Genomic DNA, 72,089 nt, shown 5'->3' with positions numbered 1-72,089 from the left:
TGAGAAGGGTGTACTTTTGGGGCGTGACAAAGGACAAAACGAAGATAAATTGGTCGCATGGGAACAGGTAATGGCTCCAAAAGAATATCGCGGGTTAGGTTTCGGTTCACTTCGAGATATAAACTCAGCACTTCTTGCAAGGTGGTGGTGGTGGTTTAAGGGGGAACGTGAGGGGTTATGGAGAAGGGTAATTTGGTCAATCCATCACACGTCGAGGGCATGGAAGCCTATTCCTACTAAGTTATGTTTACCGGGCCCGTGGAAAATGATAAAAAAAACCGCGGATGAATTAAGCTTAATAGGAATTAAGATGGATTATATGATGAAAATGATGATTAAAGATGGGAAAAAGTCCCTAATTTGGTTTGATTTGAGGAATGGTAAGGAGATGTTATGCAACACATTTCCTTTACTGTTTAGGTTGGAACAATATAAGGAATGCTGTGTGGTAGAGAGACTTGTGACGGTGAATGGGGAGTTATGCGGTGTTTGGGATTGGAGGCGAAGACTGGGGTCTATACAAGAGATAAATGAATTTTTTTTGTTGCTCCAGGTTTGTCAAAATGTGCAGCTTAGGGATGGTATAGATAGGACCTGCTAGTCCATTAATGATTCAAGTGATTTCTCTGTGGCCGGGTTGAAACATAAGATCCAAGAGTTAATACATTCGACTCCAAACTACAGGTTCGTATGGAATAATTGGGTCCCGAGAAACGTAGAAATTTTGGCTTGGAGAATTGAGTTGGAGAGGATACCGGTAATGACATTGTTGGCCAAGAGAAACATTGATGTGGGTTAGGTTTGTTGTCCGATGTGTGGTGATATGGATGAGTCGGTCGAACACATTTTCGTGTCTTGCGGGGTGGCACGGCTGGTGTGGCAGGCGGTTTCGTCATGGTGTAAGATTCCAAGAATCTTTGCTCTCGACATTCATGATCTTTTGGATTTGTATATACTTACTAATTTTCCAAAGTGTAAAGCAAATATTTTTCATGCTATTTGTTTAGGGTCGATTTGGTGTCTTTGGAATGCAAGAAATGATTTGGTATTTAATGGAAAACCGATTATGGTGGAAAGCATAGTGGGTGAAATCAAGACGCTTCATTACCTTTGGATAAAACATAGATAGGGTGAAACTTCATTATTGTGGGAGGATTGGTGTATGTTCAAAGTGTAACCGGGTTGGGCGAGAATAATTGTAATTGGGTGTTAAGGTCTGTTTCGTAGGTGTTTGAGTCTAGTTTCTTGCTAGGCCAAGTGGTAGTTTATGTAATTGTTTTTTTATTAATGGATATCTTCGTTTGCCTTTTCAAAAAATAAATAAATATTAAGCCCAAGCTAGATAACCATAATCCTTTTAAATAGAATATTAATAATTATCTATGTTTAACAAGTACAACTCCACAATTAAACTGAAAGAAACTTTTATCTTTAACATCTTTATTTATCTCGAGCGCACTTCAAACCCGATTGGGATTGGACCCTTTATTTCCTTCAAAATATCTTTTATAAATCTGTCATCAACCGGTTAGATATTTGTCCCAAGTCGTTGTAGAATTAACGAAAAAAATACTGGCTGCCAATGTTCGCTAGAAAATTTACAAGTATTTCGGAAAGTCTGGATGGTGGTAGTCTAAAATCCTAACATCATATAAAATAGTGAATACTACAAGAATCATTTTCTTTCTCACTAGTTTTTTTTAATGTAAAACTACACTACTGAAGAAACAGGGATCCGATCCCCAATACGGGTCCTGGATCCAATGAGTCCACAGGGTAGGATACGATAATAACCAACACAATATGAGTATAATTTCCCAAAGTCCAGTGACCAGAACCTGCAAAAAAAAAACAGACATCGTGAGTCGCGTTACGGGAAGGACAATAGGGGGGGGGGGGGGTCTTCCCGTAACCACCCTCCGCGTGAGAATCAGTACAGTTCTTAAGGGAGAAAGTACTAAAGTAAACAGAGTAAGTACAATGGGAGTGAATGTGAATGAATACCTCATGCAGGTTGACAAGGTATTTATAGCCGAAGGATGTGGGAAGGTGATTGGGCCAGCTGTCCCTTTCTAGAAGATCTTACTAACCGTCTGGACGCGTGTCCCTTTGTGATAGGTTGAGCTATACGTCCCATGTGCATGAGTATAACAACCTGGACACGTGTCACCCTATGATAGGACGGATAAAACCCAGGCCATGTGCACGGTTACAACCTGGCCAGATGTCCTTCATTCATTGGCTGACGAGTCACGTTTTTCCCAAGAAAGCATCTTGGGAAACCTTCTGGAAAGTAATTAGTTATTTACAGCTGTCCTGTTGGCACTGCCTTCCGGTCATTTTGACGAACAAATGTCTTGTCCTGCGGATGACTTCTGAGGGTGCCTAGATGCTTCCGCGTATGGTGTAAGGATATTCTTCCTCTACCATGTTGTGCAGGTGATCCATATGTTCCGCAGGTGGTATATGAGGGATTCCTCTCCGACCCGCTGATGATACATAAGGGTGTTTGGGTCTTTTTGGTACCCTACCTCTATAAGTCCCACCAGTCCAGTGTTTCTTCCGCGTGAAGTACTTTATGTGGGTGGAATTTTGGACTTAATGCGTATTTGGGGATTTTTTATTCTGCAAGTTGATAAGAAATATCTTTTGTTGCTGTGGATAATCATGAAAAAGGGCAGGTTGGCCACTCGCAGGCGCGTGGGCAGGTGACAAGACGTATATGCCGGCTGTCACTGTACTCGACTGTACAAGTTTTTCCCTTTTTCGAATTCCCGCGTGACGTGGCGGCTGTCTATTAGGCGATTTTTTCTCTCTCCACTGTTCATATCCCATCGCATTAATTGCGATAAGTATAAATAGGGGAAGTTAACTTTCCTTCGAAGTTTTATCGCCTTTGATTTATGATTATCATCTTGCTTTCTCTTTTTGAACCTTTGACTTAACCACTCAATTTTTCATATAACCGCTTGCTACTTCACCAGATCTTATTGTAATGACGACTATTCAATCTGAGATTGACGAAGTGGAAGTTCAATGGGATCAGTCTAATTACCAGAAGTTGATTGATACTTACGGTATCCCACCGGAGTGGGAACCGGAATATCCCTCTCCTAGTTCTATAGCCAGCCTGCCACCGCCTGGCAAAATGGCTGTGTATTCTGATTTTTTTGTCTATGGGAATTTCCGTTTTCCCATGACAAAATTTTTCATGAAGGTATTAAGTGCATATAAGATCCATTTATCCCAGTTGCATCCCCGTGCCTTCATGCGAATTCGTCATTATGAATTCGTATGTACTGCTCATGGAATGTTACCCCGTGTTGATCGATTCCCTGTGTTCTATCGTCTTGCCAATCTTGATGGTTGGGTTACGTGTGGCTGATAGGAGTATCGGCTATGAGGTCGAGAAAGGCTCCAAGGACTGGCGAAGCAAATGTTTTTGGATATCTGAGGACGTAATGCCCAAAACTATGGTCCGACGCCCCGTCACAGAAGCACTTCCGGAGATCGTCACGGCTTCTCATGAGAATCAGGAATGGTTCCGCATCCTCGTGTCTGACCCGACACCAATGCGGGCATTACCTGAGGAAGCCCTTGTGTGGGCAGGCATGAGCCGTTTATGGCCATCTCCGTGTATGGAGCCTGTTTTTATTGGTTTGGATGATCGTAAGTTTTCTTTCTTTTTTTTTCTTTTTTCTTTTTTTTCTTTCATCCTTTGTTTGGAGCTTTATGATTGACTTTTATGTCTCCTCTACAGGTCTGGGAACCATGTTGAATGCTCTGTTTGACGACAGGGGTTGTAAGCGGAAGAGTATCCGCGATGCGGGTGACAAGCCCGTTCTTGAAAAGTCCAAGGGCAACTTCCTATTTCCAGTGAAGGTGCGTGCTGAACTGATAATTTCGAACGTGAACTTTTGAACAGGTGTGCATGTTCTAAATCCTCCTCCTCTTAATGTGCTTACTTCTGACGGGGTAATCGTCGTTCTATCGTCGAGTGACGATTCCTCGACCCAAGAGGAAGAAAGCTTTGATGATACTTCTGAAATTTCATCTGTCTCGTACCTGTTGGCAGAGTTGGCACAAAAAAGATCTTTTGGGTCTTCCCAGGCCAGTGATGTGGGCGCGAGTGCTGCGGGCACCAAGGATGAGCCAGCGACTAAGAAACAGCGGACTTGTCGTCTTAAGAAGCCGCAGTCTAGCCTTGCGGAACGCATGAAGACGGTAACTGGTACGTGTTTTTTTATTGTCGACCTTTCCACTGCTTTGATACGTGATTAAATGTGATTTTTGTTGTGCAGATCCGTCGATTGTTGGGGATGATACGTCGGAGAAATTACCATCGCCAACCTCGACGTTCGAGAAACAGCCATCTCCGTCTCAAGAGAAGGAGACTGAAGACAAGCCTTCTACCCCTCCCACTAATATGGAGGGGTCCAATCTTCAGTCTGGAGCTAACGACTCCTTAGACTATCTGTTCCAGCCTGGGAACGCCCTGAAGTCAACGAAGATGGTTTCGGGATTCATGAATCCCCATCTCGGTCTCTTCCTCAATTTTTTTCTGCTTCCTCACCTTTGACTACGGGTGCAAGGGGAAGTTACCACCAATTTGGACCATCTGTCCATGATGTTGGAGGAGGTTCGACGCACGGTGCTCCTCAACAGTCCTCCTCGATCCCTGTTTGCCTTGAATCTTCAAGTTCACGTTATTACGGGGAGGCGAATCTAGGGGATGACTTCGATTTGTTCGTCCCGCATTGGGACATTATCAATGGGTCTCGGTTTTCCGACCCCGGGACTTGTATGAGTTTGTCAAACACTGCGTGCCACCTGCAGAAATGGCGCACCAGCGTGAACGTTCCCGCCATGATCTTCACACCGACTTATCTTTTTCCTTGGCTAACACTTTGTCCTGTAGCCAGGAAATGTTACGCGAATGGCGTACAATGGGCGGGAAACTGCTGAAGCTTCTCGAGCTGTCAAGACTGCGAAAGAAAGAGGCTGAAGATCATCGCTTGGCAGCCGGTGCAGCCAAGTGGAAAGAGACGGACGCAGAGATCGCCCTTAGTGGTGAACAGGATCGAAATGCTACTACCGCCCGTCAATGGAAGGAAGCCTGTGAAAGGCAAAATGCCGTTCTTGAAGCTGCCCGGGCTGAAACTCAAAAGAAAAAGGATGACTTGGCGCGGGCCCTAGAAGCAAACTCGGCTCTGGAAAGCCAAGTGACCCTACAAGGCAACCGAATCCAAGAACTTGAAGCAGAGCTGAAGCTACAAAGGGAGTAGGTTGAGCTTAAAGACAAAGGTGCTGCTAATGTACAGGCTGCCTATGACTCCCTTTTTCAAGCTCGTGAAGAGGCGGAAGCCCGTGCTACTGCAGCTTTGAGCGAAAAACAACAAACGGCTGAGGAGTTCCAAGAACTCCGAGAGAGGGTTGAGCGTGCAGAGCAAGACCGTCAATGGTTCCTCAATCGAGGGCTTGATTCTGTGAGTTTTCCTCACTTGTTGTTCTCTACATACCTCATGCCCTGATGCTAAATAAATTATCTTTTTATTTTGTCAGGTCATCCGCCATATTAAGGGAAGTACCGAGCTTACTGACTGCTTTGCAAATTTGATGACTGCTTCCTCATAGGCCGGCCGCGTGAAAGGTTTTAATGAATGGATGGAGTATTCTCAATCCGGTCTTACCTTTCAGAATCATCCGCTTCATGGCCTCGATGTGAAACAAGAATACAATATGCGGATTACAGAGTATGACTGCCTTGTCTTTTCTCTTCAAAATATGCTTCGAGGGTTTGCCTCTGCCAATGATGGCGTGCAGCAATTGAGGAACTATTTGGATGATGAGTCTGAGGACGCCTCATCTGATGACACTTCACCGAAAGCTCCGGAGGATATACCAGCCTCTGACCCATAGAATAGGTATAGATTTTTAAGACTTTGTAATTGTTTCTCCATATTTTTGTAACCGTCTTTTAATTATTTAATGGAAAGAAACTTTTTGTCTTGTGAATATTACATTGTTTGTGCGATAATATCTTTGCAAGATATTTTTGAATTTTTGCAAGTTGGATGATTTTAATGACGTGGCGGAAAGAGGAACTTTAAGGAACAACTGACAAGACGTGTATGACGCCTTTTGAAAGCCTGTTCGCACTTTCTTGAATCTCCCGCCTGACGTGCCAATCATCTAACGACCGCTTTTTCTTTCTCTTCTGTCAGTCAGACGGTCGCATTTATTGAGATGAGTACAAATAAATCATTCGTGATTTCCAATTCATTCTTATCTCTTTCAAATTATTTTTCTCTCAAACACCCAGATCTTAAAGACTTCTCACATACATTCATTTCATGGCTGCTGAGAAGAAAAATACTCCGAAAATTCACGAAGTTGTCGTGAATTTTAAAGTAAAAGATTACAACGTCGTCAATTGCAACTGACCCTCCGGTGGGAAAAATGGCCGTTTATACTGACTTTTTCACGACAAGTAACTTCCGGCTACCCATCACGAAGTTTATGAAGGCCACACTGACGTCCTATGGTCTTCACCTGTCTCAAATCCATCCTCTTGGGATGCTACGTGTTCGACATTTTTAGTTCTGCTGTCAGGCCCATGTTATCGAACCTACCGTTGATCGGTTCGCCGTATTTTACAAATTAACGAACCGTGATTGGTGGTACGGTTGGCCTGCTACCAAGAAGGGTCCTATCGGTACTGCGTGGTACCGAAGTCTTTACGAATGGAAACCCAAGTTTTTCTGGGTTCGGGAAGATGCGATTCCGTTCACGATGGGTCGCCGCAAAGCCAATGATACCTCCCCAACCGTTACTGCTACCACCGAGATTGACCTTCCTTGGTATGCCACTTTGACTAAGACGCCCACGCCGCTGCGGGTGATTCACGAGGGGGCCTTGGTACACGCTAAGATAAGCCACTTATGGCCATTCCCTAACCTGGAGCCATACTTTGAAAATTCTGATAAGAGTAAGTTTTTATTTTATCATTCCGAAATTTTATCTCGTCCTCTTGACATTTTTCAATTATAGGTGAAGGCTCTATTCTTTCCACCCTCCTAGACAAGGTGGAGGGTCTGATGGTGCGCCTGCCCATTTGCCCGAACGAGTTACCTTTCCTTGAACGTACCCGGCACAACTTTTTGTTCTCCACTCGTCTCGTCGAGCCTGTGGTGTCTGAGGCTATGTTCGCGAAAGGCGAGGAGATCATCGCCGAAGGTGAAGGAATTCTAAAACCTCAACCTCTTACTGCTATGACTCCTAGCGGGGTGATAATACTTCCATCTTTTAGTGAAGAATCATCACCCCGTGGTGGAGCAGCACTTATTGATACTACTGACTCCCCAAACGTCCTGTCCTCGTCTATAGGTTTAACCCGCAAGTTGGGTTCAAAGGCAACCACAGATTCGACAACTGGTGATGAGGGTGATCACCAAACGGGTGAGGGTGAATCTCAGGCCGTTAGTGCAGGTGCTTCTAAGGCAGCCGTCAAACGGAAAGTTCAACTCACCAAGGCTACTCCATCCAAGAAGTCGAAGAAGGCAAAACTTGTCGATTTGGAATCACGCCTTCACCAACTTGATTCCGGAGATATTTCTTTAGGTGATTTAAATGTTCTTTAAATTTGTCAATAATTATAAATCAGACATATGTCTAATGTATGATAATCATTCTACAGTAGGCCTAAAAGACTTTTATGAAGATATTTCAGGTTTGAAGAGTTCGACAGCACCACCGCCTCCACCATCTTTGAAGAATAAGGAAGTTGGTGATACTGATTACTTTAATATGTCACCTTCCTTCAATGTTCATCGCTTCAGAGATCAAGGAGGTGTTAATCATTCGCCTATGGGCGTCAGACCTCTCCACCTCCTCATGAGGAAGATACTTCCCCACATCATCCGTGTTGGTCTTTATGTCGAAATTCTATGCTAAATGACGTGGATGTATGTTTCGAATATTTGCGGGAAAGCCTTCCTCCCGCGGAAAGGGAGCGACAGCGTCGCTGTATTCGCCAAGAGTTATTAAACTCAAACTCTTATCATTTGGCGAATACTATTTCCACCAACCAGGAAATATGCCGAGACTGGCTAGCAATGAATGAGGAGTGGGATGGCTTAGAGATTAATTTGGCTGAAGCCAAGAAAGAAGCCGTCGGGGCTATGGATGAGGCTAAAGAGAGCCGTTAAGCTTTAGATGCTGAGAGGGCCAACCGTCTCGCTGCTGAGGAAGCCAAGAACGTCCTCCAAAAGCAGTTGGACGAACATGCGGAGTTGATAAAAACTCTTCAAGCTGAATCAGCAGCGAAGGACAAGCGTTTGACTGACCTTGCCACCAAAAGCCGAGATCAGGCCTTGGAGTGTGCTGGTCATAAAATGGAACTTGTCCAAGCTAAGGCGGAAAAGAAGTGGTTGTTGGCGGAAGGATCCCCCAAGGTATGTGTCTTATGTTGTTGTGAATAACCAAATTGCTCATAACTAGTTATACTTAATTATTCCAACAGGTTAATGCCGATGTCCGGGATAGTGACTAGCTTGGGAACCGTGTCGCCATTCTTTTAAATGCGTCCAAACAAGCTAGCCGCCAAATATGCTTCCAGGAAGTCTACAACTTTGCTTCTGAAGGCAAGCTTCCGGAAGAATATATTTTGTATGGCCAGGATACTGCTTCCATACTTATCCAAAAGACAAAAACTTTTGATTCTTTGAAGTTTTCTCTTGCGGAGCAGATATCCGAGCTTGCGGACAGGGAGGACAGCATAGATCAGATGAAGGATCTCTTTGGTCTTGATGAAGAGGATGAAGAGAATCAAGATGGAGCAAATAATAATGCGGAAGGCGAAGGTGCCGCTCCATAGATGTAGACGTAAACTCTTTGTTTCCATCTGTCCTTTGTAATTTCTTTTGATCAATAATAAAAAGTTTGTTTTGTCTGGTACATTTTTCTTATTCTTCATAATATAAGTGTTTGTAGGATCTTCTTGTTTGTTAATAAAGGATTACATAGCAACACATATTTTTATGAGACTAAAGTAAAATTTCCATTGATCAGGCATAAGCCGAATTACAAAAGATGAAATTACATTTCTTCTGCTAATCTATTTAGGCGCGCAGGCCATAAAAGGAAAAACATACTATATGTAATATATCTTCAACTGGGCCCCGTTCCAAGTTCTAGGAATCTTAGTTCCATCCAACTTTTCTAACTTGTAGGCACCTTTAGATAACACTTTTTAACTCTATAAGGTCCTTCCCAAGTTGGGGCCAACTTTCCCGGAAGTCTCGTTGTTGCGGAAGACAGTCTCCCGCATCAAACTGGCATTTTTGACCCACGAGTTATAATATTTTTGCAATTGGCGTTTATAATTGTGCTCGCGGATTGATGCCAGTTCTCTCCTCTCCTCGAGGAGGTCAAGATTCATCCGGAGGTCGTGATCATTGCCATCGATCAATAAAACTCTTGCGGATGGAATCCCAATCTCGGCTGGAATCATGGCTTTTGTGCCATAGGTTAAACTAAAGTGGATCTCATAATTGCTAGAATTCTTTTGGGTTCGGAAGACCCAAAGTACATGGGGCAACTCGTTAACCCAACCCATCCGTTTAGTTCCTAACCTTTCTTTGATTCCTTCCTTGATTGTCCCGTTGGTTCTCTCAACCTGACCATTCGCTTGCGGATGGGCCACGGACGTGAAGATTTGAGAAATGTGTAATTCTTTCAACCATTCTTGTAGCCCATTGTCCGCGAACTGAGTACCATTATCACTAACTAGTTCCAGCGGAAGACCAAACCGGCATATTATCAATTCCCATAGGAATTTCTTAACTCTTGCCGCTGTTATGGGTGCAACTGGTTTGGCTTCCACCCACTTCGTGAAGTAGTCGATAGCTACTATTAAAAACTTGACTCGTCCCGGAGCTTCAGGGAAAGGTTCCATTATATCGATAGCCCATTTCTGGAACGGCCAAGCTGAAGTGACTGGAACGAGTTCATTCTTTGGTCGTAGCGTGTTGGGAGCATGAAGTTGGCATGAATCACACTTCCTGATATCATGCACAACGTCCAGAAGCATTCCCGGCCAGTAATATCTGGCATTCATCAGTTTCGCTACGACCATACGCGGGCCCGCGTGAAGACCAGAAATGCTTTCATGAACTTCTCTAATTAAATAGTTCGCGTCCTCGGCATCCACGCATCGAAGCAATGGACCGAGGAAGGAACGTCGGTATAAAACACCATCGTGCATCTGATAATTCAAGGCTTTATGCTTTATCTTCTGGGCTGCGACTTTTTCTTCCGGGAGAGCTCCTGATGACAGGTTTGCTATGATAGGTGTCATCCAAGATTCAACTCCCATTTGAATTACCAAGACTTGATGTTGCGGGACAGATGGGCGATCCAGTATTTCAATGCGGATGTCCTTAGCTAAGTGTTCGAATTTCGTTGAAGCCAGCTTACTAAGGGCATCTGCTGACTTGTTCTCGCTTCGTTTTATGTGAATTACTTTACATGAAGAAAACTGAAGCATCAAATCCTTCACATGTGACACGTATGTAGCCATTACGTCATTCTTTGCTTCGTACGCGCCATTGATCTGTCCCGCAATTAACATGGAATCCACGCGGGCTTCCAATGTTTCACCCCCAGCTTTTTGGCTATCTGCAGGCCCGCCAGGAAAGCTTCATACTCCGCCTTGTTGTTAGTACTCTTAAAGTCTAACTTTATGGCGTATGTAAATTCGTGGCCTTCGGGATTGACTTGCCTGAGGCCTGCGCCAGATCCCTCGTTGCTTGAAGCCCCATCCATGAATAGTGACCATATTTGTCCTGAACTGTTCAAGACTTCAGCCGAATTCGGAGGTATTAAAGCCATTCGATGCAAGATCTCTCATCGGCAATAAAAACAAAACGGGAACCTTGTTGGTGCATTTTGTGACCGTCGCTATGCAATTCAGACCAGCGGAACGCCACAGGCGAAGTTAGCACAACTTCGCCTTAGGCGAAGTTAGAACAACTTCGCCAACGGCGAAGTTGTAACAACTTCTGCCTTAGGCGAAGTTATCACAACTTCGCCATAGGCGAAGTTATGAACAACTTCGCCTACTGGCCCAAGCCCAAGCCCGAGAAGATGTTTTGTCTATATATATGTGTGTCTTGTTTAGGTTTTGTATCCAGAAATCAGTGTGTGTCTTGAGTAGTTTGTTTGTTTAGAGAGAGTAAGAGACTAGGAGAGTCGTGTGAGACGACCCGAGGTAGAGCTCACCTCGGGTCAGTCGTGTTTTCTGTTTGGTTACGGTATGTAACGTGTTTTGATTATATATAAGAATCTGCAGATTTGTTTATCCCGTTCTTGTATTTGTTCGTGTACGTGTTTGTGTTCTTCGTCTTGTACACCATTAACGAGTCTAGGAGGATTCCGCAATCCTAGACCTCGTGCGGATCTCGTATCGATCGGCGACGCCCCCGGGGTGACCTACAAGTGGTATCAGAGCCTTAGGCTCTTATGCTATGGTTCGAGATCTGCGTTTTGGTGTTTCTGGCACGTTTCTGTGCGTTTCTGGCCGAACAGCGCCGTAGGCGAAGTTATTGTTCATCAGGCGAAGTTGCTGTCACTGTTCGTAGGGTTTCAGCGAAGATATAAGGTCTGGCGAAGTTATGAACATGCGAAGTTGACTTTAGGCGAAGTTGACTTTTAGGCGAAGTTGACTTCTCGGCGAAGTTATAGCCAGGTGAAGTTATGAACAGGCGAAGTTATGAACAGGCGAAGTTATGGCCAGGCGAAGTTAGTAGCCAGGCGAAGTTAGCAGCCAGGCGAAGTTAGCAGCCAGGCGAAGTTAGCAGCCAGGCGAAGTTAGCAGCCAGGTGAAGTTAGCAGCCAGGTGAAGTTAAAAAAAAAAAAAAAAAAAAAAAAAAAAATTGTTTGGAGTTTTCGTCTGTATGGCCAGGTGTACACGATTATTGTGAGACCGAAGATGTTGTTCCGTCAACGAGTGAAACTTGTTATATCTTGGTCTTACGTGTGAACAAATACGTGTCAACTCTGGATTTGGAGTTGAGGTTGTGAATGGGATATTGATTGAAACTGGATATTGACACATATTTCGGTGTTTGTGGGCAATGAAATTGTTGTTGTTCGAGGTTGACCAACCGAAGAAAGTCAAATTGAACTGAAGGCTTTCGTCATTACTGGATTGCGGTCAGAGCATATTATTTATGTTATTTTCAAGGCGTTCGAGAATTGGATCCTGAAACGTGATGCTTATTTATTAGAGTGAAAATTCTGGAATAAGTTGGATTTAATCGGGAACTAAAGTGTTTATGTTTTTGATCGTTATCCCTGGTGATTGAAGATGCTTCGGATTAATTAATGGTCATGTGTTAGATTCTGTCAAGGTGGTTTTGTGATGAAATTGATCACTTGATGTTGAGTAGTTGAAGATTAAACCTTATTGTATGCCGACGAGTTGGTGAAGTTGTGGAGGAAGCCCAACTTCACGTGTTGGTGAAGTCAGATGGACTCACGTGATTGGTTGAGATGATCTATTGGCACGAGGATGCATGCATTTCAAAGACCTCAATCGTTATAGTCGGAGAAGCTTACACTGAAGGGGAGATCTGATATGGAAGACGCTGGGTGACTGGTAGATTTGTGAAGCTATAGGACAGTTTCAGACACGGCTGGTTGATGAGCAAACAGAAGATCATCAGTTAAGAGGGAGTCTGTTGGTGCATGTTTTGTAACAGATGATCTTTTGTGTTTGTTAGAATTGAGAGCAACGGTCAAAGGGGAGACTGTTGGTGCATTTTGTGACCGTCGCTATGCAATTCAGACCAGCGGAACGCCACAGGCGAAGTTAGCACAACTTCGCCAACGGCGAAGTTGTAACAACTTCTGCCTTAGGCGAAGTTATCACAACTTCTGCCTTAGGCGAAGTTATCACAACTTCGCCATAGGCGAAGTTATGAACAACTTCGCCTACTGGCCCAAGCCCAAGCCCGAGAAGATGTTTTGTCTATATATATGTGTGTCTTGTTTAGGTTTTGTATCCAGAAATCAGTGTGTGTCTTGAGTAGTTTGTTTGTTTAGAGAGAGTAAGAGACTAGGAGAGTCGTGTGAGACGACCCGAGGTAGAGCTCACCTCGGGTCAGTCGTGTTTTCTGTTTGGTTACGGTATGTAACTTGTTTTGATTATATATAAGAATCTGCAGATTTGTTTATCCCGTTCTTGTATTTGTTCGTGTATTTGTTCGTGTACGTGTTTGTGTTCTTCGTCTTGTACACCATTAACGAGTCTAGGAGGATTCCGCACTCCTAGACCTCGTGCGGATCTCGTATCGATCGGCGACGCCCCCGGGGAGGTTCCAACAACTGGACTCCGCTTTCAAAAACTCCTTCTGAAATCCTCACCACAGAAAATATGAATTTCAGGAAACCACAACCACTCACGAGGAGGTCGTTCCTCGATGCCAAGAAACATTGTTCGTTTCACGATGACATCGGTCATCACACGAACGAATGTAATGCTTTAAAAAGTGAGATTGAGGCGGATGTAAAATCCGGGAAACTTGGACATTTGGTGAAACGTGGAAAACCCGGGACTGGTAAGACTCCCGCGCGAGATAACCAGGGCCCGCCAAAAAAGCAAGTCAAGGACTTAAATGTTCATATGATCCAAGGCGGATATAAGGTTGGAGTAAAGAGACGAGAGTCCGATGTAGAAGAGTGGAAGAATGAGCCAGTAATTTTTCCACGAATTAAAGGAGGTCCTAATAACAAGAATCCTTTGATCATCATTGCCCTCTTCTGTCACTATCGTTCCCAATATTTTTTCTTTGACACTGGTAGTACATCTGACATCATGTACTAACAGTGCTTTGAGCAACTCGATGAGGAAGATAAAGAGAGGTTGAAGCCTATTCATTCTCCTGTATCTGGATTCAGAGGGGAGGTAATGCCCCCGCGAGGGTGATTTCTTTCCCAGTCACTCTAAGTGATTGAATTCATTCAAGAACCAAGGAAGTTTAGTTTTTGGTTCTTCCAGCAACTTCTAAACATGACACCATCTTAGGGAGAGAAGCAATCGATGACTTTAATGCTCACCCGTCCACGGCTCACGGTGCGGTAGGGGTTCCAACCCGCACCGGTGTAGCAATAATTCATGTTAATCGACATTGCTTAGCAGCAGAAAGCTCAAAGCCTAGCAAAATTCCAAAACAAACTCAAAAAGACTGAACCGGAAAAATGGGTTTTGAACAAAAAATTCCCCGATCAGACCGTCATAATCGAACCCGCTATTTCAGAAATAATGAGGACTTTCTTAAAACAATTGTTGACCAAAAACATGGACATTTTCGCTTGGCAACCCGCGGACATGACTGGTCATCCGCGGAACATTGCGGAACACAAGTTAAGGGTAAACCCGATGTTTACACCAATTGTCCAGAAAAAGCGAAAGATGGGCCCAGAACAGACAAAAGCTATGAATGATCAGGTGCAAGATTTGCTTCATGCCGGAATTATTCGCCCAATCCAATATCAGACCTGGGTCGCCAATCCGGTTATTGTCCCTAAGAGCAATGGGATGTGGCGGATGTGTATAGATTTCAAGGATCTAAAAAAGGCATGTCCCAAAGACTGTTATTCATTGCTGGAGATTGACCTGAAAGTTGACACAATGTCTCCATTTAAATTCAAAAGCTTTTTAGATGCTTACAAAGGTTATCATCAAATCCGCATGGCGGCGGCATATGAAGAAAAGACTGCATTCTGAACAGAACAATGCACATTTTGCTATAAGATGATGCCATTTGGTCTAAAAATTGTGGGGACCACGTATCAACGATCGATGGACATAGCTTTTAAGAATCAGATTGGTCGGAACTTGGAAGTCTATATGGACGACCTTGTAATAAAAAGCATTGAGGAAGATCAAATGTTGAGAGACATCGAAGAGACATTCGAAACTTTGAGGGGTATCAACATGAAGCTTAATCCAGCCAAATGTTTGTTCGGAATGGAAGAAGGGAAATTTCTTGGAGTAATTGTTACTAGTGCGGGCTTCAAAGCTAAACCGGATAAAGTCTAAGCTGTAGCCCGCATGCCTTCTCCTTCCTCCCTCAAAGAGGTTCAGACGCTTAATGGTCGATTGGTTGCCTTGAATCGCTTTTTGGCGAATCATGCAGCCAAATCTTATCCGTTTATCTCAACATTGAGAAACTACCTCAAGAAAGCACAATTTAAATGGACCGCAGAAGCGGAACAAGCTTTCTTGGAGGTTAAAAAGTGTTTGATGGAATTACCCACGTTGATAGCACCTTCCGCGGGGGAACCTTTGACGATATACTTGTCGGCACCAGACATTGCATACGGGGCTGTCCTCCTGACGAATAGAAAGAACGTTCAAACACCAATCTACTACGCCAACAGAACATTGTCAGACCCGAAGACCAGATATTTAATGCTGGAAAAACTCGTTTTAGCACTGGTCTACGCTGCCCGACGCCTCCGCAGGTACTTCCAAGGGAATCCTATTAACGTGTTAACTGGATACAAACTCAAGAACGTTCTGAGTAAGCCAGAATTGTCGAGACGATTGGCGAAGTGGGCCATCGAGATGGGTGAACATGCGATAGAATATAAACTCAGGCCAACAATTAAGGGGCAGGTGCTGGCAGACTTCATCACTGAAGTCCCGCGACATAAAGAGAAAGAATGTTTGATTGAGCAGCAACCCCAAGCACTTCCTGAACAGAGATTGGCCCCTTTGCCTGTTTATTGGGTCGTGGAGTTTGGAACTCTACTTTTAATTTCTGCTTTGAATTGTTGTACCCCAATGTTTTTTCAGTTCTGGCAAACAACTTTTCCGCGGTCATGATATCGTCCCATTCTTTTGGCATTCCATCCCTACCTGTTAATGTGCGGATCAATGCATCACATTTGGCATTCTTACGGAAGGCACCACGAGGCATATCTTTGCTTATTCCGCCGATGTTTAGACTCTCGACGTTGAATCTTGTAATAAAATCTTCCACGAATTCGTTATCTCGGCGGACAACGTCCAAAATTTTTGACTGGTCACGAGTATGTTTCTTTTGCTGGCTAAACTGTTGAGAAAATTTATTCACCAGGTCATCCTAGCTGGTAATTTGACCATCAAGTAACTTTTCAAACCATTCTCGCGCTGCCCCTATTAGTGTCAATGCGAACATGTGACACCAATAGGGGAGCGTCCATCCGCTAACACCACATACCGCCACAAAGTTTTGAAGATGAACACTCGGATCAGTCATTCCATTATATTTACCCACCGATGTAGGTATCTTAGCATTGATCGGAAAAGGTGTTGTAGCGATGCTTGTTATGAACTTTGATTTCTAAGCAAAAGCTGCTGGGCGATAAGGTTCAGTGAAATCTTCTTCCGCATCGCTGTGGTAAACAGTATGAAGGACTACATCCTGCGGGTGACTGCTTCTCTCCCGCGGACGCATCCTGCTGTCACCAGTGTAAAAACTGAAGTCTCCTGGGTGATAAGTCGAATCGTAGCTATCATACTCATATACATAAGATGGTATCCGCATGTCCATTCGAGGACGAGGGCGTAACCTCCGCACTTCACCGAACTCTTGCTCCGTTTGTTGACTATAACGGATTTGACTTCCTCTCACAGTCGGTGGAGGAGAAAGAGATCTCCGGGGAGATTCTTCATAAGTCAGAGTGTGGGCATGAAAACGTTCGTTTCGCACTCTACGCTCATATTCAGCTGCCAAACTCTCTTGCTGTATGCGGAGCCACTCTTCCGGAGATAATGGTCCCCTAGATCTGGAATTATGTCGACGAGTCCCCGCCAGATCAGAATCTTCTGAATCATCATCCAGATCCAATACTGATCGAGTTGGGTGGGTTTCTCTCATAATTCGTCCAAGGTCAACCAGATTGGAACCTTCCGGTGCTGTAACACGTCCCGTATCTATGGGAGTAAGACCGGCTGGTGCTGTAACATGCTCTAGGGTAAAACCTCTAGGAGTTATGTCAGCGGTTCGTGAACCAGGAGCCGTGATACGCTCAAAGGCACGACCACCCGGTGTTGTATCAGCAGTTCGTGAACCAGGAGCTGTGATACGTGCAAAGACACTTGAAGCAAAACCTTCAGGTACTTCTGTATTTGTAACACGCGAAGTATGTGCAGGAGTTCCCGTCGGCCCCTCAGGAAGTTTACTCATATTGAACGAACCAAAAAACCAACGAAAACTTTATGCAGTTCTAACACCAAAACAGATGGCGCCAATGAAGAAACAAGGATCCGATCCCCAATACGGGTCCTGGATCCAATGAGTACACATGGTAGGATATGATAACAACCAACACAATATGAGTATAACTTCCCAAAGTCTAGTGACCGGAACATGCAAAACAGACACCGTGAGTCTCGTTACGGGAAGGACAAGAGGGGGGGGGGGTCTTCCCGTGACCACCCTCCGGCGAGAGAATCAGTACAGTTCTTAAGGGAGAAAGTACTAAAGTAAACAGAGTAAGTACAGTGGGAGTGAATTTGAATGAATACCTCATGCAGGTTGACAAGGTATTTATAGACGAAGGATGTGGGAAGGTGATTGGGCCAGCTGTCCCTTTCTAAAAGATCTTACTAACCGTCTGGACGCGTGTCCATTTGTGATAGGTTGGGCTATACGTCCCATGTGCATGAGTATAACAACCTGGACACGTGTCACCCTATGAAAGAACGGATAAAACCCATGCCATGTGCACGATTATAACAACCTGGCCAGATGTCCTTCATTCATTGGCTGACGAGTCGCGTATTGCCCAAGAAAGCATCTTGGGAAACCTTCTGGAAAGTAATTAGTTATTTATAGCTGTCTTGTTGGCACTGCCTTCCGGTCATTTTGGCGGACAAATGTCTTGTCTTGCGGATGACTTCTGAGGGTGCCTAGATGTTTCCGCGTATGGTGTAAGGATATTCTTCATCTACCATGTTGTGCGGGTGATCCATATGTCCCACGGATGATACTTAAGGGTGTTTGGGTCTTTTTGGTACCCTACCTCTATAACTAATATGTTTTCTCTAAAAAAACTCTATGACCAAAGTTGCAGATCACGCATCTTCTTTTAAACTTGTACTTTGATCTTGATGCAGCCTTAGACTTTGAACCCCTCTGCTTTGGCCTCCCTTTAACATACAACCCATCACTAACATCTTCTTGAACAAATGATTTCTTGTTCAGTTACTTTGAATTCAAAGTTGCAAGAATATCCTCCGTACACTAAGAATACCTTCCATATATAAATAAAGGTGTCTACAAAATGTTCATATGGTGATGGCCATGAAGTTTGAAAGATGTTTGCCTCATCTTCGTCATCTAACTCCACCTCAAGATTCTCGAGATCAAGGATGAGTTTATTAAATTCATCCAAATGACTCTCTTATGACTTCCCATATATGTCATATAACATGTGTATAATGTTTTCGTCAAGTATAAACGATTAGTCAAAGATTTGATGATATACAAAGTCTCTAATTTTGACAAAACTCTGGCCGCTGTGAGTTCCTTTATCACATCACGAAGAACTTGATCACCAAGGTTTAAGATGATCTCGCTATTTTCCTTTTTCGAGTACATATTTCTCCTCTTTACCAGTAAATCCCACCGACATGTTCCACTCTCTCAACAAGGCATCAAAGATAACCTGATCAACCAATAGAGTCCTCATATTCACCCTCCAAAGACAGAAATATTCCTAAATCAAATTTCTCCAACTTGAAGTTAGTAGATAGCATCCTGATATTCAATTGCAGAATGAATAGTCAATTTCACTGAATTGAGCCAACATGGCTTTGATACCACTTGTTATATAATTGAATTTTGTTGACTCAAAATTAAGAACGAGAATCAAAGAATCTTTAGTGGTATTATTAACCAAAACGATTACAAGAAGGAACTCAAAGGAAATTGAATTGAATAGTGTAACCTAATATGTGTTCTTCACCAAACTTATATACTGCGGCTATTGTCAAGTCTGATAATAAACTAGTTTCCAGCTTGCTATCTTCAGCCCCTCGAGTTTATCCTTATTGTCCAAATAGTATCAAAATTCATTTGCTGGTTTTAATAACTTTGAAAAAGTTACAAAACCACATGTGAACTATCATTCAATTATATCATCTAATTCAAATACCTAAAATGATCTCTATCAGAGACTTAATAAGTTAAAATTAAAATCTTAGTCGCAAATGATTGGTGTTCAATTGGGCTTAATGATGGTGAAGTATGGCCTTTGATGCTCATTATTTTCATTGAAGGTTTCCTTGGGTGATTGATTGTCCATTAGGGTCATTGATACTTTAAGGTCAAATAGGAACAATGATACCAAAGACCTCTTAGCCTAGTGGTACCAAGGTGTTGATAAGGCTTGCCTCCCCAAGGTGTGAGGGTTTAAGTCTTGTGGTTGACATACACGTGTAATTTAAAAGTAGAATTAGAGAGTGAGTTATTGTTCTAAACACAAATTAGACCTACTGATAGTCTATTGGGGGCCAAGATGCGTAATTATTATCATTGAATGTTAATTAGGGTGATTGGTGGTTAACTACGATCAATAATGTTCATTTAGGTCCAATAAGTAGTTCATTTAATTAGGGCCAACAAGTACTAAAAACTCATATGGGTATTAGGGTAAGACTTTCTTTTGGTTGGATTCTTGTGCATGCACGCATCCTCTGAAGGGAATATTTCCTTCTTTATTTCTTAAATATATCAAGAACTTTTTGGTTAGTGAGACGTAGAAAGAAACTGATGACAAAGTCGTTTCGGAATGGTATTTGAAAAGAGGTCTAAGATCAGGGAAGGAAATGAAGAGTTGGTAAGATGCTTTGAATTTATAAACAATTGCACTTTCACAATAGCACCAACATAGTAGATATGGAAAAAGTAGATTTGTATGTAAGGCTTTTCACAATGAAAGAACTTAGGTGAGAAGTTGATAATGGCTCTATGTTGGAGGTGAGTTTTCGTTCTAGGCAAAAGTGGATTCCACAAGATTAACTGCTTCATTTGGAGATCAAGTTTGGACAATATACCATATAAAGTTGCACTTGTTATTAGAGAAATTAATGTGGTAAATATTAATTGTGTCGTTTGGGATGGTAGACCAGAAACAATTTAGCATCATGTTGTATTTTGTGTGTTATTAAATAAGGTGTGGTCATTGAATAATTCATGGGGCAGGATGCCACTTATAGGGAAGCTCAACTCATTAAAAAGATCTAATGGATTTTCCAACAAAAGAACAAATGACTAAAGAGAATGTGTAGAATAATGAATACCCCGTAAAATACAGATAAATATAAGGAGACATAATCTAATACTATCTTCTAAACATGGAAAAATTATAGTAATCAAATTCTAAAAACATATTTTATAATATTTTCTATTATTATCTTGCAATCAAAGTGGTAAGAAATCAGATACTTGATACTCGAGCGCAAAACTTGTGGATTGGTTGTAGGATCTTTGAAGATCAGTGGCGTCATACGACTATGGTATGGTGGATAGGCATTATGACAAGAGCTTCAGCTATGATTGTAGGAGCTATTGTTTTTTTCTTTCAAAGAATAAAGATAAATAAATAAAACAAAACAACAGATTATGTTATCAATTCGTTTCCTTTATTCTGAACCACCATAAGAGGTGCAACTGTCACACCCCAACCTAAGGTGGAAATTTCGTGGCGCGAAGTGATTGCTCACAGCTCACAAGGTACTATCATGCAAATTAATAAATGACCATATCTATTTGATTTATTTAAATAAAATAATTTACAGTTAAGTACATCAAGTTTAAAGAAATTACAACATGATCATTTGATTATTGAATAAATGTAACATCCTAACCTACGGAGGAAATGCCGGGGCGTGAACAGATTGTCCACAGCTCTTAAGGTACTATCCTGCAACTTTGGAAATTTCAATATCTATTTAATAAAATTTAATTAAAACAAATTATTCAAATACAATATATAAAAACAAATAATTCACCAAGAAAAGATGAATAATAAAACAAATGTCTTGTTTATTTCTATATCTTGATTCTTAAGTTTTCTTTCCAATCTAGAACTAACTTCACATCACACGATGACCTGTATTTGCAGTAAAAATAAAGTAGTTTTGTCAACACAAGGTTGAGTAAACAACACACCAATTTTAATGTAAATATGATATAAAAATAAATATTGCAACAAGTCAAATGAGATAAGCAATTTAACCAATGAGCAAAAATAAATGAGATGAAAAGCACGAAGCTATTACACTGTCGTATGATCATACTATTATGAGATTATCCTGGACCTCTCCGAATGAGATTCACATAAAGCATGTAAGCACGTAACAAGTACGGTACAAAATTGTTAACACAAATGACAATAGTTGCAGTTTTTATATATATCATAAAGAAATAATGTATCGACGCATATGTCCCCAAAACATTGAAAACAAGTAAAATAAGGGAATGTGGTACTCACCTCAATAGACGAGCAAATGTGAAAACATAATATTAATATTTATGATTGCGGATCACGCGTTTACGATAAAGCCTAATAAAAAGATGGAATGTGAAAAACAAATAAATATACAAAGTTGTCAGATAATAGGATTCGAGAGTTAGACGATAATTGTATTATTTAATCCCATTTATAGGTCTATTATTATATTTACTATTTTATATAACTTTACATCTATTTAACTAATATATAATATTATAACTAATATTATTAAAAATATATATTATGTATAAGTAACAAAGGTTAATTATTACTTATGGTATAAAAAAGTTAATTTAATCATATATAATCGGTTTTTATTTATATAAATCTTTAGTATTATATAGATATGTATGTATATGTGTATGTATATAAATACAAATAAGGTTTTTAACCGAGGGTCGAAACACGACTAGTATGTGAGTCGGTTTTATAAAAATATATTGATTTATTATGATTTTATAATAGTTAGAACATAAATTTATGATTTAATATGATAATTAACCATTTAATGAGAAGTTTCAAAAAAAAAAGTAGAGACGGGCTGGGGGTGGCTCAAACCGCGCCACCCAGCCTTAACGTGTTTATCCTAATTGCCCTAGCCATCTGGGCTAGAGTGTCAATCTCTTTAAACATGAAACGGGAAAAATAAATAAACCGAAACAAATACATGCCAAGAACTCAAAACCTAGACTTAACAATTGAATAAATCAGTTAATGTTAAACAAAATTATGTTAGGGTTTATGATTATATATCAGATACAAATTCAAAGCAATAATCAATTACCTATATTGATGTTTAAATGAGGGTTAACATCGAGCAATAACAGCCTGCCACAACGAACACAAGTACACGATCAATCAGAGAGTTATAACACAATTAAGCGTGGGGTTACGGTCGACAGGGGTTACAGCAAGGTTAAATGAGATATAACACAATAACAGCCTGCCACAATGAACACAGGTACACGATCAATCAAAGAGTTATAACACAATTAAGTGTGGGGTTAAGGACGATGAGGGTTTGATGATATTTACGGCAAGGTCAATTAAGTTTATACGATAGTTTAAATAGGAAATCTATTATAGGGCTTAGTTTGAACTTTAAATCGGATAATGTTAAACGATTTTGGCCGCAAATTCTTAACTGATAACGATAATGAGGTCACATATTACTCGAATCTTCCATTTACCAAATAAATTATGAACTAAATCCGGGTTTTGATCACCAAATTGGAACCGCGTTGCGAGATGGGTGAAACGAGTTGGATTCAAGGGCTGGTTGGGCCAAATCAGTTATAATATAATTAATAATAATATTATTTAATCTAAGTTTCTCTTTTAGCCCTTATAGTTTAAAGATAGATACATAATAAATAGACTCGATAAGTGTGGAATATTATTAATGAGAAAGCCCGGACCCGTAAATGGGTCGGGTAATGGTTACAAATGAAATACGGGGTAACCCGAATTGTTACAGTAAGTTTGTATGCTAAAAGGCATCTCTACGTGAGCTTCATGTTGCTAAAAAACCAACCTGATAACCTGTAAATGCGTACAAAATATATTTTTGTCAACAACACATGTTGAGTGAGTAGATCACCAGTTTGAGAATACAAAATAATGAGATAAAGTAATATATAAAAAAAATGAGCAATACTGTTATCTGTGAGTATAAACCATTGAACCAAAGCATATAATCATTTCAGACAAATAATAATGAATGGGCTAAACCGTTGCCATGCGAATCGGGCGCTGGTTACCATGATTGTGTTGTCGATGAAACCATTTTAATGCGATCGAACGTTGCCCACTACGACATGATGTGAATATAATGATAGACCTCTCCGAATGCGGTAAATAAACACATAAACAAATAACAAATAGCAAGTAGTCATTCAATTGTTATACAACACAAATATTAAAAGTTTTCATTTGGGAATATTATACAATGTGTAATTTGATAGTTGGTACGCATAAGTCCCCAAAAGTTTGAAGAGAAGTAAAATAGGAGAGTGATTACTCACCTTAATGGATGAACCAAGGATCAAGTGATGATGTGGAAAAGTAAACAGTAAACCCTTCAGGATGCACCGTAAAGGATTCCTAGTTAAAGATAGTATTATAGATTAATTATAAAAGATATAACATGAGTAGTGGATTTAAGATTTCAATGTGAATTGAATTATGTTTTATGATTAGAATGTTTATTGATTGATAGATTGATTTCTATAGCGATTATTATTGCAAAACTAATATTATTGTTTATCATTTATTTATAAGATAAATAATCATCTTTTACTATTTATAAAGTACCATTGCTTATACTTGATTTAATATGCAATCAGTTATATAGGTAAAATAATTTAAATAATTAAAATATGAGATATGAATACAATACAAATGTATAAATGTCCAAATAGATAAATATTTAAATAATTAATTATAATATGTAATAATGTTTAAATAAATATAATGCGAATGAATAAGTATATACAAATGTAGGGTCGAGATACTGTACAATAATGTCTTAACATACGATAGGTACACGGGACGCTCAAAGGCAAAAAAAAAAAACAAAGGCAAAACCTAAAAACGCTCAACCAAAACCTAAAACGCTCAGCCAAAATCTAAAACGCTCAAAAACGGTTTCCGTGAAAAAAAAGTAAAAAATTGGTCAATTAACGATCCAAAACTATTTTTTTCGGTGAACCAATGATTAATTGGATATGTATTGACGATTTCGAGATATTGGGATGTGATTTCTTGGATCGATTTCGTGCAAAAAGGGGATTCGCGTACCTATTGTACGATAAGCTATTATTGTATTGGACCTTTTCCTTATAAATGTAATATGTAATATTTTTAAATAAATATGTATTTCGAAAGTTTAACTAAACGATTTATTACAAATGGTAAATATATAATATGCTTATTAATATTATTTATTACACTTTTTATTTAATAACAAATACATAAATATATATATATATATATATATATATATATATATATATATAGGGGAGGGATATTTTAAGAACCTTGATAAGTTGTAAGAACTTTAAGAAATCAATATGGACCACAAATTTATTTAAATGAGTATGGTGTATGTTGTAACAACTCGGGTTTTTCAAACTTATAATTTATATTCGTTACCAGACTCGTTTTATATTCGGGAGTTTGTTTATAGATAATACTACCTCATTTACTGAGTAAAGTAACTATTAAAATATTATTTATTTATTTTTTTTACTATTTGATATATATATATATATATATATATATATATATATATTTATAACTATGAACTATGTACATATTTAGCCCTAAACAATACTTCGACCTACTCTTGATTTCATCCACAATCTTGAAGGACCATTTTGTAAAATAGTTTATATTTATATTGTTAACTCATAATATATACCCATTAACCCAATTGTCAAACCCGGAACCCGTTTAACAATCTTGAAGTACAATTTTCGTCATATAATTGGAAATCACAATCATGGACTTGTTAACCTTGCCTAAAGCGGCCTACCTATGTTATTAATTACGTTTAATCGATCACACATATTCGTATTTCCAATTTTACTTGGCCGCCTATACCCGTTTCTAATTATTCATTATACGTGCATTATATTTCAATTAAACGGGGCTGCATAATCACACCGTCATCGTTGTTCAAACCCCTATATTTAATTGTATAAAGATTTCTTCTGTATCGCCGTTCTGGATCTTGTTCATGCCGGTTATTTGAAGAATGATTTAACCATCGATTTACAACTGTATAAGGTAACCAGTTACATGTTTGCATTCGTTTTTGTTTCAGTAACAAAACCCCTAACGTTAATTGGACCATCTATAATGAATTGATCGATTTCTGGGTTTAGGGTTCCTAATCGTGTATGACACGATTTTGGTACCGAGTATAAGATTTATTTTTCATGTTTTATTCAATTGAACAATCAGAGCAGTTGGTATAGGGTTTGTGTTAGGACCTGGTGGTCGCGGGTTCAAATCCGGCCACCAGGGTTTTTGGTTTTATTTTTGAACAGTTTCATTAATAATTTTTAATAAATGGTAATTTAATTATTAGTTGTAAATAAATAATATCTTATGAAAACTAACCACATTAAGTTATGTCTTTTGTTAAAATTTTGTTAAAAGCTCTCGTTTGCATATATATACACACACACACACACATAAATATATTTTAATAATAATAATAAACCCTATTCTTTTTATTTGAAACTAAATACTTTGATTCACGTTTCGTCGTCATTGCACATCTTATAAACTCACTTACATTATTTTATATAAATATTATATATCTAGTAAACGTAATAAATAGATTATCCTTAAAAAATTTAAACAAAATATTTGTTTGCACCTTATCACGTATTGTATTTAAATAATTACACATTATTATTATGATTATCTATGTATTTATATATTAGTATCTTATTTATTCAAATAATTAAAAGTATATCTCATTTTATATTTAATTAAATTATTTTATTTAATTCAGATTTTATTATTTCAAGTATATCTTATAAGTATTTAATTATTTCAAGTATATCTTATAAGTATTTAATTAAGACTATTAAAAACAATGACCATAGAGATCAATCAATGAATATGTTAATCCGAAACATCATTTAACTCACATTGAAATCTTAATTCATTAAATCGTGTTTAACTTTATAACTAATTTATATTATTATATTTAACTAGGAATTCTTGACGGTTTATCCCGAAGGGTTTACTTTTCTCATCATTACTTATTTCGTTCATCCGATCAGGTGAGTAATCACTCCCCTTTTTACTTATTTTTAACCGTTTTGGGGACTTATGCGTATTTACAATATTTATCTATTATCTAGTATTCAAAACCGCAATTGTTTAATCCTTGTGTGTATATCAGTTTATGTCTAACTTGCTACTTGCTTACTTGCTTTACTTGAACCGCATTCAGAGAGGTCCAACATATTCTCAGTCAAGTATGATCATACGACCGTCGTAGTGGCCGGCGTCCGACGCATTGACAATGGTTTCTGTTAGTGCACGGTTTTGCGTCTAGAGTCTTTGTATTTATCGTTAATGTTTATTTGATGATTAATGTAATATTTAATGTTTATATTTAACTAGTTCGTTAAGGTTAAGTCTAGTTCGCTAGGAATGTTAGCGAACTAAGACTAGTTCGTTAAGTTAAGTCTAGTTCGCTAGGAATGTTAGCGAACTAAGACATTATTATGTATTCCCTCCTAATTCGTTAGGGGATGTTAACGAATCAGGGGGTGGTTCGTTAAGTTAAATTATGTAACGAAGGGGAAGCTGGTTCACTAGGGTATGTTAGCGAACCAGGTCGCCTTCTATATATAGTGAACAACTGTTCACTTGTAAAAGAGAGAGTTTTTGAGAGATATAACATTATTCAGAAAAGTTTTAAAGTATTTACTCTCTCTCTCAAGCTTCACATTAACGTTATTACACAAACATAACATTAAATCAAGGTTAATTATGAGCTAGATCTATAAACGTATTGATAGTATAGATTCGGATCTAAGATCTGTTGATTGTTATTGATACGGGTCTCAACAAGTGGTATCAGAGCTGTTGGTGCTCGTTTTACACTTGATTTGGTGTTCTATTTATTTCATTTTTGTTAGTTTTCGGTTTTATTTGATCTTGAATCAATTTGTGTTTATTTTGGTTGAAATATGGACGAATTGGATTGAATTCGTGTTGATTAAGGTATTGTAGAGATTTGGTTAAGAGGAATTGATGTTTGATTTGGATTTGTGTGGTTTAGTTTTGATTTCGGTTTAAGTCCGAAACAGGGGTGTGGTTTTTGGTTAATTTGGATTGGTTATCGAGGATAATTGATTACGAGGTTTTGTGTATTGGATTCGGAATTGGTTTACGAGAATTTTGATTGGTTATTTGTGAGATTTGGTTGAGTAACAAGGTTATATTACGAATTTGGTATTTCTGGGTTTCTGGGTTAATCTTCATAATTTCTGGAAATGAGTTTGAAGATTTGAAGATTTGAAGATGAATGTGATTCGTTATCTTCTTCATGGTGATTCGCTATATGTTTCACTGTGATTCATTATCAACAGTGCTAATTCGTTATCTTATTCGTTAGCCAATTCGTGTGAGTTATTGATTCGTGTTATCTAGTTCGTTAACTAGATTAACCGATTCGTATGACACGTGTTCTTCTGGGGATTTGTGTCATAACAACCTTTGCCACGTGGCATAAGGTGTCAGAGTTTGTTACAAACGATTGTAACAACCTGATTCGTTATAGTATAATTCGCTATAGTGTTGATTCCCTATCAACTGTAGCTGATTCGTTATCTTAATTCGCTAAGCACTTCTTAGTGATTCACTAAGTTTATTTTGGCGATTCGTTATTAATTACCATCTGATTCGCTAAACTAATCCTGTGCAATTCGTTTGATCAATTCGTTAAGATGACTTGGTCAATTCGTTTGGTCAATTCGTTAAGTTGACTTGGTCAATTCGTTAAGTTGACTTGATCAATTCGTGTCGTCAATTCGTTAAGTTGACTTGGTCAATTCGTTTGGTCAATTCGCTAAGTTGACTTGTGATTCGTTAAACCTTCATCTCATTCGTTATCTGTTTCGCCATTTGAGTGATTCGTTAACCTTATTTGTAATTCATTAAGTTGACTCGTTCAGTTGAATTTTGATTCGTTAAGATAATTTGTTACTGATTAGTTTTAACTTTGTTAAGACTTGATTCGCTACACTATTCACAGTTCGTTATATTTGTTTATTGATTCGCTACACTTGATTCGCTATAACTGTTCACATTCTTTAAATTTTTGAATCGTTTCAAAAAAAAAAAATGGCTGGTATGTATGCATTGGCGTCTCAAAACATGTTGATGCAACAAATGTTACAACTTGATACCGAGATAGGTTCACATTCCAAATGTCCGAGATTGATGAAGTTCAGTGACTTTGCCAAGTGGGAACCTCGGTTTCGTGCACATTTGGGATCTGTTCATCCTGACTGCTCGTATTGTCTTGATGAAGTTTATGTTGCACCAATGATTGGTGATGATACTATTGGGTATAATCCTAAAGCGTTTCTCAATACTCACAAGAAGAGAAGAAAGCTTTTGAAATCGAGATAAAAGCATATTCTACTTTGACTATGGCATTACCAGAAAATATCTTTCATCAAGTTGGTAGTATCAAGAGATGTGCATCTTTATTTCAACATCTTCGTATGAGAAGCATGGGAAACACAACGGAGAGTAAGAAAGTGATGCTCAAGTTTCAGTTTCGAAACTTTAATTTATTAAAAGGAGAAACAGTTGAAGAGATGACTACAAGATTTAGTCATTTAATTGCTGAAATGGACAAGATGAAAATGGAAATTTCCAAAAGAGATAAAATTGACACTATTAAAAGTGTGCTTCCAAGTTCCTACTCAACATTTCTAAAGGTTTTGAAAGAGAATGATTATTTTCTGAATGAAGACTTGACGGCACTTGAATTCCTACAAAAGATCGAAGCTAGAGAATATGATCTTAAGTGTCAAAAATCCTCCAAAGAAAATCAAGATCCTACTTTCTATGGTGGAAGTATGCATCGTAGTTCAACAACATCTCCAATCACTGCTTTTCTTACTCATGCGGCAAGTGAAAAAGAATCAACAGTGTTAAATTATCCAAAAGTTTGTTTCTACTCTGCTGGTAATTCGGGTGGTTCTGGAAGTTCGACAAGTACCAATCCATTTGCTACATCACCTAGTGTTAATATGAAGGAAGCTGAGCAAAACTTTGCTTTTCTGACGGCTTTTATATCTTCATATGAAAACTTAGTGAGTAGTAAAATTGCCACAAGTGATTTAACAGATGAGGACTATGATCAGATAGATCCAGATGATCTAGAAATCATGGATTTGAAATGGAACATGGCGATGATCGTTCGTAAAGTTAAAATATTCATGCAGAGAACTGGAAAAGATCTTCCAGCTTTAAACAAGAAGTTGGGTTTTGACAAATTAAAAATAAAGTGTTATAATTGTCAAGAATTTGGGCATTTCGCGAAGGAATGTGATAAACCTAAGAAAGAATATACTGGTTCTCGTGGTCAACATCAAAATTCTTCTACACCACGAGGAAGTGATGATGAAAAGAAACCATTTTCTTCTACAACACAAGCAATGTTAGCTGATGGTAATGATTGGTCACAACGGTTACTATGCAATGATGTTCAAGCAAATTTGGCTATGTTTGGGTTACATAAAGACTGTCTAGATGCTGCTGGTAGTGAGATGTCTTCCGATAATGATACTGGATCTAATTCTGACTACTCTTGCGACAAGCCTTCTGAATCAATGATTGCTTGCATGGCCCATATCAATGAGGTTAGTAATTCTATTTCTACTACTTCATGTATTAAAGTATCATGTGTTGACTGTGAATCTAACAAATCGAAGTTAGAAACATTGAAAAATCAAAATGATAATCTTATAAGAGAAATTGCTTCTCTTAAGGATACTTATCGACAATCTCTTGAATCTCAAAGGAGATCTCGAGAAAAGATTGAAGCATTGTCGACAAGTAATCACGATCTCAAAGCCGAGTTATCTGTGAAGATGACCATTAATGAACAAAAGTTTCAGGAAATTTTGAAACATCGTTCTAAGATAACTGAGCTTGAGAATGAGTTTCTTGAGTTGAAAAACAAATTTGGGAAATTTAAAAATTCATCGTTTCTGTTGAATGAAATTATTGAAGTATCTGGGAAACAAAAAGATTCCAAGAAAGGTATTGGTTTTGTTGAAATTCCACCACCTTTTCATAATGATTATAAAATTAATCCTTTTGCAAGAAAAGAAGAAGATTTGATTCAAAAGGAATCTGTGATTTCTGAAAAACCTAAAATGGTTAAACCTGAAATTGTCAAACCCCAAGTTGCTCCTCCGAAACCTCATGTGGAAAGTAAAAAGGTCTTTGTTGAAAACGTTGATAAAGTGATTATTGGAGATGTGTTTGAACCTGAGATAATACACAAGAATAAGAACATTCCTCGTTCTAATCATATTCTTTGCGAATCTCAAGAGTTTGAGGAAGCTGTGTATGGTTCATTCAAGTCTCAAATGAACAAGGAAGAAACTGTGAAAACTAAACCAGTGATGACAAAGAAGTTAGTTAAACCAAAGATCTCCGACGAGGACTTAATGCGTTTCATTAATCCTCCGAGTTTTTAGTCTTCTTCGGCTAGAGTTTTTAACTTAAAGGGAATGGATACGATGTTCACTGAAAATGATATTCCAATAAGTATTATCAAACCTGAACTTATTGAGAGTGTTTTTGTCAATGAAACTTCAAAAATTCAAGAACTTGAACGTGTGTATGCTCAAACAAAAACTTCAGTTCAATCTGATCCATTGACTAAGGCAAAACTTTAAAACATGCTAAGAAGATTAACTTTGTGAAGTCAACTGGAACAGATACACTAAAAAGCTTTTCGAACTATTCGAATTTAGATTTTTATTTAAAGAAGAAATGTGACTTATCTGATGAGTTTGCTAAGAGCATGACTAAAAATGTGAGTCATCATCAATCATCGGCATCATTTATTCCAATTACTTCTAAACATCATCGTGTAGACATGCGAACTTGTTTTTTATGCGGTCAACAAGGTCATGTTGTGAGGAATTCTAGTCAACAGAACTATCAGAATCTTCATCCTTTTATCAAGGACAAATCTAAGCCAATTCCATTGGTCAAGGAGATTCTGAAACGACCTGTGTCGTATGCTGATGATACTCATATTTTGTTCTCTGATGTGAATCCTCGGAAGGTTCTACATGTCAATGAGACACACGGTCAAGTGAAACCAAAATTCATTCCAACTGAACCTATATGTCAAAACAAGAATTCAAACATTTTTCAGGCAACTTACTTAAGACGAAAGTCTAGGAAGCCGGTAACTTATTCACAAGTGGCTGAACAACAATTGAAATCTGTTAAAGTTAATGATCAAAGAGAAACCCAAAAGGTGCCCAAGACTTAGGCCTGGGCTGCCTTTTTGAACTAATCACTTTTGTTTGTGTGTAGGGTTCATTCAAGACCATTTCTGGTGAAAACTGGATCATGGATAGCGGATGTTCTCGTCATATCACTGGAAATCTCAACCTATTAACCAACGTAAGAAATATTCAAGGAGGATATGTAGCGTTTGCTGGGAATTCTGGGGGCATGATCACACAAGAAGGTGAAGTTTCAAATGGTCACATTACGTTTGAGAAAGTGAATTATTGTGACAAGGTTGATCATAATTTATTGAGTGTATCGCAGATTTGTGATAAAAAATACACTACGATATTTACTGACAAAGAGTGTCTTATCTTGAAACCGGGTTATGTTATTCCCGAGGACATGGTTGTCATGCGATCACCACGATCAAATGATATTTATGTCTTAAATATGAATTATAAGATATCAACATCGATCGAAACATGTTTTGTCTCGAAAGCAACCGAGAAAGACTCGATTCTATGGCATCGTAGAATGGGTCACATACATGTCAGAAAGATGAATTATTTAATGGAAAATGACTTAGTTGAGGGTATCTCGTTAAAGAATTTTAAGTTATCTGATCACTGCGTTGCATGCAAAAAGTGCAAGCAGAAGAAGATGACACATCCCTCTAAGTTATTGAATTCCATTGATACTCCTCTTGAATGACTTCATATGGATTTGTTTGGTCCAGTGAATCGTGCGAGTATTTCTGGGGACTGGTATTGTCTTGTAGTGACAGATGATTATTCAAGATATTCATGGGTGTTATTTATGAGTTCAAAAGATCAAACACCGATTTTGGTACAAAACCTTATTACTAAGATTGAATCACTGTACAAACAAAAGGTGAGGAGAATCCGAAGTGATAATGGTACTGAATTCAAAAACACTATATTGGATTTCTTTTGTATTTAAAAGGGAATTCACCGGGAATATAGTGCACCTTATGCACCTCAACAAAATGGTGTTGCTGAAAGGAAAAATAGAACTCTGATTGAAGCTGCACGTACAATGCTAGCTGATTCAAAGCTTCCTATTCAATTTTGGAATGAGGCAGTGAATACAGCTTGTTATACGCTTAATCGAGTTCTAACAGTGAAACGACTCAAGAAGACAAGCTACGGGATCTTAAATAATAGAAAACCTAATTTAAAGTACCTGGAACCATTTGGGTGTCCGTGTACAATATTGAAGAAGGATTCGGGTAAATTTGAAGAAAAATCTATCGAAGGGTATTTCTTGGGATATGCATTTCCAAAGAAAAGGGTTTTTAACTTCACATCTGGCTGTGTTGAAGAATGGTACCATGTGGACTGTCAAAAGTACACAACTCCTCTTCAAGGGAAAGGTCCAGACTGGATGTTTGACTACGATAGTTTATTTAATTCTTTTACGCCTTCGACTGAACACATCGATGAAGATCTGGTTCGAGCATACTTTGAAGATCATTTGGCAATTCCAAGATTTTCAAGTTCTAATGAAGTTGAAGCTCAACCAGATGCTCCAACTGAAGAATCTCACGTTGTTTCTCCAGTTGCTATTGATACTGTTTCTACTTCTTCTGATGATGATCAAGCTGAAATTCAAGTTATTGATCTTGACAGTGATAATGTTTCATCTCCCGAGTTGGGTGAACATTACACTAACTTATTTGATAATGTTGTTGTTCCTGAAAATCCCACTCTTCGGATTCATGGATATCATCCACAGGAAAATATCATTGGAGAACTTGATGTGGGCGTTCGTACACGTCATCAAGTTGCTTCGTCAAATGACAATAACATATTATGGGCTTACACTAATTTACATTCTTCGGGAATCGTGAATGTTGCTAAATTCAATTGCTTTCTATCTCAAGTTGAGCCAACTACAGCTCGTAAGGCACTTGAAGATCCTTCTTGGGTAGAAGCTATGTAAGAGGAATTACAACAATTTGTACGTTTGGGTGTTTGGGATTTAATAGACAAACCTGCTAGAGTCAAGAAAGCTATTCCGACTAAGTGGGTATTTAAGTGTAAGAAGGATGATCGAGGGGTGATTGTCAGAAACAAAGCACGTCTAGTGGTGCAAGGTTTTCATCAGCAAGAGGGTATTGATTAAACAGAGGTATATGCTCCAGTTGCAAGATTAGAGTCGATTCGAATCTTCCTGGCTTATGCAGCTTATAAGAATATCAAGGTCTATCAAATGAATGTTAAAAGTGCTTTTCTCAATGGTGAATTAAACGAGGAAGTGTTTGTCCAACAACCACCTGGTTTTGAAGATCCTGATTATCCAGACCGTGTTTACCGATTAAACAAGGCCCTGTATGGTCTACATCAAGCCCCGAGAGCTTGGTATGGCACGCTCGCCGACCATCTGACTTATAAAGGCTTCAAACGAGGAACTGTTGACTGCACTTTATTTCATAAAACTATTGGTGATGATCTTCTTCTAGTCCAGATTTATGTTGACGATATTATTTTTGGGTCTACAAACGACACATTGTGTAAGGAGTTCGAGAAGTCCATGCAAACAAAGTTTGAGATGAGCTCGATGGGAGAGATGAATTTTTTTTAGGGTTGCAGGTTCACCAGTCTGCTCATGGAATTTTTATTCACCAGACCAAATATGTGAACGACGTCTTGAGCCGATTCAAGATTTCTGCCGGAAAAATCTCTTCAACTCCTCTTCCAGTGGGTCACAATTTATCACCGGATGAATTGGAGGATACCGTTGATCCGACCCTTTATCGTGCCATGATTGGTTCTTTAATGTACTTAACGGCTTCTCGCCCTGATATTATGTTTGCTGTTTGTCTTTGTGCTAGGTATCAAGCAAGTCCACGAGTGACTCACCTAGCTGCAGTCAAGAGAATTCTTCAGTATTTGAGGGGAAATCCAGACATCGGGTTGTGGTACCCCAAGGATGATACTTTCGTTCTTACTGCCTACTCAGACTCATACTATGGAGGATGCAAGATCAATTTCAAATCAACGACTGCAGGATGTTAATTTTTAGGAAACCGGCTTGCTTCCTGGCAGTGTAAGAAGCAGACAACGGTCTCCACTTCAACCGCCGAAGCTGAATATGTTGCAGCCTCGAGTTGCTGTTCCCAGGTTTTGTGGATACAACATCTTCGCGACTACGGTTTGAAGTTTCTTACTACTCCTATTTTGATTGATAATTCTGCTGCTATTAGTATCACCAAGAATCCCGTACAACATTCTAAAACGAAACATATCGAAATTCGATATCATTTTATACGGGATTGATATGAAAAGAAATTAATCGATCTTGAGAAAGTACATACTGATTTTCAGAAAGCCGATCTGTTTACTAAAGCTTTTGACAAAACGCGTTTTAATTTTTTGCTTGATTTAAACGGTTTGAAGACCCTTGCTGATATCCTTAAACAAGGATGACTATCTTTATTTTCTGTCATATCTTTCTTTTAAAACTTATTTTGGTTTTAGGGGGTGAAAATCTAGAAAATACAAAAAGAGTGTGTTTTCGTTTGTATAGATAAAATCCAAAAACATTAAAAATTTCAAAATTCAAAAATATTATGATTTCTGTTCTTTAATGTTTTTCCTTTAAATATTTAGAAAAACCAAAACATTTTAAAAATTTTGAAAAACCAAAAAGAATGTGATTTATGTTTTGTACAGAAAAATCCGAAAATCCAAAAAGATTGTGAAGTTTATTTTGTTTATAAGAAAATTGAAAAAGACAAAAATATTGTGTTTTTAAAGTTTGTAAAGAGAAAAACCAAAAAGATTTTTGCAGACGTTTTTAGATTATTTTCTCGCTGAAAATTTATGTCGGTTATTTAAGTTTGTGAAGCATGCTTGCATGTCTTGGTCCTATGATTCATTCGTGAATTGATGGTTAGCCATTCGTGAATTGATGGTTAGCCATTAAATTTATCTTTTCTTTATTTTATGCTCCTCAAAATTTTTGAGTTTTTGAAGCAAAAAGAGAACATGATAGTACATTGACTATCTTGACCCCAAATTCAGCAAAAAGTAAGCGTAAAAGACTGTGTGCTTAATTGCATTGGTGCATTGGTAGGTCTTAAAACAACCCAGTAGAGTAAAGTATGTGATATAAATATAAAGAAACGCCAAATTAAAAGGGGTGTTAGTCTCTAGCAAAAGTCTTGGTGAGGATGGCAGAAATGTAATAACCAGTCATACTCAAGCCTTATATTTGTTGATCACCAAAAAAAAAAAATCAAATAAAGCAAATAACAAGCGTTAAGATTCTGGACACTGTGAGTCTTTATGCGGCTTAACCATATGGGTATTCATAAGCATGAATATTTCACTCGCCTTCTAGAGCAAACCCAAAGTCATTAAACTTGATCACCGCTGTACTTCGTACAATTTAAATTACTGACTTGATCAAAATCCGCTGTTAGTCATACAATTGTTCCTCCCTTGCGTGCGTCTTAATACCATTAAGAAACGGACCCCAGGGGATACAATGTATGTAAGCCGACAGATGGACTCGTGCATACTCACTCACAGTAAAGGAAACTTGATGCATTGCTTAAAATTTCTACAATTGGTATCAAAATTTTGATCAACAATATAATGGTTTAAGTCAAGTTAGGGTGATTTGGCAAAAATCAAATTAAGCTTGAACCGTGATTAGAGGCTGATAGTTTCTGATATTTTGTGCTTTAATTGAACTATTTAATCATATCACAAAAATACTTGAATGTGTGTTATTAGATTTATGTGGACAACAATCCTAATGACCGACTTATCGCCAGTCATAATATCGCTGAAATATAAAACTGTGATGGAAGGGCAATTTGGTCAATATGATTTTCTGCTCAAACTTAACAAAAATACAAAAATATGTACTGCTTTTGATAAAATCATTGAAAAATACAAAAAGATGGTCTATTTTAAAGGATTGGATATTCTTCAGTAAATACATTCTTTAATTCTTTAAATTTTTACAAAATACCAAAAATATTTTCGTCTTCTTTATTCAAAATACTTAAATAAATTTTTAAGTTATGTTTCGGAAATCTGAAACATTTTTTTTATCGTATCTGGTTGTCGGGATAAAAGGATTTCTCGATAATTTAATTTATTTATTTATTTAATTCTTTAATTTATTCAATTTATTCAATTTATTATTTAATTTAAAATTAGATAAAAGAGTTTAATTCTCTAAAATACAATTCGTTATTTATGGATAACGAACTAGGTGATTCATAGCGAACTAGCTTCTGGTTCGCTAACCTAATTCGCTTCCGCACTCTGTAACGAATCATCCATTCGTTATGCATATTTAACGAATCATGACACGAATCATGTCTTGATTCGCTACCTTTAATTTAACGAATCAAGTGGCGATTCGCCTACATAAGGTAACGAATTGAGTTAGCGAATGGGCTAATTCGCTAACCTTAAGTTAAACGAATCGTCTGATTCATACGAGTTGTACCTAGGGTTACGTGCATTGATATATAAGACAAGAAAATGAATAGTATTCCACTGTTCGCCTTCTTTCTTCATCTTTAAGAAACCTATTCAAATTCTCTCTGAAATTTTGACCTTTTCGTTTGGATACTTCAAAGATCTATTTGAGTTTCTAAGGTATAACTGATCTTGGCGATATCATTTTCGTCAAAAATGGCCATGTGTTGACTGCTGAATTATGAAATTTTAGGGGTTTAAGGGTTTTGAACTTTTTAAACTCATTTGTGTATAATTTATGTTCATAATTGTATGATTTTGATGTCATTATGATCGGAATCACTTTCCGATACCCATGGTGGACTTAAATCTTAATTTGATTGTTGTTTGCCGTGTTAATTATTGTTTCGTGTTATTGGTGTTTACTGTTGGTTAGTTTAATCCTTAGTACATCTAGGTATTGAGTCTCAATCTCATCCACCTAAGCTTACTAGTGTGATTCCGAGCTCAACGAGCTGTTTATCCTGATGTTTCAACGATAGTTATGGTCCAGTTGTATCTGGGTTTACCATGTTGACTATTGTTGTTCATTCTAATTTTGACTTTGACTTTGTGAAGTCAAAGAATAAATCTTATTTACGACCATTCGTTAGTCTTAGCGAAATTGGAACTGTTTCGTGTCCAATTCATTAAGATTTTACACGAACTAGCTACGCGAATAAGATGTTACACGAATCAGAGTTTGATTCGCTTAAAATATAACGAACTAGAGTTTAGTTCGTTAAAATTAATTACTGATTCGCTAGGTTTAGTTCGTTAAGATATTTACTTGATAGCGAATCGCCTGATTCGTTATCTCATTGTAACGAATCAGTGTGATTCTTAACGAATGACATTTATTTAAAAAAAAATTATTAAATTAAGATATTTAAATCGTTTAATACACATATCTTTTGATTATACATTGTGATATCTATTCTCATATTCGTTTTATTTATACAGTAAAACATGGCCAATCAAGAACAACAAAATCAACCGCCACAGGAACAACCTCCATAAGGACAACCACCAACAAGATCAACATGCTGAAGTGATTTTATTGCCGTTCGATAAGAAGCACAACATTTGTGCTTATGTTGAGCAAGATGTGACTGACTTGATAACGTTTGGAGCTATGTTGACTTTCTTACGACGTTCGAAGATACATTATGCAATCACTGCTAAACCTAAAGTGTATCTTAGTATAATCAGGCAATTTTGGAACACGGCAGAATTTGTTGAGGAAAATAATTGGGTTCGAGCTACAATTAATCAGATCCCTATTACGATTGATATTGAGGTCATTCGTCGGGTACTTCAATTTAACGATAATGATGATTACCCGAGTGAATTTGACAGGACATTGGTTAGGGGTTTATTCACACGCTTGAATTATGGGGGTGATATTCGTAAGTCTATGTTGAACAAGAATGGGTTGTGTCCACCTTACAAGTATCTGCTGTATGTTTTACTTCACTGTATGAGTGGACGTCGCGGTGGTTTTAATGAATGTAGACTAAGTTTACAATCGGCGTTTGTTGCACTAATCCTGAACAGGCCATTCAACTACTCAGAACTTATCTTTGATCATCTGAAAGAGCAAGTTCAACAAACTCTACCATCGAAGAAGTTCTTGATGTATCCTCGCTTTTTACAGCTAATCATTCAGGATTTGATTCCTAATTTAGTGATTGATCGATTGTTCGTGAACGATGTTCTTGATATGGAACATATGAAAGCTGAAACAGTGCATCGTATGTTAATCTATCGAAAAGATAAGCCACATGATAAACGGATGATTGGTCATATAATCAATCCGGATTACGTATGTCCTCCTAATGAGCGCTGGATCCATGATGATTCGGATTCCGAGCGTGAAGGGGGAGAAGGTGGGAACAATGATGGTGGAGATGATGATGGTGACAATGATGATAATGATGGTGATGGTGGAGCTGGTGAACGAGCTCTTAAAGAACAACAAGATGCAGTCGATGCTGCTCTAGCTGCCACCATGAAAGCTTAGCTAGAAAGAAAACGAAAGGGGAAAGCTGTAGCTACTGGTGAACCATCAAAGAAGCCCCGTGTGTCTGCTGGGGTTGGAGTAATTATTGGAACTCCACCACCACGTCAATCAACTACTCAAAGCTCGGCGGTGCCGCTAACTACTAGCACTCCGATGCTCACCTTGACAACGACGATGGTGTCACATGAGAGGCTCGGTCTTATTCCTCAAATGGCGTTGACTGAGATACCGAGGCCTCCTGCTGTGTTCTCTACAGTATCTTACACCACATCAATGAGACCTCCTCCTCTACCAACAACTACTCTTCCTCCACCTCCGCCTAGTGATGTCTCATTCATTAGAATAACTCGGCCTCAAAGACCTGTTCAACCTGTTCATCCATCTGTATACAACTTGCTACCAGGTCATCAAACTGAAATGCTGCTAAATCTGCTACATTTATATGATTATCAAATGGCAGCTGATCGAAAAACTCAAGAACGACTCATGGAGAATCAACGAAAAATGATGAGTTATATTTCATTCTGTCAAAAGGAGACTAAGTCGTTACGTACGATTGTTGAGTCTCAGGGGGTGAAATTAAATGAACAAGATGAGTTGATTCTACAACTAACTTGTAAAGAAGATGCCCTCAAGAAACTCAAAAATGATGATGATGATCCTGACGAATCTGATGCAGGAGGTGAGCCTAAACAATCGCATGGTTCATCGTCTGGTGCTGGTGTTAGTGGCGCCGATGATTCGAGCAAGCAGATAATTACCTATCAAGATCCAACAGCTGCCAAGCTAATAGAAATGTTTGAGGCTAACACGGTGATATTTATTGATGGATCGGGGGTGGTTAGAAGTGTGGTGAACAGAGATGAGATAGAGGTCGGTGAGTTTGTGGTTAGATCTTTGACACGGGAGCAGATTTCGATTCTGCTTGGGCTTAATGACGATCAGTTGACTGCTTTAGAGACTGAGCCCGATGTCGAAGTGATCAATGAGGAAGAAATGGAAGTTGATCCGTTATTTATGGATACGAATTTTATTTATGAAAACGAGGAGATTGAGATGGAGGATGTGACAGCCGAAGAGTACCCGGACTTGTATCAACACGCAAACGTTGATCGAAGTGCTCCGGTATTTCATGAAGACGTAATTAAAGAGACTGAGGATGAACTGGAGAAGATTGTGCAGCGAACAGTTCCCTCACTCAAAGAAGTGACTGATGATGACATTGAAAGATGGTTTAAACGTCAGAAAGTGGGTAAGATTATAAGTGCTTATCGGTATGTAGATCAAGAAAGAAAAGATACTGCTGCTGCTTGGATTGAGGCGAATCAGGTGACTACCTTCAAGACTGTTTCTAAGGTGCATGGTGATATTGTCTCCTGGCTCTATGATTCAGACCTTAAGGTATGTATAGTCAAGTGGGAAAAGGGTGTCCAGTATTACGAGAGGATAATGTATGTTTTAACTCTACCGCGTTGGGATGTACGTACCCTCGCGAGACGTCCATTTATCAATCGTGGGGGTCACCGAACGGCTGAGTGGTTTCATCAACACTTACTGTTCGAGGTCAATAATGGCTTCAAATTTTTCAAGCCCCAGGTCCCAAGACGTAAGCGCATTGACGAGATTGATCCAAGGACCGGCTGGAAGAAACTTGTCTTGAAAGTGAAGCCACCAAAGACAATGAAATAGGTTCCTGTGAAGACAATGCCTTAAGATATTTATCTGTCTTTCAACCATTGGTACTATGAAAATCGTACTGGCGAGGCCGTTATTGTTTGTGGTCGAGGACTGCAAACCGAGCTCATCAAGATAATCGACCCGATGTGTTTGGTTAATTTATCAGAGATTGACAACGACGTGCTACACAGGAAACAAATTTTGTTTGAACGCCAAGAAGATTACGACCTGGCTATGCAATTCCAACGAGTTGTTCGTGTGTGTCACGAACATGGAATTCATAGTTGCAGAGACTGGCAGTCCAAGCGCTTCAAATAAGTTAAAGACAAAGAGCTCAAGACGAGGGGTGTTTGTTAGTGCACGGTTTTGCGTCTAGAGTCTTTGTATTTATCGTTAATGTTTATTTGATGATTAATGTAATATTTAATGTTTATATTTAACTAGTTCGTTAAGGTTAAGTCTAGTTCGCTAGGAATGTTAGCGAACTAAGACTAGTTCGTTAAGTTAAGTCTAGTTCGCTAGGAATGTTAGCGAACTAAGACATTATTATGTATTCCTTCCTGATTCGTTAGGGGATGTTAACGAATCAGGGGGTGGTTCGTTAAGTTAAATTATGTAACGAAGGGGAAGCTGGTTCGCTAGGGTATGTTAGCGAACCAGGTCGCCTTCTATATATAGTGAACAACTGTTCACTTGTAAAAGAGAGAGTTTTTAAGAGATATAACATTATTCAGAAAAGTTTTAAAGTATTTACTCTCTCTCTCAAGCTTCACATTAACGTTATTACACATACATAACATTAAATCAAGGTTAATTATGAGCTAGATCTATAAACGTATTGATAGTATAGATTCGGATCTAAGATCTGTTGATTGTTATTGATACGGGTCTCAACAGTTTCACCGACACCTCATTTTTGGTAACCAATGTACATTCACATGGCAACGGTTTAGCTATTTTTTATGTTTGATTGCTTGTGTATGTACTATGGTTTAACTGTTTATCTCACAGGAACATTTTGCATCTTTCTTTATTATATATACTATTACTGTTGTGTCTTAAACTGGTGTTTTACTCACTCAACATGTGTTGTTGACAAAAATATATTTTATACGCATTTGCATGTTATCAGCTTGGTTGTTTAGAAAGATGAAGATCACGTAGAGATGCTTTTTAGGATACAAACTTTATTAATCATTGTTGTAATTTCGTTATAATTGATGTACTTAACTGTAACTGTTTTATTTGAAATTATTAAATAGATATTGAAACTTATAATATTGCATTATAGTAACCTTTGAAAAGCTGTGAGCAATCAGTTCGTCCCGGCATTTCCGCCGTAGGTTGGGGTGTGACAGATTGGTATCGAAGCCGAAGGTTTAAGATAGGTCGTTAGTGGTGCCTTGGTAACATGCTTAGGAGCCCCATACGTGCTTATTTGTTTACCTGATGTGTCCTATTTGATTGTTTACAGCTTATGTAATTACTTTCTAGATTAAGTACTTTTTTAACTGTTTATTTTATTTGTCATGCACACACACACAACTCCGAAGCTATACTTCACTCTCAAAATATTTTATTACTCCGAGACCATGTCTCATCCTCAAAATATTTTTATAACTCTGAGGCTACGCCTCAACCTCAAAATATTTCTATTTAATTTTATTAAATTGTTTTTTTATTTATTTATCGGAAATTTTCTTGAGAATTTCTTAGCTTTGTTTTTGCTCATACTTTAAGCGTTCAACGAAATCGGCTGAACGGTTACACCCTTTATTGTGTTTTATTGTTTTTAGAATGTCTAGTCGGGTGTAAAACCCATGGGACGCCATGGACACACCAACTATGCATTTTCACAATTCGTTATACTTGCGATATTTTGTTGGAAAATTATCACCAGTTATGATACACAAGGTGTTTCAACTACTTATGTTTGAGTTCGTTTATTCGTTATTTAGTTTGGTCGGTTAAATCGCCATGTAACGCTCGTGGGCTGACAAACTTAATTGATTCATTGAATTCGTTAATTAAGTTGGGCCATTCAAATTGCCATGTAACGCTCATGGGAAGCCAACTTACATGTTTGTTTTGATTTTGGTATGCTTAAAAGTTGGGAAAACAAAATGCCATGGAAAGCTCATGGGAAACCCAACACATCGAAGAACATTCGTTATTTGTTTATTTGTTTGTTTATTTGATTTTATACGAAATGATTTATTACTTGATTTAATTACTCAATTATTCTATTATTCAATTATGCAATTTATCAATTCCTTACTTACTAAATCATTTTTGAGTCAAGATCTATTGATTCGATCTATTCATATACTCAACATTTTTATTCTCCTGATCGGATACAAATTCTCCATTTATCAAAACCCGGTTATCATAAGCCAATCAAAACAATTTACACTCTATCGATTTTCACATATTCATCTGATCACATTATTATAATATCAATACCTCAAGTGATTTAAATAATATATCACAATTTGATACTCATGATATCATATACATAAACCATTAAACATATTTGAAGCATTCAACCTCAAATTCTAATTCGTTAAAAACATTTGATAAAACTTTTCTCTCATCAAATCAACTTATCGATTATCGATTTAGATTCTAACTTATCCTTAAGATATAAATAAAAATCAACATAACATATCTAAGTTTCGTTTTACACAATAACTCATATGAAATCTAAACAATTATCCAATTTCCTCATTAAATCACATTTTGTTAATCATAGAATGTTTTTTTTTTCAACATTAGACATCAATTATTTATTCTCTATAACTGCCTCATGACCACATGTATAGTCAAGGAGATATCTCCTGCGATCTCTAAAATATAAACTCAATCTCTAACACGTAAATACAATCAACTAAATCTTGTTCATTAAACTAAATTGTTGGTAATTTTGATCCATTTACCCCTACTCATTCTTATGACAATAATAATAACAGACGCAAGTCTAAACACAAACTATGTGCCATTAATCAAATTAGCAACCAATCTCAACAAAATCATAGTGTCTCAACCAAGAAACATTACGTCAAAATCCACTCGTTACACTTCACTTGCCACTATCACTATTCAATTTAACCCTCATATCATTTTGTACCCCATGTAATCGTTCGATTATCTTGTTAATACTTGCCACGTACCACAAGACGTTCCACAACTGTCTATGCCACCAAATTCTAAGGCCTATGCTACGACAGTTTTCTCCAAGTTCATACCTTTCTACCTATAATTACTAACTATGGAAGTCTTAATCACCTAGGCCATGTGTGTTCTCGATCCAATCTTATTCAACAAGCTTAAAATTTCCAAACTTTTTTTTATTAAACCCTACTTTGCAACCTAATCAAAATATTTCAATTCAATCAACTTCAATGATTTAAATTTTTATAGATCTAATTAATCAAGTTATGTTAAAACAGATAAATCAAATCAATCATAACTAATTTTATCAAAGGAGATGTTTTTGTCATTTTATCTAAACATATTTTATCTTTCTCAGTCGTTCATTATACCAAATATTTATTTAATCTTTGAATTTAATTTTTTATTCTAATAGCTTATTGATTTTAAGTGTTATGCTCATACAATAAAATCTATCTTTTCAAAATACAACTTTCTATAATACTGTACTCCTAGTTTATTGCCTGACCTCTGATTTAATAACTATTTACGCAATGTACCCTCTCATCTTATAAGCTTTTACTTTTAATCCTCATGACGCAATTCCTTTACTTCTTAAGACAACATTGTTATATCCACATAATTAAACCTTTTACTATTCTTATGATTTCCTCAATTTATCCTTCTTCTTATATATCCTCATTTTTATCGCTAGAATGTCTCATTCAAGAAACCACAGTCATCCTCGACATCAATCGTTTGATTCTCACAACCACCGTATAGCTGCTTGTATAGCCAAAGAGTTAACTGCTACAATCCCTAGGATAGTGACACAAATCCAAAACATCAATGCAACTAATTCAACATTTCCCAGTAATACCTCTGCTGGTGACTACAAACCCTCTACCTCGACTCATCCACACAACAAGAGACGTAAGAACATTACTGCAACAAATCCTACCCACCCGCAAGTCTCCTCAAACAAGAAACCTTACCTCGGTCCTTTTCCGTCATGCTCCATTTGTAACCGTCATCACTCGGTTAAATCCCTATGTCATTGCTGCATCTAATGTAACCATTATGGCCATCTTGCTAACACCTGTCGTGTCCCGCCTAATGCACAAGCCGTCCCGCAACAACCTACCCCTCTTTCTCAACCTGATGCTCCTAATACCCATGTTTGCTACCATTTTGGAAACCCAAATCACCTCCATAATGTGTGCCTTCAACCTTACCCAAGTTCATCAAGCCCAATCTATGACTACACCATACTACTTGACCCATGCTTACCAGACACAAACCCATCAACCTCATGTCCTTCAAGCTCCTCCCATCAATCAAGATCAACCTTACTTAAACCAACACTACCAAACCTGTTAGTGCACGGTTTTGCATCTTGAGTCTTTGTAATAATCGTTAACGTATTTGTTTTATGTTTAATGTATTAAACTATTAAGTTATTCTCTAGTTCATTATATGTATTTTCTAGTTCGCTATAGTTGTGTAGCGAACTAAGACTTAAGGTTATTCCCTCTTGATTCGTTAGGGGATGCTAACGAATCAGGGGGTGATTCGTTAATTTATTTATGTATGTAACGAAGTAGTGTCTGGTTCGCTAGGGAATGTTAGCGAACCAGACCTATCTTCTATATATAGTGAACACTGTTCACGTTTTAATAGAAGTTTTGAGATAATTAACGAAGTGCTGTCCAATTACTCTCTCTCTCAATCTTCACCTTAATCTTATACTACTAATATATACTGATAATACATATATATATATATATATAACACTTAATCATACGTAATTATGAACTAGATCTATCTTAAGGTATTAATCTGTTATATACAGATCTGAGATCTGTTATTGTTATTGTTATTGGATTGATACACCGGGTTTCAACAAGTGGTTTCAGAGCTTTCGAGGCTCAATTACACTTGATTTGGTGTTTATTTAAAGTATTGAATGCTTAATTAGTTTTAGATATCGATAGTATTCTATTTTGGTTGAATTTGGATAAATTTAAAGGTTAATTGAGTGAATTATGGACGAGTTGGATTGGATTTGAGTTGATATGAGTATTGGTAAGAGATTATGAATTGGAATTGAGGTTTGGATTGGTGTCGGATTGAATCGTTATTGGATTTCGGTGATTACCGAAACAGAGGTTGTGTCTTGGTATAATTGAGTTGGTAATCGGTGATAATCAGTTACGAGGTTAGTTGTATTGGATTCGCAATCGAGTTATGAGTGTTTTGGTAGGTAATTTGTGAGTTTTGGTTGCGATTTGAGGGAGTATTACAGATTTGAAACTTTTGGATTTCTGGTGTTTGTGTTCTTAATTTCCAGAAAATCTGGAAATCTTCTTTGAAGATTTGAAGATGAATATGATTCGTTATCATCTTTCTGATGATTCATTATATTGTTCACTTTGATTCGTCATCTAAGTTAGTTGATTCGTTATAAACTTCAAGTGATTCGCTAGCCAGTTCGCATCAATAGTCGATTCGTGTTATCTAATTCGTTATTTGGGATTAACTGATTCGTGTGACATGCGTCCACTTTAGGATTTGTGTCATAACCACCTTTGCCACGTGGCATAAGGTGTCAGAGTTTGTTACAAATCGTTGTAACAACCTGATTCGTTATAGTTGATTCGCTAATCAACTGTAGCTGGTTCGTTATCTATTTCGCTAAGTCTTTCTTAGTGATTCGCTACTGAATACTTTCTAATTCGTTAATGTTCTCTTATCAATTCGCTAGCTAATTCGTTAGTCAATTCGTTAGTTTGACTTTCTGTTTGACTTTCTAATTCGCTAATTTGATTCGTTAAACTCAATCCTGTTTCGCTATAAAATCAATCTTAGCTTCGTTAAGGTTTGATTCGTCAATCTATTGTTCACAGTTCGCTACAACTGTTTACAGTTCGTTAATCTTATTCGCTGGTTGATTCGTTACACCCTTAAACTTTTGATATTTATCAAAAATGGTTCGTATGTATGCATTAGCTTCTCAAAACATGTTGATGCAACAAATGTTGCAACTTGATACCGAGATAGGTTCACATTCGAAATGTCCAAGATTGATGAAGTTTAGTGACTTTGCCAACTGGGAACCTCGGTTTCGTGTTCATTTGGGGTCTGTTCACCCTGATTGCTCATATTGTCTCGATGAAGTTTATATGGCACCAATGACTGGTGATGATACTATTGGGTATACTCCTAAAGTTGTTTCTCAATACTCACAAGAAGAGAAGAAAGCTTTAGAAATTGAGATAAAAGCCTATTCCACTCTTACTATGGCATTACCAGAAAATATCTTTCATTAAGTGGGTAGTATCAAGAGATGTGCTTCTTTATTTCATCATCTGCTTATGAGAAGTATGGGGAACACAGCTGAGAGTAATAAAGTGATGCTCAAATTTCAGTTTCGAAACTTTAATCTATTGAAGGGAGAAGCCGTTGAAGAGATGATTACACGGTTTAATCATTTAATTGCTGAAATGGACAAGATGAAATTAGAAATTTCTGAGACTGATAAAATTGACACTATTAAGAGTGTGCTTCCAAGTTCTTACTCTACATTTCTAATGGTTTTGAAAGAGAATGACTATTTCTTGAATGAAGACTTGACTGCACTTGAATTTTTACAAAAGATTGAAGCCAGAGAATATGATCTTAAGTGTCAAAAATCTTCCAAGGAAAGTCAAGATCCTGCTTTCTATGGTGGAAGTATGCCTCTTAGTTCAACGATCTCTCCAATCAATGCTTTTCTTACTCAAGCTGCAAGTGAAAAAGAATCAATTATGTTTAATGATCCAAAAGTATGTTTCTATTCTGCTGGTAATTCTGGATTGTCTGGTGGTTCTGGAAGTTCAACTACTACTAATCCTTTTGCTTCACCACCTAGTGTTAATATGAAGGAAGCTGAGCAAAATTTTGCTTTTCTGACTGCTTTCATGTCTTCATATGAAAACTTAGTGAGTAGTAAGATTGCCACAAGTGATTTAACTGATGAGGACTATGATCAGATAGATCCAGATGATTTGGAAATCATGGATTTAAAGTGGAACATGGCTATGATCGTCCGTAAAGTTAAAAGATTCATGCAGAGAACTGGAAAAGATCTTTCGGCTTTAAACAAGAAATTGGGTTTTGACAAGTTGAAAGTAAAATGCTATAATTGTCAAGAATTTGGGCAATTTGCAAAGGAATGTGGCAAACCAAAGAAAGAATACACTGGTTCTCGTGGTCAACATCAAAATTCTTCTACACCACGAGGTAGTGATGCTGAAAAGAAACCATCCTCTTCTACAACACAAGCAATGTTGGCAGATGGAAATGATTGGTCACAACGGTTACTATGTAATGATGCTCAAGCAAATTTGGCTATGTTTGGGTTACATAAAAATTGTCAAGATGCAAGTGGGAGTGAGATGTCTTCTGATAATGATTCTGGATCTGATTCTGACGACTCTTGGGACAAGCCTCCAACAGTATTTGCTTGCATGACCAAGATCAATGAGGTTAGTCATTCTACCTCTGCTACTTCATCTGTTAAAGTATCATGTGTTGACTGTGAATCTAACAAACCTAAGTTAGAAGCTTTGAAAAATCACAATGATAATCTTGTAAGAGAAATTGCTTCTCTGAAGGATACTTATCGACAATCTCTTGAATCTCAAAGGAGATCTCGAGAAAAGATTGAAGCATTGTAGAAAAGTAACCACGATCTCAAAGCTGAGTTATCTGTGAAAATGACAATTAATGAACAAAAGTTTCAAGAAATATTGAAACATCGTTCAAAGATAACCGAGCTTGAGAATGAGGTTCTTGAGTTGAAGAACAAACTGGGAAAGTTTAGAAATTCTTCTTTTTTGTTGAATGAAATTGTTAAAGTATCTGGTAAACAAAATGATTCAAAGAAAGGAATTGGTTTTGTTGAAATTCCGCCACCTTTTCACAATGATTGCAAAATTAATCCTTTTTCTAGAAAAGAAGAGGATTTGATTGAAAAAGAATCTGTGATTTCTGAAAAATCTTAACCAATTAAAAGTGAAAAAGAAACTGTTAAGCTCCAAGTTGCTCCTCAAAAACCTCATGTTCAAAGTAAAAAAGTCTTTGTTGAGAATGTTGACAAAGTAATTATCGTGGACGTGTTTGAACCTGAGATAATACACAAGAATAAGAACATCCCTAGTTCTAATCATATTCTTTGCGAACCTCAAGAATTTGAGGAAGCTGTGCATGGTTCATTCAAGTCTCACATGAAAAAGGAAGAACCGGTGAAAACTAAACCAGTAAAGGCAAAGAAATCAGATAAACCAAAGATTTCTGATGAGGACTTAATGCGATTTATTAATTCTCCTAGTTCTAAGCCTTCACCTGTTAGAGTTTTTAAGTTAAAAGGAATGGATACGATGTTCACAGAAAAGGGTATTCCAATAAGTATCATTAAACCTGAACTTATTGAGAGTGTCTTTATCAATGAAACGTCACAGATTCAAGATCTTGAACGTCGATATGCTCAAGTGAAAACATCAGTTCCATCTGACCCATTGACTAAAGCAAAGCAAGTTTTAAAACAAGCTAATAAAATTCAATTTGTGAAGTCAACTGGGACAGATACGTTGAAAATTTTCTCGAACTGTTCTAATTTAGATTTCTACTTGAAAAAGAAGTCTGAATTATCTGATGAGTTTGCTAAGAGCATGACCAAAAATGTGAGTCATCATCAAACTTCTGCGTCATTCGTTCCAGCTACCTCTCAACATAATCGTGTAGACATGCGAAGCTGTTTTCTTTGCGGTCAACATGGTCATGTAGTGAGGAATTGTAGTCAGAAGAGCTATCAGAATCTTCATCCATTTATCAAGGACCATTCTAAGCCGGTTCCTTTGGTAAAAGAGATTCTGAACGACCTGTGTCGTATGCTGATGATACTCATATTATGTTCTCTAATGTGAATCCTCGAAAGGTTATTCATGTTAATGAGACACATGGTCAGGTGAAACCAAAGTTTGTTCCATATGAGCCAATTTGTAGGAACACAAATTTAAACATTGTTCAAGCAGCTTACTTAAGACGAAAGTCTAGGAAGCCGGTAACTTATTCACAAGTGGCTGAACAACAGTTGAATTCTGTTAAAGTTAATGATCAAAGAGAAAACCAAAAGATGCCCAAGACTGAGGCCTGGGCTGTCTTTTTGAACTAATCATCTTTATTTTGTGTGTAGGGTACATCCAAGACTGTGTCTGGTGAAAACTGGATAATGGATAGTGGATGTTCTCGTCATATCACTGGGAATCACGACCTATTAACCAACGTGAGAAATATTCAAGGGGGTTATGTGGCTTTTGCTGGGAATTATGGGGGGCATGATCACACAAGAGGGTGAAGTGTCAAATGGTCACATTACTTTTGAGAAACTAAATTATTGTGATAAAGTGGATCATAACTTATTAAGTGTATCACAGATTTGTGATAAGAAGTACACGACGATATCTACTGACAAAGAATGTCTTATCTTAAAACCGGGTTATGTTATTCCCGAGGACATGGTTGTCATGAGTTCACCACGATCGAATGATATTTATGTCTTAAACATGAGCTCTAAGATATCCACATCTATTGAAACATGTTTTGTCTCGAAAGCTACCGAGAAAGACTCGATTCTATGGCATTGTAGAATGGGTCACATACATGTTAGAAAGATGAATTATTTGATGGCTAATGATTTAGTGGAATGTGTCTCGTTGAAGAATTTTAAATTATCTGATCACTGCGTTGCATGCAAAAATGGCAAGCAGAAGAAGAAGACACATCCTTCAAAATTATTGAATTCCGTTAATACTCTTGAACGACTTCATATGGATTTATTTGGTCCTGTGAATCATGCGAGTATTTTTGGAGATTGGTATTGTCTTGTGGTGACTGATGATTATTCAAGATACTCATGGGTGTTATTTATGAGTTCGAAAGATCAAACACCGGTTTTGGTACAAAACCTTATCACCAAGATTGAATCACTTTACAAACAAAAGGTGAGAAGATTTCGAAGTGATAATGGTACTGAATTCAAAAACACTGTTTTGGATTTCTTTTGTGTTCAAAAAGGAATTCATCTAGAATACAGTGCACCTTATGTACCTCAAAAAGATGGTGTTGGTGAACGAAAGAATCGAACCTTGATTGAAGCTGCACGTACAATGCTCGCTGATTCTAAGCTCCCTGTCCAATTCTGGAATGAGGCGGTGAATACAGCTTGCTATACTCTTAATCGGGTTCTAACCGTTAAAAGACTCAAAAAGACAAGTTATGAGTTATTGAATAATCGAAAACCTAACTTAAAGTACCTGGAACCGTTTGGGTGTCCGTGTACAATGTTGAAGAAGGATGCGGGTAAATTTGAAGAAAAAGCTATCGAAGGGTATTTCTTGGGATATGCATCTCCAATGAAAAGGGTATTCAACTTTACATCTGGTTGCGTTGAAGAGTGGTACCATGTGGACTGTCAAAAGTACACTACTCCTCCATAAGGGAAAGGTCCCGACTGGATGTTTGACTATGATAGTTTATTTAATTCATTTACTCCATCAACTGATCACATAGACGAAGACCTGGTTCGAGCATACTTTTAAGATCATTTGGCAATTCCACGATTTTCAAGTTCTAATGATGTTGAAGCTCAACCTAATGCTCCAATTGAAGAACCACATGTTGCTTCTCCAGTTAATGCTGATAATTTATCTTCTTCTTTTGATGATGATCAAGCTGAAGATCAAGTTATTGAACTTGACAGTGATAATGTTTTATCTTCTGAACTTGGTGAACATTACACTAACTTATTTGATAATGTTGTTGATCCTGAGAATCCTACTCTTCATATTCATGGATATCATCCACAGGAAAACATTATTGGAGATCTTGATGTGGGCATTCGTAAACATCATCAAGTTGCTTCGTCGAGTGATAATAACGTATTGTGTGCTTATACCGATTTACATTCATCGGAAATTGTGAATCTTGCAAAATTCACTTGCTTTCTATCTCAAGTTGAACCAACGATGACTCGTAAGGCACTTGAAGATCCTTTTTGGGTAGAAGCTATGCAAGAAGAATTACAACAATTTTCACGTTTGGGTGTTTGGGATTTAATAGACAAGCCTACTAGAGTCAAGAAAGCGATTCCGACTAAGTGGGTATTTAAGTTTAAGAAAGACGATCGAGGGGTGATTGTCATAAACAAAGCACGTTTAGTGGTGCAAGGTTTTCATCAGCAAGAGGGTGTTGATTACACAGAAGTATATGCTCCAGTTGCAAGATTAGAGTCGATTCGAATCTTCTTGGCATATGCTGCTTATAAGAATATCAAGGTCTATCAAATGGATGTTAAAAGTGCTTTTCTTAATGGTGAGCTACACGAGGAAGTGTTTGTTTTACAGCCTCCTGGTTTTGAAGATCTTGATTATCCAGACCGAGTTTACCGATTAAACAAGGCCCTGTATGGTTTACACCAAGCCCCGAGAGCTTGGTTTGGCACTCTTGCCGACCATCTGACTGATAATGGCTTCAAACGAGGAACTGTTGACTGTACTTTATTTCATAAAACTGTTGGTGATGATCTTCTCCTAGTTCAGATTTATGTCGATGACATTATCTTTGGGTCAACAAACGACACGTTGTGTAAGGATTTTGAGAAGTCCATGCAAACAAAGTTCGAGATGAGTTCGATGGGAGAGATGAATTTCTTTTTAGAGTTGCAGGTTCACCAGTCTGCTAACGGAATCTTTATTCACCAAACTAAATATGTGAACGACGTCTTGAGCCGATTCAAGATATCTGCTGAAAAAATCCCTTCTACTCCTCTTTCAGTGGGTCACAATTTATCACTGGATGAATTGGAGGATACCGTTGATCCTACCCTCTATCGTGCCATGATCGGTTCTTTAATGTATCTAACGGCTTCTCGCCCTAACATTATGTTTGCTGTTTGTCTTTGTGCTAGGTTTCAAACAAGTCCACGAGTGACTCATCTAGCTGCGGTTAAGAGAATTCTTCAGTATTTGAGGGGAAATCCAGACATCAGGTTGTGGTACCCCAAGGATGATACTTTTGATCTTACTGCTTATTCAGACTCGGAATAAGGAGGTTGTAAGATCAACTTCAAATCAACGACTGCAGGATGTCAATTTTTAGGAAACCGGCTTGTTTCCTGGCAGTGTAAGAAGCAGACAACGGTCTCCACTTCAACCGCCGAAGCTGAGTATGTTGCAGCCTCTAGTTGCTGTTCCCAGGTTTCGTGGATACAACAACATCTCCGCGACTACGGTTTGAAGTTTCTTACTACTCATATTCTGATTGATAATTCTGCTGCAATTTCTATCACAAATAATCCTGTACAACATTCGAAAACAAAACATATCGAAATTCGATATCACTTTATACGGGATTGGTTTGAGAAGAAATTGATTGACCTTGAGAAAGTACATACTGACTTTCAGAAAGCCGATCTGTTTACCAAAGCTGTTGACAAAACGCGTTTTCATTTTTTGCTTGGTTTAAACGGATTGAAGACCCTCGCTGATATCCTTAAACAACGATGACTATCTTTATTTTTTGTCATTTTTATTTTAAAAATTTATTTTGGTTTTAAGGGGGTGAAAATCTAGAAAATACAAAAAGAGTGTGTTTTTCGTTTGTATAGATAAAATCCAAAAACATTAAAAATTCCTAAAAATACAAAGATATTGCTTTCTTTTCTTTAATGTTTTCTTTTGAAATATTTTGAAAAACCAAATACATTTTAAAATTTAAAAATCCAAAAAGAATGTATTTTTCAGTTTGTACAGAAAAATCCGAAAATCCAAAAAGACTGTGAAGTTTATTTTGTTTATAAGAAAAATTGAAAAAGACAAAAATATTGTGTTTTTAAAGTATGTATAGAGAAAAACCAAAAGATTTTTGCATGCGTTCGCTGAAAATTATGTCAACTATCTACACTTAAAGGACATGTACGTGTATATGTTTGGTCCTGACATTTACTTGTAAATGATCAGGTTAGCCATTCACCTGTTAGTGGAAAATAGTTTGGGCGTTCGTTATGCGTTTTTAGATTATTTTCTTGCTGAAAATTATGTCGGTTATTTAAGTTTGTGAAGCATGCTTGCATGTCTTGGTCCTATTATTCACTTATTGAGTTGACAGAACAGCCATTTATTTATAGACTTAAGTTAACTGGGGCGATTAAATTTATCTTTATTTTGTTTTATGCTCCTCAAAATTTTGAGTTTATGAAGAAAAAAGAGTAAATGATAGTACATTGATTATTTTGACTCCAAGTACAGCAAGAAGTAAGCTTAAAAGACTGTGTGCTTAATTGCATTGTTGCATTGGTAGGTCTTAAAACAAACAAGTAGAGTAAAGTATGTGATATAAACATAAAGAAACGCCAAATTGAAAGAGGTGTTAGTCACTAGAAAAGTCTCGGTGAGGATGACAGAAATGTAATAACCTGTCATACTCAAGCCTTATACTTGTTTGATCAACCAAAAATAAAATAAAGCAAATAACAAACTTTGAGGTTCTGGACACTGTGAGTCTTTAGCGGCTTAATCATCTGGGTATTTATATGCATGAATATTTCATTCGCTTTTAGAGCAAAACCAAAGTCATTAATCTTGATCACTGTTGTACCTCATACAAATCCAAATTATTAACTTGATCAAAATTCGCTTTTAGTCATACATTGTTCCTCCCTTGCGCACGTCTTAATACCATTAAGAAACGGACCCCAGGGGATACAATGTATGTAAGCCAACATAAGGACTCGTGCATATTCACTCATAGTAATAGAAAATCATTGCATTGCTCATAAATTTTTATAAAAACAAATTTTGATCAACAATATAATGGTTTAAGTCAAGTTGGGGTGATATGGAAAAAATCAAAGTAAGCTTGAACGAGATTAGAGGCTGATAGTTTCTGATATTCTGTGCTTTAATTGAACCAATTAATCATATCACAAAAACACTTGAAAGTTTGTTATTAGATTTAAGTGGACAACAATACCAATGACCGACTTAACACCAGTCATAATATCGCTGAAATATAAAACTGTGATGGAAGGGAAATTTGGTCAATATGATTCTCTGCTCAAACTCAACAAAAACACAAAAATATGTACTGCTTTTGATAAATCATAGAAAAACACAAAAAGATTGTCCATTTTTTTAATGTTCGGATACTTCCTTGTACATACATTCTTTAAAAATTTTTTTACAAAATACTTTTATTTAAATAATTTAATTTATGTTTCGTAAAAGTGAAACTTTTTTAAAGTATTCAATTATCGGTATAAACGATTCTCGATAATTCATTTAATTTATATTTATTCTTTATTTAATTCATTTAATTATTTAGGTTAAAATTAAATAATTTTTAATTCGTTAAAAGCTAATTCGTTAAGTATAGATAACGAACTAGGTGTTTCTTTAGTGAACTAATTTCTAGTTCGCTCACTTATTTCTCTTCCGCACTCTGTAACGAATCATTTCTACTTCGTTATACATATTTAACGAATTAAGACACGATTCATGTCTTGTTCGCTACTCTAACGTAACGAATTGGAATAATAAATTACTTAATTCGTTATTGAAAATTCAAACGAATCAGGTTGATTCGTTCAAAGCGTACCTTGGGTGGTGTGTTAGGCTATATAGGACAGAAACACGAACCGTCCTTTCACTATTCATCTTCATCCTTACACCTAAAGTCACCTTTTTTCAAAATTTTTCTCTGATTTTTGACTTTCGAATTTCGATCTTTTACGAATATCTTTGTGTTGCTAAGGTATAGCTGATCATATCTATGTGTATTACGTCGAAAATGCTGCTGGTTTATTAGACTAATATATGATTTTGTCCTAAGGGTTTTCACAGCTTGATAAACCCTGATCAATGGACATTAATTAGTCTTTATCTAGTTGATGTATAGTCATTTGTAACCGGAATGTGATTCCGAGACCTTGGGTAGACCTTAATCAACAATTAATTATCGTTTGTTGGGTTTGATTGAATGACAATACGTTTAGGGTTTTTAGACTCTGTTTAATTTACTGAGTGTTCTTATGTAGGTTATGGTGTTACACCTCAATATTAGCACCATGTGCTTCGGATTGCTATTCCGAGTTGGAAAAATCTGTATTTTTGATTATTCAAAGATTAACATGAGCTAATTGAATCTGGTTTTGTCCAGTTGACCGTGTATTTTTCATATTAATTTTGACTTTGACTATGCGAGTCAAATATCAAGTCTAAATTATTGACCATTCGTTAACATTAGCGAATTGAAACTGCTTCGTGTCCAATTTGCTAAGGAATTACACGAACTAGCTCAACGAATCACTCTCTCAACGAATCAAATACAGATACGCCAAATTGGTAACGAACTAGACTTTAGTTCGTTAATATTTATAGTTACTTCGCTACATCTAATTCGTTAATGTATTTACTTGATAGCGAATCACTTGATTCGTTACTGGATAGTAACGAATCAGAGTGATAATCACACGAATGACATTTATTTTTGATTATTTCATTACATTTAAATTACCTTTTAAATTCAATAAATTAGTTCAACCGTCTAAACGCGTAAATACATTAATTACACATGACATATTATATATTTATATTACTAATACCTGTTCTAAATTCTATTCAGTAATAATGGCTGATCAAGTAAATCAAGATCCACCAGTTGCTGATCAAGGGCAGCAAGAACAACCACCACAAGAGCAACCTCCTCAAGAACAACATGACGATGTTATTTTACTACCGTTTGATAAGAAACATAACATCTGTGCCTATGTTGATCAAGATGTTGCTGATGTTGCTACATTTGGAGTCATGTTGGAATTCTTAAGACGCTCGGTGATACATTATGCAATCACTGCTCAACCTAAAGTTTATCAAAGCATTATTAGGCAGTTTTGGGAAACTGCTGAGTATGTTGAGGTGGAAAAACACATTCGAGCCACGATCAATCAAACTGATATTATAATTGATGTGGAAGTAGTTCGCCGTGTGCCTAATTTTGATGACAATGATGACTATCCAAGTGATTTTGACAAACAACTGATCATGGGTCTGTTCACTCGTTTACGTTACAATGGAAATACTGATGAATCTATGCTGAACAAGAATGGTTTATGCCCACCATACAAGTATCTTCTACATGTCTTAATTCATTGTATGAGTGGTCGTCGTGGTGGTTTTGATCAATGCAGAAGCAGTGTACAATTGGCTTTTGTTGCACTTATTCTCAACAAGTCATTTAACTACTCTGAGCTGGTATTCGATCATCTGACAGAACAATTTCAGCAGACAGACCAGAAGAAGAAATTTTTGATGTATCCTCGATTTCTACAGTTGATAATTCACGACCTTATTCCAAATTTGGTAATTGATCAATCATTGGTGAATGATGTGCTTGACTTAGCACACATGACGGCTGACACGGTGCGTATAATGACACTTTATCGAAAGGGTAGACCACAGAACAAACGAATGATTGGTCATATAGTTAATCCTAATTATGTATTTCCTTCCGAGGATCGCTGGATTCATGATGATTCAGATTCCGAGCGTGAGGAAGGAGAAGGTGGGAACGATGGTGATGATGGAGATGATGGTGGTAATGAAGGTGGAAATGGTGGTAATGGTGATGCAGCTCTTCGAGAGCAACAAGCCGCAGTTGAGGCTGCATTAGCTGCTACTATTGCAGCTCAACGAGAAAGAAAGAGAAAAGGCAAGGCAGTGGCAACTGGTGAGCCATCAAAGAAGAGACGTGTATCTGCTGGGGCAGGTGTAATCATTGGTGTGCCATCATCTCGTCAAACAACGCCTCAACGCCCGGTAGTGCCGCTTACAACTAGCACTCTGGAGATGACTTTAACAACAACGATGGTTCCACATGAGCAGTTGGGTATGATTCCTTAGTCAGCGTTAACTGAAATACCCTTGCCGACTGCTACAGTGGCTACAGTTCCTCCAACAACGTCTATAAGGCCTCCTCCTCCTTGTGATATCTCATTTATGAGAATTACAAGGCCTCAAGGTCCAATCCAACCAGTTCATCATCCTTGTATGCTTTGCCACCAAATCATCAGACAGACATGCTTTTAAATCTTCTGCATTTGTATGAGAACCAGATGTCTGCTGATCGGTTGAATCAAGAAAGCTTAATGGAGAATCAGAAGAAACTACTCAGTTATGTTTCTTTCTATCAAAAAGAAACTAAGGCCCTACGTGAGATTGTTGAGTCTCAGGGGGTGAAACTTAAAAAACAAGAGGATCTGATGTTGCAATTGACTTGCAAAGATGATGCTTTAAAGAAGATCAAGAATGATGAGGAAGATTCTGATGATGATGAGTCTGGTGCTGGTGGTGAGCCTAAACAAACTCAAGACCCAGCTTCTGGTGCGGGTAGGAGTTCTGTTGATGATTCGGACAAACATATTGTTGTTTATCGTGATTATTCGGCTGCTAAACCAATTGAGATGATTGAAGCTGGCACGGTAATATTCATGGATGGTTAGGGTATGGTTAGAAGTGTGGAGAACCTGGAAGAGATTGAAGTTGGTGAATTCTTTGATAGGTCCCTAACACGAGAGCAGATTTCCATACTGCTAGGGTTAAATGAGTAACAATTAACCGTGTTAAAGATAGAGCCAGACGTTGAGGTGGTGAATGAGGAAAGTTTAACAGATCACCCGTCTATTTAAATGAATACGGAGTTTATTTATGAAAATGAGGATGTTGAGATGGAAGACGTCACTGCTGAGGAGTATCCTGACTTGTATCAACACACAAACGTTGATCAAGGTGCTCCGGTATTTAATGAGCAGACTTTTAAAGCAGCAGAGGACGATCTGGAGAAGATAACTAAGGGAAAGAAGATTGTGGATACTCACTTTGACTCAATTTTGAACCCAACTGATGCTGATATTGCTAAATGGTTCAGTTATAAAGCTGCGGGTAAGATTATCAAGGCTTATCGATATGTTGATCAAGAAAGGATAGACATAGCAGCTGCATGGGTCAAAGAAAACCAAGTGACTACCTTCAAGACTGTATCCAAGGTTCATGGTGATATCGTCTCATGGCTATATGATTCCGAGCTTAAGGTATGTATAGTTAAATGGGAAAAGGGAGTTCAGTACTACGAGAAGATAATGGACGTTCTTACACTACCGCGTTGGGATGTTCGCACCCTCGCGAGGCGTTCATTTATCAATCGTGGTGGCAACCGGACAGCTGAGTGGTTTCATCAACACTTGCTGTTCGAAGTCAATCATGGGTTCAAGTTCTTCAAGCCCCAGGTCCAGAGACGTAAACGTATTGACGAGATTGATCCAAGGATTGGCTGGAAGAAACTTGTCCTTAAAGTAAAGCCGTCGAAGACGATGAAACGAGTGCCGGTGAAGACGATGCACCAACACATGCATCACTCGTTCAACTGCTGGTACTATGACAATCGTACAGGCGAGGCCGTCATTGTACTTGGTAAAGGACTGAAGACTGAGCTTATCAAGATAATCAACCCGATGTGGTTGGTTAATTTATCCGAAACAGACAATGACGTGCTACACAAGAAACAAATTATGATCGAGCGCAATGATGACTACGACCTGGCTATGCAATTCCAACGTGTTGTATGTGTTTGTTATGAAAATGGAATTCATAGTTGCAGAGACTGGCGGTCCAAGCGCTTCAAGTAACTTAAAGGCAAAGAGCTCAAGATGAGGGGGTATCTGTTAGTGCACGGTTTTGCGTCTTGAGTCTTTGTAATAATCATTAACGTATTTGTTTTATGTTTAATGTATTAAACTATTAAGTTATTCTCTAGTTCGTTATATGTATTGTCTAGTTCGCTATAGTTTTGTAGCGATCTAAGACTTAAGGTTATTCCCTCCTGATTCGTTAGGGGATGTTAACGAATCAGGGGGTGATTCGTTAAGAGATTTTGTTTATTTATGTATGTAACGAAGTAGTGTCTGGTTCGCTAGGGAATGTTAGCGAACCAGACCTATCTTCTATATATAGTGAACACTGTTCACGTTTTAATAGAAGTTTTGAGATAATTAACGAAGTGCTGTCCAATTACTCTCTCTATCAATCTTCACTTTAATCTTATACTGATAATACATATATATATATATATATAACACTTAATCATACGTAATTATGAGCTAAATCTATCTTAAGGTATTAATCTGTTATATACAGATCTGAGATCTATTATTGTTATTGTTATTGGATTAATACACCGGGTTCCAACAAAACCTCACAACCTCAAGCTCAGGTTTACCAGACATATTTCCACCAAACAACTTTCTTGCAAACTTTTCAATCTCACGTTATTCGAACTACCCCAAATCAATCTACCTCGACTGCTCCAATTCCTAAGAATGCGACTGCTCATGGTGCTTCAAGTCACGTCAATTAAGCTACTCAACGACCGTGAAGACTTTTTTTCGTTCCCTTCATCTATGTTAATTTTTTTTGTCTTTTCTTAATTACGTATTGTAACGCCTCCTTATGGCCTTGAATTATTTCCGTATTTGGAACATTTATCTTATATCTAATAAATAGAGTTTCTTTTGATTAAATAGATTGTTTATTGAAGCCTACTTCTATATTATCTCTTTACTTTCATTACCCTTAACCATATATAAGCTACCCCTTCTTAAACTTTATATACTTATATCTTCACGTTTAAAAGTCGTCTTAAAAATTTATTTTCTTTGTTAAAAATTCACTGCAACTTTGGAAATTATTTTATACATTGGTGACTTTCTAGTATGTTCTAAATTAAGACTCTTTAAACTTTTGTCTCCTCCAAGTTATGTTTTAATCAAATGTTTTGTAAATCCACACGATGGGACGAATCATGTGGACCATCCAACGATAACAATAATTAAGGTCGCGGAACATAATTATCGAATTCCTCACATGGATATCGTGAAGCGTAGAGTTGTGTGTCATAGAATAGAAATGAGAGTATTTGGGAAAACGGTACAAATGTGGAAATGATAAGGACATTGTGGATACGCCGCTGGTACATCATATATATATATATAAGTGTCCTTATCGGATTTTCATTTGGAGCGTTGTTTTAACTATTCAAGGTTCTGTGTTATGATTAATTTTTAAATTATAATTAAAAAAAAACATTTCTTTCCTCAAAATTTTATGGTGTTGTTATAATATCCTTTAATTTCGGGATGAAATTCCCTAAAGTAGGGGAGACTGTAGCAACTCGGGTTTTTCAAACTTATAATTTATATTCGTTACCAGACCCATTTTATATTCGGGAGTTTGTTTATAGATAAAACTACCTCACTTATCGGGTAAAGTAACTATTAAAATATTATTTATTTTTTTTTACTATTTGATTTATATATATTTATAACTATGAACTATGTACATATTTATCCCAAAACAATACTTTGACCTACTCTTGATTTCATTCACAATCTTGAAGGACCATTTTGTAAAATAGTTTATATTATTATATTGTTAACTCATAATCTATACCCATTAACCCAATTGTCAAACCCGGAACCCGTTTAACAATCTTGAAGCGCAATTTTCGTCATATATTTGGAAATCACAATCATGGACTTGTTAACCTTGCCTAAATCGCCTTCCTACGTTCTTAATTAAGTTTAATCGATCACACATATACGTATTTCCTATTTTACTTGGCCGCCTATACCCGTTTCTAATTATTCATTATACGTGCGTTATGTTTCAATTAGACGGGGCTGCATAATCACACCGTCATCGCCATTCAAACCCCTATATTTAATTGTATAAAGATTTCTTTTGTATCGCCGTTCTGGATCTTGTTCATGCCAGTTATTTGACGAACGATTTAACCTTTGATTTACAACTGTATAAGGTAACAGTTACATGTTTGCATTCGTTTTTGTTTCAGTAACAAAACCCCTAACGTTAATTGGACCATCTATAACGAATTGATCGATTTATGGGTTTAGGGTTCCTAATCGTGTATGGCACGATTTTGGTACTGAGTATAAGATTTATTTTTCATGTTTTAATCAATTGAACAATCAGAGCAGTTGGTATAGGGTTTGTGTCAGGACCTTGTGGTCGCGGGTTCGAATCCGGCCACTAGGGTTTTTGGTTTTATTTTTTGAACAGTTTCATTATTAATTTTAATAAATGGTAATTTAATTATTAATTGTAAATAAATAATATCTTCTGAAAACTAACCACATTAAGTTATGTCTTTTGTTAAAATTTTGATAAAAGTTCTCGTTTGCATATACACACACACACACACATAAATATATTTTAATAATAATAAACCCTATTCTTTTTATTTGAAACTGGATACTTTGATTCACGTTTTGTCGTCATTGCACATCTTTATAAACTCATTTACATTATTTTATATAAATATTATATATCTAGTAAACGTAATAAATAGATTATCCTTAAAATATTTAAACAAAATATTTGTTTGCACCTTATCACGTATTGTATTTAAATAATTACACATTATTATTATGATTATCTATGTATTTATATATTAGTATCTTATTTTTTCAAATAATTAAATGTATATATCACTTTATATTTAATTAAATTATTTTATTTAATTCTGATTTTATTATTTCAAGTATATCTTATAAGTATTTAATTATATATTATATCAAGGGTAATTATTGGGGAATTTATAATTATTAAGACTATTAAAAACAATGACCGTAGAGATCAATCAATGAATATCTTAATCCCAAACATCATTTAACTCACATTGAAATCTTAATTCATTAAATCGTGTATAACTTTTATAATTACTTTATTTTATTATATTTAACAAGGAATCCTTGACTGTTTATCCCGAAGGGTTTACTTTTCTCATCATTCCTTATTTCGTTGATCCGATCAGGTGAGTAATCACTCCCCTTTTTACTTATTTTTAACCGTTTTGGGTACTTATACGTATTTACAATATTTATCTATTATCTAGTATTCAAAACCGCAATTGTTTAATCCTTGTGTGTATATCAGTTTATGCTTAACTTGCTACTTGCTTACTTGCTTTAGTTGAACCGCATTCGGAGAGGTACAACATATTCTAAGTCTAGTATGATCATACGACCGTCATAGTGGCCGGCGTCCGACGCATTGACAATGGTTTCACCGACACCTCATTTTTGGTAACCAATGCCCATTTGCATGGCAACGGTTTAGCCCCTTTTTTATGTTTGATTGTTTGTGTATGTGCTATGGTTTAACTGTTTATCTCACAGGAATATTTTGCATCTTTCTTTATTATATATACTATTACTGTTGTGTCTTAAACTGGTGTTTTACTCACTCAACATGTGTTGTTGACAAAAATATATTTTATACGCATTTGCAGGTTATCAGCTTGGTTGTTTAGAAAGATGAAGATCACGTAGAGATGCTTTTTGGGATACAAACTTAATTAATCATTGTTGTAATTTTGTTATACTTGATGTACTTAACTGTAATTGTTTTATTTGAAATTATTAAATAGATATTGAAACTTATAATATTGCATGATAGTAACCTTTGAAAAGCAGTGAGCAATCAGTTTGCCCTGACATATCCGCCGTAGGTTGGGGTGTGACATATGTGGTTGAGAATAAGTCTGATTAAAAATACACAAGTTTAAATGTTAGTTACACATGTGTAATAAGTCGATTCGGTGTGTAAAAAAATACTGTAATTTATTTTACGTTATTTACACTTACATATTACATACGTGTAAAAGAAAATAAAAAAAACTGTTACGTTGAGTTCTTTCTAGTTTTTAAAACTCAAAGTGGTTCTCAAAAGAAATCAATCATATATATATATATATATATGTATATATATAAAGTTCATAAAGTTGTTAAATGACAAGAACCCAAGTGGTGGCCTGCTAAAAGACTTAACACCCACACCCCAGACCAGCTGTGCTGGGATGTCAGTTGATGAATGAACATAAACAAAATAATATATACAAAAGATTGTTCAACCCATATTATTATAAGAACCCTAGAATTATAATCGCTTAATCCTATTTATATTCGTTTAATTAAGGTTAGGGTTATTGAAATTAGATTCCAAACGAACTTGTTACATAAAATTATTACCTGTTTTTGTTACGAATTGATGGTCAACTGGGAACGGAAACTGATGGCCAGAAAACAATCTCGTTCAATGAGTTGCAGGTTGTTATAAGCCAATTAAACATAGGGTTAGGTTCTCCGGGCCATGATGAAGGTGCATACGCGTTGGATTTTGATGAACTGTGAACGGTATATTGATATGGTAAAACTGACGGGCTCGTTGATATGTCAAGTCGCATAATATTGTGTAGTTGTTTTAAACATATAAACGATTTGGTAGAATCAATTTCGGTTATAATGTGAAGATTAAGGATCAAGAAAACCATCGGGTCACGAATTGGGATATGGATATAGGTTTTTGGGTTTGGATTAAAGATATAATATAATCTTTTATATATTTTACAGCTTAGTCCTTGGACTTTAAGAGTGGATACAATATGAGTTAAACTTAAGTTTAGAGTTAGTTTTGTATATAAACCAAAGATATTATGGATAACTAAATAAATAAGATAAACATAATAATAACAATAACTCAATAGATACGATTTTTATTGATTAAGTTATCTAAAACGAAAACGGGTCGGGTTATATGCATATATATTATAAACGGAAAATCCAAGTTGTTACAGCAACCGTAGTAAGCTCCGTCGACCTATCACCGACGTGCGAGAACACAAAGGTGTGTGTAACTATCTTCCGAAATGGGAAATAGTCAATCAGGTGACGAGAAGTATGGCGGTTATGTGTCGCGTAACTCACGAGACGATATAAGTTTAAAACGGAGATGGCGTTTTGGATTCTGGTGAAAATGTCGAAGCACATCGGGCGATAGAATGGCGTCAATATTCTAATATGTTGGGACACATATAGAGAAAAATAGTTGTATCGAGCACAATATCGTAGTCTTTAGCGGCACCAATAGATCGTAATGTATAGTGGCTAATTAGAAACCCAAAAAAGATAGACCGTAATCAATTATATATACGTGTACAAACGTCCTTGTGGCAAGAAGAGAACGAGAAGAAGAGAAAGAAATAGACCCGGAATCCTAAGGCTATAATATCATATATAGAATAATTAGAACACCGTAAGGTGTATGTTTTATTGATCAACTATATCTATGAGTGAAATATAGATAAATATAAGGAAATATAATCAAATATTATCTTCTAATTATCGTAACAATATAATAATCAAACTCTAATAATACATTGTATAATATTTTCTTATAGAATGGCCAGATAGTTAAAGCAATCATGGTAGTTAGTTGTTGAAACTTAAGGAGAATAAGGAACGAATGGATCTTCAATAACTAACCCAAATGAATCTCAAACTTAATAGGTGACTTAAAGGAAATTAATTTCTTTTTGTAGATTTCTGGATGGATCTCCCAACAATGTTTCAGATTAATATGTGTTGATAGTAAGTGGAAATCAATAACAACACTTGGCTCTTGGCTCTTGGGTTGAATCTTGCAATAAACGTAGAGAGATAAAGATATTGCTTAGAGAGAGAGAGAGAGAGAGAAATGAAAAAGGTTCTTAGGTGCATGGGTAAATAGTGTCCCTTTTATAGGGCAACCATGCATATCGGGTTTCCATACATTTGGGCCCAAATGGCTAGAGTTAAATAAGAGTATACAATAATTATTAAATTTAACGAGCTATCAAATACATAAGCCTAACACAATAAAATGACAAAACAAGGCCCAACAATACCCTATAGACTTTGTATAGATAGCAGCTCATGTCTCTAACTCTTTAGTCAACCTAGTAATCATACGAGACATCATTACCAAACATACGATTCTCCTCAATGCAAAGAACAAACTTTTTGAATTTATCGACGACGCGGGCGTATTTTCTTCCGACCTCTTCCAAATGTCGTGTTGGGGAGTGATAAAGTTTCATAATGTCTTCTTCTTCAAAGCGTAGAAGGTCGTGTTCATCAAAGAAATGGAAGATCTTCTCACCACCACAATGCACCTATGCTCCCTTGTAACGTTTTGGAATCCAATTATGTGAAATCAAATAAGGTGTTTGGTTCAAATGCATCACTAATAACCAATGAACCCCTCTTATGGCATCTTGTATTTGAGGAAATGTCTGAGTTTCCCAATGGATTCGTCAGTTTCAGAACGATGTTTAAACCACCTGCCTTTGTTCACCTCAAAACTAGAAAGTGCTTCAGGAGCCTTGGATTCTTTATGTATCTTAATGTTCACCCAGTCTGCTAGGCCAGAATCTGAATCGATATTACACTCAAGTCAAGAAGACTGATTCAAGTCAATCTCTAGAAGAGAGTGTAACTCACAATGTTGTAAATAAATCATATTACTATTTTGTCTCCGGATTTCCCATGCACCATGTTCACGATATCATTTCTGGAAAACAATAGTGTTGTTATCATGATATGGTACAATTCGATTTCTGAATCTCAAATGGTTACTTATAGAGATCCATTTCTTCTTCTTGATCTTAGTGATATCAAGTGGAACAAGTGTATCAACAACTTTGGAAGCACAATAACCAACTTCTTCAATGAGGATTTGTGATGCAGCGGTAAAACGATAACGAAGATCAAATCACGTTGATTCTTGGAATACCCTTGATGATCTTCCACAAAACTCCCAAAATCCTACCCAAATGTCAATGAAAAAATGAAGAGAAAATACTTTATTACTGAAATTCAAGTATGCCCATTCACTTTACATAAACATGATATAAATAAAGTTACTAATACGAAATGGGCCCAAAAAAGGCCAGGGGCAAACACAAACCAAAAAAAGAAAAACGTAAAAGCTGACGAAAAAACATAAAAAAGGCCCCCAACTTTATTTAGAAGGCATTTTTGGGATTCGGATAGGGACAGGGTTGCCACAACGTGCTCCTCATCTCAAGCTTCGATTTGACTGGTAATGGGCTTGAAACAAAGCTTCGTGGGCCAAGTTATGCCCGTTTTCGCGGGCCACATTTGGAAGCACGATCATGGGATTCCAAATATAACATGACACGCTCTTCATTACTTGGGCCTCCATCAATTTTTAATAGGCCAACATTGTCAATGATTTACTCACCTATATCGTAGTCAACGTTGAATAAATGTTGCCGATGATGGGAGACAAAAGAACTTGAAAACATCTCACTATAATTCCCTTGAATTGTTCTTCAACATTTTTCTCCATAAGTATGTCTTCTTCAAGCTTTTTCTCTGCTTCCAACTCTTCAGCCCTTCATTGAGCCTCAACTTCTTCATCACCATCATTGCTTTCTTGATTACCCACACCTCCATTATCACCATCATCAGTATTGTTGTCACCGTCATCATTGTCAAAAGAATCATAAATGTCATTGTCACCATCATCGTCATCATCGTCATCATCGTCTCATCGTCGTCATCGTCATCGTCATCATCGTCATCATCATCATCACTACTAGCTGCCGCCTTCTTCCTTTGGCACAACATTTTGTTGAGCAATTGTGCTAGAAGAACTAACACCCTTATCACCACCATCACCCTCGTCATCATTAGAAGAGTCATCATCACTGCTGCTTTCCTTGCTTCTCAATAGCTTGCTCAATTTCTTCTTCCGTGCTTTTAAACCTTTACCCTCCATCTTGATTAGCTCACTTGCATCCTTGATTTTATCAAGAAAATATTTGTTTATCTTTTCTTGATTTGTGTTTGACTGCTTGAGCTTCTCAATCTCTGTCATCAAATTGTCAATGACGGTTCTTATAAAGATTGCTGACGAGTGTTATCTAAGAACCGCAGTTTTTCTATTTCATCGCCATGATCCATTATCTTTATCTTGTTCTCATTTGTAGCCAACTGCTGATTGATCATTTGTCTTTGAAGAGTTTCAACTTGACTTTCAAACTGAGCGATTCTTGTGTTAGATTTTCTTTCAACTTCTAAACTCTCCATTTTCATGTATAGAGCCTTTCCATGCTTGATCATTTTCAAATCATGTTCCAATATTTTTCTATGAAATTCCTCAAGAAATGAAATCCTTATCATCAAAGGATCAATGATACAAGGGTATTTGACTATAGGTCTCACGGACAGAGGTGTCAGGCTATTGATATATAGGTTGGTGGATTGTTATGGAGTATTGGATAGGGTAGGTTGGGTTATGGTTTGGATAGGAATGGTGTTGGTTTAGTTAGGTAGGGTAGTGGTTAGGATAGGCTGAGAGGTGGTTTTGGTAGTTTGAGTGATGGTTTGGGTAGGCTGTGTGGTAGTTTGGGTTGGCAGTGTGGTGGTTAGGCAAGGTGGATGAGTGGTTTGGGCAGGTGGTGAGGTAGCTAGGGTAGGTTTTTTGGTGGGTATTATATTCTGGTGGTTTGGGTTTGTGGAGGATTTGATGTAGGCATAAAGGCAAATCTAATAGGTGAGGTTTGGGGTGATAACCAAAGAGGTGAGGTTGGAAGCGTGTTTAATGGTGGGCCAGGAGGGTTGGTTTGGTTTTGGTATTGATTTTGGTGGGTTTGACTTGCTTCTTCCTCATCTTAGCTAGCTGGCACTTCAGGTAGGGTGGTAGAGGTAATGGGAGTTAGTGATTCTTAAGAAGGAGGATATGTGGCTTCAGTCTACGAGACTTGAGTGATTTGCTTCGTCTTTATGTTGAAATTCATTTTTTAGGCCTTTCTGGAGCGCCTACTTTCTTTATTCTCTCCATGGGTTGCTCTGGTGGGTCATTAAAATGTGAGGGAGACACACTGACAGGAGGAGTTTTAGGAGCCTTCCTATTTGGCTTTGTCCGTTTGGTGATCATCGAGGATTCAGTTGCTTTAGATTCAGTTTCTTCTGAATCAGATTGAGCTGGATCAATCATTGGCTCTGTATATTTCTAACTTGGAGTTTCTGTCAATTGGGTTGGTTCCACTTCTGGAAGTTGGCTTGTTGAGTTAGGAACCTAACCCAAGTGGTCTTGCATTTGTTGGATTTTTCATTTAACGGGAATTGCAAATAACTTTCTGTTGCGCATAAATTTGACTGTTATGAGTTTGCTGTGGTAAATTGATCATTATGAGAAATATATATGGAATAAAAATACAACAAAATATGTTCTGGAAACCTAACACATATATGCTTTTGTGATGATTTTTGGTAAATTAATTGAGATGCTATGATCGGTGGAATAGACTAGTTTTACAAGTAGAATTCTGTCGTTAAGAAACTAGTTGCTGAATTTTGTAAAAGTTGCATGTAACATGGTAATTGCTAATTAATTGTTGTGTTTTGACCAAATTGCCCTTGAGGGGAATGATTGCTAATTAATTGTCGTGTTTTGACCAAATTGTCCTTGCGGGGAATAATTGCTAGTTAATTGTTATGTGTTGACCAAATTGCCCTCACGGGGAGTAATTGCTAGTGATGTACATTATTAATACATGACACGTAAATAGTTGCTCACACATGTAATGTATCACAAATGTACTTGTTAAAGTCACACACGATTCACAAACGAAACACGAAACACATTGTGTGCATAGGTATTATGTGCCGGGTCTAGAGACTCGATAATAGTTCCGACACTTAGAAAAAAAATCTCTTTGTTGTTTTAGAACGCTAGAGAGAGTTTTTCTGTGACGCGCATCCTTTGGTGATTTATTTTTGGGAATTATTCGCAAACAGTGAGTTCACTTACCCCTTCTAAACTATTTTCAAACGCTTTTCACTTGGGGGAGATAACATACTCTAAAAACGCATTTAAGATTTTGTTAGTATAAATTATATATCACTTGTAAAGACTAAGTGTCAAACGCGTTAACTAAAGTCCTTCATTCACATCGAACCGTTTAATATTGGATAATAGCGAGTCATTGTTGAGTAGTACTACTGGGTTTGACAAACCCCACCCAACGCTAAACTCGACTGGAGGTCGAGTGGGTGTAATCTTGGCGAAACACATACCATGGTCGGGATAGACCTGGTGGCAAGGCAAATGATAAACAGTCAGCTTCGGTGTCGAACACTTAGTAATACTTGTTTTATAGGCTAGCTACCTATAGATATATAATTGACATAACACTATCTGGTAACGCAAAACGCTTAACGCAAAACGCTTAACACAAAACGCTGAACGCAAAACGCTGAACGCAAACGCTAAACGCTTTATTTTATATAAACTTGTGAACTCACCAACCCCGTGTTGACACTTTTAGTATGTTATTCTCAGGTAGCCGAGGCGGGCGCGCGGTATAGGATCATGCATGGTTTTTGAACATTCTGATATGCAAACATGTTTTAACTATTATTACTTGGGTTTTTAAGTCGTCCTGCGTGACGTAACTTTTGTCTTTGGTTTTTACACTTCCGCACTTATTTTCATTTAAACGTTTTAATGGTTTGATTATAACTAATGATTCCGATCCTGTTAGTTCACACCCTCTGATGGTAAAACTCCGTTAGTGGATTTTGAGGGTGTGACAGATTGGTATCAGAGCCATTGGTTATAGCGAACTAGAAGCTGCATGCATACTAGACTATAACCGCGACGACCCATTAGTTATAATGATACGCACTGCATATGTTTGTGTAGTCTTTGTTATCTTATCTCTTTACCCCTTTCATTCATACGCGCGCATACACGGCTTACCTGTAAGGATGTCGACGCCACCATCATCGTTATCCGAACAGATGACTCATGCTCATGGGAAGGAACCACAGTTACCTGACTCATCGCCACCCCTTGTAGTCCCGGAACTCGAAGCTCCTGCACCGAAGAGGTATCGCTTATCCGGAGGCATGTACGAAAACGAAGATAGTTGGGATTAGTACCCTAATATGATCAGGCGTATGGTCTATCGTGAACAAGTTCCCCCGCTACCCCACCCGAACCATCCTGCTTACCCCAACACCCTACCACCCATAACCGAACCTGTAGAGTGAGTTCTCGCAGCTGTCGTTTTTTGTTTGGAGCGTGATGTGGGTTACATGCGCTATACGAGAGCGAACGTTTCCGGACTGTTAAAAGATGGAACCGAAACTAAAGAGGAAATTTCCCGCATGACAGTAGCAATGAAGGAAATGCAAGAGGCTAGTGATCAGCAGATGAAGATTTTGAGAAAGATGCAAGCCGAGATGATAGACTTGCAAGAACAACTCCAAGTAGCAAGGACTCGAACTGAGATAGCTTTAGAGCGTTGCGATGTCTTACAAATGCAAATTTGCTCAGAACACAGCCGAACCTGAGGCAGAGCCTGAGGCAGGGCCTGAAGAGGAACTCGAAGAAGATCCCGAAGAGGAGCCTGAGGAAGATCCCGAGGAGGAACCCGAAGAGGAACCGGAGGAAGAACCGACTGAGCCGGAGGCACACTCAGAGGTGTCCTCAGACGATGACATCTGAGAATGATAACACCTAGATGTCTGGAGGAAACGCTGGACACGGACGTGGTAACATCAACTTGACTGCAGCAGAACTCCATACTCTGCTGAACGACCATGCGGCGGCCGCTCTAGCCGCACATGTTCAGAACCAAGCTGGAGGTCCAATTGGAACGTGTACCTTCAAGAATTACCTTGACTGCAAGCCCAGTTCGTTTAAGGGCACTGAGGGAGCTATAGGCTTCCTGCGTTGGGCTGAGAAGGCCGAATCGGCGTTTGAGATGTGTAATTGTCCCCCTGCCAGTAGGGTCAAATTCGCTGCTGGAACACTTGAGGATTCTGCCCTCACTTGGTGGAATTCGAACGTACAAATCCTTGGATTGGAACTGGCTAACGCGATGAACTGGGAGGAGTTCAAGAACATGATGCGAGAAGAGTACTCTCCGAGAGAGGAGATTGCAAAGTTGGAATCCGAGTTTTGGTCATTGAAGATGGTGGGTTCAGAAATCGAAGCCTACACTACCCGTTCTCACGAGTTAGCTGTGATGTGTCCGCGGATGGTGGATCCGCCGAGTAAGAGGATTGAAATGTATATTGATGGGTTAGCGCCGCAAATTCAGGGCACGGTGACGTCTTCCAG

Source organism: Bidens hawaiensis, unplaced genomic scaffold (genome assembly GCF_021521415.1).
Source record: "Bidens hawaiensis isolate Kalapana, Puna unplaced genomic scaffold, B.hawaiensis_p1.1 tig00017448_1, whole genome shotgun sequence".
NCBI classification, from domain to species: Eukaryota; Viridiplantae; Streptophyta; class Magnoliopsida; order Asterales; family Asteraceae; genus Bidens; species Bidens hawaiensis.
The sequence above is the reverse complement of the archived record's forward strand: the minus strand, read 5'-3'. Positions refer to the sequence as shown.